The sequence below is a fragment of the Lissotriton helveticus genome, chromosome 1_1 (genome assembly GCF_964261635.1).
Source record: "Lissotriton helveticus chromosome 1_1, aLisHel1.1, whole genome shotgun sequence".
Taxonomy (NCBI): domain Eukaryota; kingdom Metazoa; phylum Chordata; class Amphibia; order Caudata; family Salamandridae; genus Lissotriton; species Lissotriton helveticus.
This window is the reverse complement of record NC_136057.1, coordinates 1528380073-1528452161: the sequence shown is the minus strand read 5'-3', so window position 1 is coordinate 1528452161 and position 72089 is coordinate 1528380073.

Here is a 72089-nt window from a genome sequence, read left to right as displayed (position 1 = left end):
CTCTGCTACTGGAATCAAGATAGCCAGGCTGATGAGGGTTATGAACCCGAAACCGGTCCCAGGATGCTTGTTTCCGGTCCAGGGAAGACAGGGCTTGGCTGTTCAGGCTGGACTGTTGCCATGAGGTGCAGGGTCAGACTGATTTGCATATGGCCATGTCTAAACTGGGTTGCTGGAGTGAGCTAAAGAAGGATGATGAATTAAACCCAGATCAGTTGACAGGGGGTGAGTGTTTTATTTGCTCAAATGCTCCGTCCATCATCCCCAATGGTATCACTTTGTGTATTTGAAATGTCTCATTGCTACATCAGAGATCCACAGAAAAGTATGGCACATCCACAATAAAGTGGGAGTAAGGGGTAATCAAGTAGCCTTACACCTTGGAAGGAAACTCTAGGCCTGCATTAGACCTCTTTTGACACACTATTTTTTAAATGTTTTTAATTGATCTCCCCAAAGTCATAATTCCACTCCTGTTCTGAGTTCTCAGTTGTGATTGCATCCCACATTCCTCCTTTGAGTCTTACATAACAAGCAAATATTTCCACTGATTGTGAGCCTACTGTAGAGCCCTTTTTCTCAATCTGTATCTGAAAAACTGCATGTAGTAGTCTAGTTCAGGACGGTCAACTCTTTCTGTACAGATTGAATTTTTTACTCTCTGTTTTGCTCATGTTCCTTTCAGAAATCATACGTAAGTTCCATCTGCCCTTATAACAATACAGGTTTATTGTTTTCCAATGGCAAATTAACAAGAGACATGGGACCAGATGTACAACCATTTTCTGATGCCGCAAACAGGAGATCCTCCCTTTTTTGTCTGCAAAAAGGGTAATAATATTTGCGACTCACGCTATTAGGAAGGGGCGTCCCTTCGTAATAGCTAGTCAACATGCTATGATGTACTAATAAAACGCGCCCGCAAAACACTTGCAGTTTACCGCCTACTTCAAGTAGGTGGTAAACAACTCGCAAAGGGGAAGGTGTCCCCAGAGGACCCCTTCCCCTTTGTGAGTATGTGGGAAATATTTTTTAAGAGGAGGCAGTGGTCAGAGAGCACTACTGCCTGTCCTTAAAAACATGAACATTGAAAAGTTTAATATTTCTTTTTTAAATGCATCCCATTTTCCGTAAGGAAAACGGGCTGGATAAAAAAAAAACTGCTGTATTAAAAAGCAGTCCCAGACATGGTAGTCTGCAGAGCCCAGCAGGCCACCATCCCTGGGAGGGCTGGCTTTCACAATGGGCTGGCAAATTGTAAGAGTCTCATTAATATTAATGAGCCTAGCAATTTGTGACCCCATTGGGAGTCACAAAACAGTGTAAACACACTGTTGTACATTTCATTTAGCTCCTTGCAATTTGCGACACGCAATGTGTCGCAAATTGCAAGGCGCTAATTGAAAGGGTCGTACATCTGGCCTCATGGTCTACAACAAGATACAAGTGCCACTAAACATACATTTCACTTTCAAACACTGTATTTCCAAAGACATAAGGACTCTTGTCCCCTCTGACAAATTAATTATGTCTTAGTGCAGTATTACTATGAAGCACTGTGCGAATTCTGTTTTGACTACTAGGAACCTCACAACCTTTACTTTGATTACCTTGACGCTGTACGACCTTTATGAATGTGATGAACTCTGCAAATTATTTTTTGATGATATAAGAAGGGTCTGCAGCTCTCTCTAAGTGCACTGATACTATTTGCTCATTTTAAAGTGCATTATTTCCGTGATGATTTGTGCATAATTCACTTCGATTCATTATCTTTGGTTTTCATAGATGCTAATCTGCCGGGGGGGGGTTTATTATTACAATGAACTGTGCATATTCTGTGTCGGTTGTACAATCCTTGACGGGTTTGCCTTCATTTTTCGTATATTTCTCCATGTGTTTTTTCCCCCCGTTTTTTCCTGTCCCCTCATTTTTTCACCTGTGACTGACCTATTGCTCTCCTTAATCTTTCTTTCTGTATTTACTCATTCCGTCTCCCTCCCTTCCCCCACACTCTGTCACCTCTGTCATTGACATTCTGCTCCTTCTGATCTCACCTTACCCCAACCAATCATATGATTTTGATTCTGTTTGAATGTTAATGTGACTACATGATCTCTTTTATATAACACTACTTCATGAACACCAACCTTGAAAAAGCCCTTGGTCTGTCGGCAGTACCGGCGAAACATGTGTTGGCTGTTCTTTAGTTGCCATTAAATAAATGCAGCCTAGTATAAGTTAAAAAGAATTTCAGATGTTGGGATTTATTACCCCAGTTACTACTAAATGAATATCAGGCACAAATCTTTCTCAAATCCAAAACAATTTTTTCTCAACTTGGTGGCTCTTGGGTGTAGCCACTTGAAAGGTATGTGCCAACCACAGAATTGGGTCTTGTCCCATTGATCGTGAACCCTGGCATCATCCACCCACCACCTCGATTAAAAAATCTCTTAATGTACAGTACCTGGGACCCCTGCATGTAGCTGTGGTTTGAAACTGTACACTCTTTGGGAGAAATGTAATGTTCTTCATAGGAAACCAGCATCCCTTGTTTATGACTGCTGTGCCCTCTGGGCAAATATCTGCATCATTCAAATTTTAAATAAAAGACCTTAACAATCCCAACGTTATACACATCTTTCTTTTGTCACCCAACATTATTAAATATTATTATTTCAAGAATTTACACAGCATCTCCTCATTTTTTCACTCTACACTACACTGGGTGGTCTCTATTCCTGTTCTTATTCTCCTATAGTTTGTTGTAAGACTCCTACTGAAGATCCCCTTTACAGACTCCTTGAGAACTATAGAGTGACACAGCGGAGTGGGCAGTCAGGTCTGCCTGTCTGAAAAAAGAAGTGCAATTAATGAGGAGCTTACGATCAAGAGTGTCAGTCTCATAAGCTCAAAGAAAATGTGAAGAGAAGGAACTGCAATTTAACAAACACAGGGGCATATTCTCACGCCCCTATTGCCATGGGAAGGTCACTTTTTTTAACATTCCCGTGGCGATAGGGCCAGTGCCCTATTCTCAAGGCAACTTTAACCCACTTAACATGGCTTAAAGCGATGTTAAGTGGCTTAACGCTGCCTTGAGGATAGGGCCCATTTCACGCTAAATTTAGCGTGAAAGGGGGCGTGCAGTGGGTGTTGCGGTGGGCGTACCACTGCAACACCCATTGAATTAGACGCTGCCACCTATTATCAAGGGTGGCAATAATAGGTGGCGGCGCCGAACTTAAGACCAGAAAAATCCTGGTCTTAAGTAGGCAAAACAAGGAGAAATGCTTAATTTCGCCTCGTTTTTGCATTTTCTATATGTGCTGCCTTGTGTAGCACACACAGAAAATGCAAAATGACATGGTTTGTCCATGTACAGGAGGTTCCCCACTTCCTGTACATTAACAAACCTTTTTTAAAAATGCTGTTTTGTAACTTACATGTGATCTACATGTGATCTGCACGAGGCAGCACACATGTAAGTTACAAACTGGCATTTTCGGTTTGTTTATGAGCAGGAAGGGACACCTTCCTGTACATTACCAAACCTCCCTGCTTACAGACACCCTTGCACTCTCGTGCTAGGGTGCCTGCTTTGGCGCTATGTCGTGAAACTTAGCGCCATCACAGGGGGAAACGCCAGGCTGCACCATATTCTTGAGAATAGGGTGCAGGCTTTCGTTTCCGAAGTGGGGATGAGAGGCATTAAGCCAAGCAGGCTAACACCTCTCACCGCCACTTCATTGTGAATATCCCCCACAATTTGGTAAGTGCAGAAAGAAAGCAATTCACATAGGTCGAATCACACATCTTTGGAGCCCATCTACATTGCCTGCCAAATCTAACACTATGTGGAGTTGAATCAGACGTATTCGTAAACAAATTACAGTATAAATAAATCATAAATTCTTACCAGAAGCTCTTGATGCATCTTTCAGATTCCCATCCAGTTAATATCTGAAAGACAGATGTACTCTTTCGTGTAGCAGTATTGGGCGCAGCAGCAGCGGCAGAAATAACTCAAACACTTTGAAAGTTATTAGAACTGCAACATGAATGCTATATAGTACACCACTGAAACAGCAGAAAATGAAATGTAGATTTTTCAGATGCAAGTGTGAACTATGGTCACAAATTATTTTGTGTTTGGCACTGAAATGTGTAATTTGCAGTAATGTTCATTTTTTTTATTGAATGGATCCTCTCACATACTAAACATGCCTGATGCAAAAGTGCTAAATCTTGGCTGCTCTCAGCCATGCCTCATTTGGTCGATGGAATTGTGCCTGTTTAGAAAGCGATATGCCAGTTTGAGCAGGTGCAGATGCCAACCAATTATGCAAGTTTAGCTGGTGGGAAGAGTATAAAAACAAGAACAACACATTTTTTTCTTTTCGAAATATTTTTGGATACTATTTTGAAAGCTTGGAAAAGAGTCTTGAAAAATGTTGATCAAAGTCATACTTCTTCAGGGACATAACAAGGTAATTGATATTTTAGTCATCACTAGAGCTTATATGTGAAACTTGTGTGAAAAAGTATTTTTGAAGTCACATTACACAAAAAAGTATGTTTACGACTTGAAAACACTTGGAACCCATTTTAAAACTATTTACGGAAGCAGCACTTTTTAGTAAGGGTAAATAGATGAGGTGAATGAATTACGCTCTTCCACCTTCTACCCTCAGCCATGATATTCACCATTTGAGATCTGGTAAAATGTCGGGATTGGGAACTTCCCAAAAATTGGTATTTACCAGAAGAATCGAAATTTGCCTAGCATTGTAACAGTAAGTTTAATTTATATTAAGGACACATAGGCAAGGATTATGCTTTTCTTTCTCCGCTTTAATAAACATAATAATTTCACAGCAGCCATGAAAAGCAATAACAGCGATTTTTTCCCCAATATTACGGGAAAAACATCTCATGAAACAGTAAGAGGAACGAAAGTCTCAGAATAGACTACAACTCAAGTCCAAAGGGTACATACATAACAAGTCATTCCATGGTGTCCATGAAGTACAGATATGCCCTCCATTTTGGCAGCCCCTCTTCTTTCTTCCAGTGAGTCATGCCATACTCTTACTGGTCTTGCTTTGTACCGTCATTCCCTAAAACAAAGTAGAGACTGCGTAAGGTTTTCCAAGGACAAACCTCCATTGGTAATAATCAAGAACATTTTCATTAACAAAAAATTCATGAATCACCATTGACCAAAAACCAGAATATCTCAAGAATAATCAAAATGTGTTACTTACACATATACGGGTTGTTTCGCACAAGATCGTGCCCTGGGAGGGATAATCCTCGTTTGTGTAATTTGCAGTGGAGTGATACAGTCCCCTCCCGTAGCCTTGCCCCCTGATTCTGCTGACCACCACGACCATCCCCTTGGGAAAAACGGGGCTGGAATACTCTCTTTATGGTGGACTGGGCCTTGTCCAATGAGGTAAAAGTAGCAGAAAATGTCCCTAACTCTTTAACAAAAGGGTCCCCAAAGAGTCCCCCCTGCACAACTACCCTAGCCTCAAAGGAGGCCAAATCGTCCAACTTCTGGTCCAACTTGATCACTAGAGAGTGGCAGGTAGCGTTCCGTTGAGACGGCACAGTTGGCATTGCCCAAGAAGATTATTGCACATTGAGCCCAATTGGAGAGCACCTCAGGCAAGATGGTGGACCCCGTCATGTGAGCCTCCTCCGCCATATCTAATATTTTTGTAAGAGGACCTACTTTATCTAACAGCTTATCTTGGCAAGAAGTTCAAGAACAATCAATACTCTTCCAGGGATCTTATACTTGGCCAAAAAAGTGGCCATCTTGGAGTCCAGCTCCGGGGTGAAAGCAACTTTACCCTCTAAAGTGGGCCATGGACACTCTGCTCTCAAGCAAACCCTAGCCTCATTCTCCAGGGGATTGCGGAGGCGGCCGACCAAAAACCTGGTTACCTTATCCCCAGGGGCCCAGGCTCCTGACCGGGGACGAATAAGTTAAACCGGGTTCAGAATGCCTTTACTGTTCTGCGGCAGATCGGTGGAAGCAGGGAGCCAAGACCGCTAAGACCCCTCATTGTCATCCGTATCACCTTACGAATCCCTGACAGGGGGTGGTAAATCTGGCACAGGAGGCTCAAGAGGCTCTTGCTCAGGAGCCGGGGCGGAACCACTTTAGACAAGAAAGTGCTTTTGAGTTGCTCAAACACACCCTTATGCACCCCTGGCACTTCATCAGGGCCACCCTCCGTACAACTCTTCTTTGGGGGCAGAGCCCCTCCCGGGCGCTGGTGTATCAACAGGGGTCGGGGGCAGCAAGCGGGCTTGCGCCAATTTGGCGCACTCCTGTACTATCCAGTCAGAAAGGCGCTGCTCCATGGGGTCCAGAACCATATTCACACACCTATATATGGAGGTGTCGACAGCGTCAAAGAAATCATCATCGTAGGGGAGGTACTCCTATTACACCTCATCCTCATAAACATCGTCATGCTCCATTATACCAGAAAAACAGGTGAGGTAAGCTCTGACAGGCTCTATCAAATTAAACAGGTAAGAAAACCTTCATATACCCCCAGGCGCTACCTTCACAGTTACTACAAGGTCTGGGGAACCCAGTAAAAAGTATATAGGCAGACCAGAGGAAAGCTAATTTCTTTTGTGCAGAGAACAAAGCCTGCTATTGAGGTGGCACAATCCTCCAACGCACATAGGCCCTCAAAACTGACCAGGCCAACTGTCTCCCAGTGCGCCAAAACAACCAAACACCGGGGGCCCAAAGAATGCCTGGGCGAAAGCGATAACGCGCCACTCACCGCAATACAGACCCCCGCCGGGGCACAGATAAATGTAAAGCCAGGAAAAATAGACCCCAGAGCGGTGTACAGGTGAGACAGCAGAAGGGGACAAGGCTCGCAACAGTCTGGCTCATGCAGCATGGCTCCTTGACTGAGGAGACCGTGCCACGGGAGCAACGAGACGTGCAAAGCCCCCTCGCGAGAAAAATGGCGGTGGCCGCGTTAGTAGCGGCAACGCTCCCGCGGCCGTCAGGAGATCTAAAACTGGAATAGCAATACAATATCAGAACAAAGTCAAAACAAGCCTCAGGCACCATCCGAAAGGAACACAAGAGCTCTGGGGCAGCATAAAGCAATCAGCAAGTCACCAAAACACTTCATACCAAATAAAGAAAAAGCTGACTTAACTAGCTGCAAAGTAGCGAAGACAGAGGGGGGAGAGACAAAATGGAGGGCATATCTGTACTTCATAGACACTATGGAGGGACTTGTTATGCATTGTACCCTTTGGACTTATGAGAGTTGTAGTCTATCCTCAGACTTTCGTTCCTTTTGCTGTTTCACAAGATGTTTTTCCAGTAATATTGGGGAAAACATTGTTGGTATTGCTTTTCATGGCTGCTGTGAAATTGTTATGTTTATTAAAGCAGAGAAAGAAAAGCATAATCCTCGCCTCCGGTTCTGACATAGAATCAGGAGCATTACTACCAATTTCCAAAGAAATGCCCCCTTTCTGAGCGCACTATCCCCCACATGCATCAAGCATTTTTGTAGTCGCAAATGGTGCAATTCCTTAAAATCGGCCGTTTGCGAATGCAAAAGTGCTTTTTGGGATGCATGAAGCAATTTTAGAATTCGTAACATGTTTGCGAGTTCTAAAATTGCGGGTGCTTTTAAGAAGTCGCAGATGTGCGATTTCTTAAAAGCAATGCATCATTATTTTTAAAAGTGAAAATTCGCAAATAGGGTGCCAAATTTACCGAGTGGTTGAACCACTCGGTAAATTTGGAAAAAGTGTTTAAAAAGCTGAAAATGTTTTTTTTTCAACATTCATGTTTCACACACACATGTCCTTAGGACATGTGTGTGTGAAACATGATGCGAAAAATACATTTCAGGGGTGCATGGGGGGGTCCTTTGCACCCCCCCTGCACCCATGAAATTTTCTAAGTGCCACTCGCAATTTGCATTGACTCCTATGGGCCTTTTGGCCCATAGGAATCAATGGGAATTGCGAAAATTAACTTAAGAATTCGGTATTTCTTTGGGATTCGGTAAAAATTGCGATTTTTACCGAATCACAAATGAATACCGAAAATAATGATGCATAGCATTTTGCACTTCTTAATTTGCGATTCCTTATTTTTCGCAAATTAAGAAGTGCAAAATGTCACAATGATGCATGTGGGGGTATAAGTTTAATTGTTGTAATACTGCAGTATTCCTATGTAAATCTGGGAGCAGAATACTGCACAATTTGAAAGTTAGAATGAGAAAAACGGTCAGGTTATTTGTGGGTTGCTCTTTAATATTCCCAGCCACTGGTAATTCTGGGCCACAATCAAGTTCATCTTTTTTGACCCACCCTGCCACTTCATACAGGTACCAATCATAAGTATTTCGGTCTTGTTTAAGCTCCAATAGGAACTCGCTTAAATTGCCAGGCTAGGCATTCTCTGAACATGATAAGGAACCCCAGTCTTGTTTAAACTATGGGCGGGCATAACTCACATAACGCAGTGTAGCGGAACCGCACAGAATTCCTTAAACATTCTGCAAGATTACGGTTGAATTATGTGTGAAGAGTAATTTTGCATTTAGCGCCATTTCTTAGCACAAATAAATAGTGCTAGATACAATAAAACATGAATAGCTGCTCTCGCTCTCTAAATGTGCTCTTGGCATAAGATTTTCCCCAATTTACTAATGCTATTTAACTAGCACAAACTTCAACCTCCCATCCAAAACGGCTGTTAGGATGCATTTTGCGTTAAGAAACAGTGCTAAATGTAGTAGAACACAAATTGCAATTACGAGCGGCTGCTATCTAAATGTACTCCTGCATTAGGATTTTTCCCCCATATTACTCCTAATTATGTGAGGAGGAATTATCAGTAAGTCTGCATCAAAGATTAATGCATAATTATAAAAAAAATTCCAATTACTCCAGCATTATTGAAATTCTGCTCATGCCTAGTGCAAACCTATTTAGGCTTCGTCAGTAAGGTGCAGCTTAAGTCCAGTGGAACTGTAAGCGTGGGATACATGCCTAAACATGCTAGTTGAATCTAGGGCATCAGACTGACAAATAGAAAAAGTGATCAGTGGATTACTTTAGGTAATCTGAGCCATTAGTAATTACACTGAGCAGCTATTCAGTCCATCATTGTTTTACCCACCTTGTCACTTCAGAAAGGAACTACCTATATGCAAATTAGTCTTGGTCCTAGCACAATGAGAACAGTCCACCTAAAACTGGCAAGCCAGCCTGCCTCTACACAGGTACACAAGCAACACAGATTGGTTTTGGACTAGATCACTAGTATAACATTGATGTAAACAATATTGATCCTCTGAAACCGGTGCCTCTACCAGTTACTACCAGACACCTTCAGAGTAGCTTTAATTCATTTTGAAACTAACATAGTTAAGGGGCGGCTGTGTTTGTTTTACATTGTTATCACCAGGCTGCAGTAAGTGGGGCCTGATAATGAGCAGCGCTCAGTCGGATTTATGACCCAGACTTGGCCTGGGTCACAGAGATGAAGTACTGAAACACTGAGGTATATAACTCTTACATAAAGGTTTTTGTCAATTCAATATTGGAGCATGAAAACAAAATGATGTTTCTGAAAGGTTTTAAATGGAAGAAAATTAAAATGAAAATTTACCTTAATGATTAATTTAACTTTTCATTTAAATGTTCTCCCATTTCAAATTGTCACATTTACAAACAGTAGACCTCTTGCTCCGTGTGGCCAGTAAACACTCTGCCATATATATAACTAACAAAAACAGTATATATATGGTTTTTGGGAAAAATTTGCAATGCAGAAAATCTTTCCATATTATGAACATGTTTGCAGACATTTTCCTGCACTTTAAATTTCTCCCATTTATTAAATTGGTTAATCTTTTGTGTTATACATGTGACAGTGCCACATTTGGCAAAGGCACATCATGTGCAACAACACAGGCACTCAGTAACCCATACACATACATCCCATTCATACGCAGACATGTTCATACATCCCCAAAGAGCACACTCTCACTAACACACATGGCAGCCCTGTCACAGTGCCCTTAGTCAATGTATGTTGTTCTAACCATAGTATCTGGCTCTATGGACATTAGGCTTAAAGTCAGTGTAGCTGGGTGTAGGGTTTTCTAGAACAATGCATTAGTTGTTTAGCCTTCAGTAGCTCACAATGATTTTCAGTGATCAGACGTAGCTTTCACTACTGGAAAGGCTGAAGATCTCTGTTCTAAAATATCATGAAACAAATATTGTTTAAAAAAATATTGCCATCCTATGTTTAACTAAAGAAAACATAAATATCAATAACCAAAATATCCCTGTCATAAATATCTATTTTCACTTATATAGATGACAAAATTATCGGACATAAAGAAAGTGGGTCCTTTAAATAAACATGTAAATACACACAAATATCGGATCATAAAACATCAACTACATAATTATCGATAAAAAAATGAAAACTAAATGAACAATATCCAATAAAATCACAATAAACCAATAAAATTAAGAAATCAATTTCAACTAACAATATAAAAGGCACACAAAATGCAACTAATTACTACTCCAAAACCTACAAATGCTGCAAGATTACGATTTTTTCATAAAGGACCTAAAAAAAGAGGAGGAACAATATATACAACTGCCCTAAAAAAGTAAGTGAAACAGTTTTTACACTAACATATAGACAAATTAATTAAAGTAAAAATGTACTTAACACTCCACTACTTTTATTTCTCATAATATAGATACTACAAAACAATTACTGCAACTTCGAGAAACTACCAAACTGCATAGATTAGATACCTGGGCAAAGGCTAACAAAAAGTGAGTTAAATAAACTATTTGCTAAACACAAACTCACCCTAAAACAGGTATAAACAAATAAACTCCCTCTGCATCCACTAACTACAAACAAACATTTTAAATAAAACTAAACCCTTTTTTCTTCAACAGAAAAGGCGGCACATGAGTTAACCCCCGCAAAAAAACTGAAAATAAATCATGCAATTTCCAGCAAGAACAGACATGTAAGTATAATTTAGCAGGCAAAATAGATACTTTTGCAATCAAATGCTAAATGCATTTTACCTTTTTAAACATTAAGGGGCATATTTACAAACCCATTGCGCCACCTGGCCCTCTCTTTTTGCGACACACCGGAGACGCATCTTGCTGCCTCATATTTTCAAGGACACGAAAAGCAATCCCTTTGTGGCTTTTCCTGACCTTGTAAATACAGCCCCATTATACGCAGCACTTTTTTTGAAAGGGGCGTTCCTTGGGTGCTGCTGTGGGTGTTCCCATACAACACACATGGAACCTGGAACATTTTCAGATTTAAAAGAAATTGTAAACCTGAGAATGCATCAGAATGTAACACTCTCCAGGGGAGGTGTAGGGAGGCACAAAGAGGAGAAATGTTTTAATTTCTCATCATTTTTTCCTCTTTCTATGCATGCTGCATTCTGCAGCACACATCGAAAGAGGAAATTACCTCTTGATTTTGTGCAGGAAGGTAACCCCACAATGCAGTCAGCACTGCACCATGGTGCAAGGGCACTTGCGTCGGGGCATGGCAGCCAACTGTATGCCAGCACGGGCGTAGCACAGGGATTTGTCATATTGTTGTAGATAATGCACATCCATGTGCTTTGTAAATGACTCACAAAGGTTCGGGGTACTGTGCTGAGTTACTTTATTGTAAATAAGGCCCTTAATCCTTTATATTATTAAACTAATTTAAAGCAAATTGACATAAGGAGCATGATACATCACCTCACAGAAACGGAAACAACTAATCTCTCATGAGGGCAACTCTTACAGTGAAAAAAGTACAAGCACAGAAGCAGTCAACTGTAAATGTGCTAAATATTACTCTAATGCATGTTGTGGTAGGGCTGCAACAAAATATGATGATGTTATCAATGTAAAGGAACACAACGATCCCCCAAATGTCACAGAAATCAAAGTAAGGCATATATTCAAAAATTTAAGAGAGGCAAGCACCAGTTCCCAAGAGCACACAACCAAAATGTTAAAATATGCACTTCCAATAGAGCCCAACTGCATTAGAGGCAAGTTACCGCCTGAACTCAACTTAAAACGCTTAGTTGCCTGAACTGAAAAGGCCACCAATGACACCCCCCCTGGGCTTAATCATTATGAATATATCTAATTTCACGAGCACTTTACCATCACACATAATGAGAAACCCTTACTCTTATATGATAACTTAAACAACAAGAAAAATGATTTTTATATTTTCTACAACTGATATTTTACTAAAAGTGACACAAAGTCACACATGGCTTATAGAAGGTAACCCTGAGCCATGAACTCCGCTCCACTGGCGGAGGTTGCGGATTTTGGTATACTGCGCGCTCCGCAGAGAAGGCGAAGTTCCTGCAAAACTTCTGACTCATCAGCGGAGCAGAGTTCATCCCGGTCTCTCCCGCCACCCAATATTAAATATTAAAGTAAATAAAAGCACACTTACCTTTATCGACTCGTATCCGGGCTGCCCTCCTCCTCCTCGCCGTAGACTGTGCATGCGTGCGCATGAGCAGTCCTACCATGACATATGTCTGATGTAGGGGAGTCTGCAGGACCACGGTGAGGAGGAGGAGGGCAGTTGGGGACATCGCAATAAAGGTAAGTGCACTTTTATTTACTTTAATTGTCATTTTTATATGAAAAATATTTATGGCGGGGGTGGGAGGCGTAGAGTTTTTGCCTAACTCCGTAGAGCTCCACATAGAGCAACTCCACCTGCTCCACCCAGGGTTAACGGAAGGCACATTCAGAATGTGATCCAAACCATGCATTCAGATATATACAATACATGGTGCATACCGAATACTAATATACCATGTGTATATGCCCCACTACCTAATACAAAAAGTAGTATTCATGTAGAACTATTAACCCACATTAAAAGTAACACAAACAACTATACCCAACCTGAATTAATAGTTTTTTAACTGTTAGGAAGGGGTAAGGCAGGGGTGCATGGTAGCCGCCTTCCTTTTTACCCTGTATATAAACAGTCATGGGCGCTAACCTATCGAGGGAATGTCAGGACTTACCCTGCATTGGCAAATGGCCAATAGGAGTCTTGTTAAATGCAGACAATGCCGTCCGTTTAGCCTGTACATAAATAGGTCTGCAAAAACTGTTTCTGTAACCTACATGTCAAGCCTAGACCTTAATGTAAACATCACTAAAACATTTGTCATGAAATATAGCAAGTCTAGCGCTAAGTGTCGGGATATCGATATTAACAACAAAAAGCTTGATTTTGCCAATAATTGTTCATATTATGTAATCGTTTTTGAAAGAAGGGGATCATGGGTTAAATCCATTAATACTAGAAAAGTTCTATTCACCAAAGCCACAGGAACTTTGATAAACTTTGCTAGGAAGCTAGGAAAGTGCCCTATAGGTGATCTGTTAACAATTTATAAAGTCAAATTAACTTCAGTAGCAATGTATGGAGCTGGCATCCTGGGCCATGTAAATGTAGAGTCCTTACAGCGAGTTGAGAACAGGTTCTTAAGATATCTTTTAGCTGGTCCGAAATAGTACAGCCACGTACATCTGTCATGTCGAACTGGGAATGTCATACTTATCTGATCTAATCAAAATCCAGCCGGTCTTATTATGGCACAAGGTATGGACAAGTACTGCGACCGGCCTCAATCGGGATGTGATAAACGATTGCTTGAACCTGTATTTGCATTCCTTGGCTCAAATATGTCAAAAATGTTATGGGTGATCTAGGTTGTGCCGCGTATTTTGTTAATTCTCGTAGCCTGACCTCACACAGAAGGATTTAAAGATATCAAGTATTCATCACCTGGAGACGATCAGATTTTCTACTAACATCACCAAACCGTCTGTCAGAGAAAAGTAATTGCTCTTGACATAACCAGGGATTCAGTCTTATTTAATAAATGTGCAAGGGAACTATGATAGGTTGCTGTTTACCCGCCACTTTCCTAAGGATGAATGACTGGTCACGCTCTTTATGCCTATATCCATGCGACAATATTTCTGTACAGTCTACAAGTCATACCATCTTCTTTTGTAAGTTTTATACCATAATAAGGAAAGATGGATCCTGCCCATTCTAATAGAGCAATGTTTGAGACAATGTCTACCCGCATTCATCAAATTACATCTCCTAGATTAAGAAACCTTTACTGACCATATAGACAAATACTTGAAAGGGGTGGTCATATGAAAACTACATAATGCCACCTCTTTTTTTTTTTTTTTTTATGAAATGTACATATGTTAATTATAATAATAATAATAATCATTGAGTTTGTAAAGCGCCGGGTTACACTGTACTAGTGTGTTTCCGCGCTGTGGGCCGGCCAAGTCAAAGCCACTCAGCTACTATTTCTGCCCACTGGACCCTATCAGACAACAGCCTTAATCTTTAGGAAACAAGTGCGTTTCAGCTCTTTGCGGAATGCCAGCTCTGACTTCTCCAACCGGAGCCTCAGAGGGAGTCTGTTCCACTGTTGAGCTGCCAGGACACGAAAGGACTGCCCTCCCATTCTTACTCTGCTAAATGTATCCCCTGTAAGATATGGTGGCTGACACAGAGGGCATTGAATGTCACACGTTCCTTGGTTGGAAGCCAGTGCAAAGCTTTCAGTGCTCTCTTTGAAGAGGCTCTTTTAGGCAGCATCAAGACCAGGCGATCCTCAATGTTATTAATGCACGGACCATGGTCTTCCTGGATGTCAATGCCAGTAAGTCCAGTGTCTTCCTGAAGACCCTCAGAATGCCAAAGCATGTGCCTGTCACCCGTTTGGTGTGGTGCTCGAACGAGATCTTGTTATCGAGCCACATCCCTAGGTTCCTCACTTGTTCACTAGGAGTGCGTAAAGGGCCCCGCACTGGAGGCCACCACGCTGAGGTCCACATTGAAGGGGCCTTTCCCACCATCAAGAGCTCCGTCTTGATTCCATTCAATTTGAGGCAGTTATTTGCCATCCAAGCAGCTAGTTCCTGCAGACATGAACTGAGATTAGTGGCGACCTGCTCCTTTGTCTGTGTCAAAGCCACCACCAGTTGCGTGTCGTCTACATAGGACACGACTTCCACCCTGAATTTTTCTGTGATCTCTGCTACTGGTGCCACATATACATTAAAAAGGGTTGGGCTAAGAATGGACACTTGAGGCACCCCCTGTTTAAGGCTGATGTCTTTGGACCGGGAGGGTCCCTGTGCCACTTGGTAACTGCGATCTGAAACAAAGGACTCCAGCCAGTCCCATGCTTTGTCCACCACTCCTCCCCTTTTTAGACCACTGTAGCAGAGTGTGATGGGCCACTGTGTTGAATGTGGCACTAAGATCCAGCAGGATCAGTGCCGCCGTTTGTCCTTCCTCGGCATGTAACAAGTCTGAAGCTCTTTTTAATTTCAACTCATTGCATTTTTTTATGGATTGTTAAATACACATATGATATGATGCATTTTTTTATGTATTCTGGTTTCATGATTTAACTTTTTAAATCGAATAAAGAGTAATTTGATTTACCATATGTATATGACCCACTTCCTAATGCAAAAAGTAGTATTTATTTTGAACTAATAACTCATATTAAAAGTAACACAAACAACTATACCCAACATGAATTAATAGATTTTGAATGATCCATGATTCAAAGTTTCCTAAAACTTAACGCGCACACAGCCAGACAAGGCTAGCACCACTGCAACATTGTTGCTGTAACAAAAAAATGTCAACCACTTATGCAAAGCGTAAAATTATATTACTATTAAAACAATAGTATTCTTTGAAATGTATATGATAAATTGTAAAAAAAAGTGTTTAAATATATATGTGAAACATGTGTAATGTACAAATTAACAAATGAAAACATGTTTACAAAATGTACAGCTGTGCAACACTGTCTATATATTCTTTATGTTTTATGTATTATTAAAAAATTGCAAATATAATATTTAAAATTAACAATATTAATATGTATCCAATATATACAAATATGTATGCAATAAAATATCTAGACATTTAGATACAATAAAAAACAAAATGTGTTATGTTGCCTTATATAAAAGTTTAAAATATAACCATGTATTTGAAAAATGAAATGCTAACTCCAATGTACCCTGTTTGGACAAGATCTTGGAAACTAAAGGGCTTACATTTACCTATCCCACTGCAATGTGTAACATTTTTGGGCAATGTGTTCGATGATAAAGGGGTTATATTCTCTATCCCACTGCTTTGGGAAAAGTGTTGCACTAAATTTACTAAACATTTACTGTGCTCACTCCAATCTACATCATTTCATGGAAAATGTTGGCCAATATAGGCTTTAAATTGACTAATCTCACTCCCAATCTATACCATTTTGGCAAGGAGTTGGACACCAGAGGGGATACATTTATTGTTCCCACTTTATTCTACATAATTTTAGGGAAAGTGTTGGACACCATAGGGGTTACATTTACTATTCACTATCCAATTTACACCATTTTGGAGAAAGTGTTTGGCACTAAATGAGTTACATTTACCATTCCCATTCCAATTTATAAAAAGTAATTCGATAAAACTATTACAAATTACAACTGGAGAAAAATCGAGGAATAATGTGCAAAGTGATAGTGTTTTGGTGAAGTAGGCGCACCTCATAATCAAGCCATACCAATGACTGGAATATGACACATACATATCCCAGAAAGCAGGGAACGGGCTTAAGTCTGGCTACACAATGAGCATCTTCTTCCTGTGTTTCATTGCCTCTGTAAAGAAGCTTGCCACACCAAACAGACCTTAGGAGAGAAAATAATTTGTAAGTATACTACCAAACAGATCTTAGGAGAGAAAAGAATTTGTAAATATACTAATGCAGGCCTTATTTGAACCAATCGGCACAATCTGAGAAGCGGAAGAATACAGTTTTTACTTCAAGGAGCAAAATATTCACAAAAAAGTAAAATGTAGGGTGTCCTCTTTAGACAAATTGTCACATGGACATGGATTCGATGCAGCAGGCTTCTTGAAGTCTTTGGGAAAGGCAAGTAACCAGTGGTTAAAATTCAATCTAAATCTAGTTAGCATGAAGCGATATTGGTAACTAGGGACAAGTATGGATGTATATGTGAACTCAGGCTCAATGTTAAATATTTCCTCACTGTGGGCTTAACAAGTTCACAGCCCTCCCTTACCCCCTGCCGTCCAGTCATGAACAGTTGTTTAATGCTCCTAATATCTACTGGGAGAAGGAACCTGTGGTTGGTATACAGATCGGACAACCTAGCCATTTTGTCAATTCCATAATATATCTTAGCCAGGGGACGCGCAATGTCCCCTCAAGTGCAGTGCAATTTGCTATAACAATTTCCTTTACGGTTTGAGCTGGACAGGACCAGATTCTCAACCAAGGCAATAAAGGTGCAACTGCAATATATATGTTAAACATAATTGAATATTCTATTATACCTACCAATTTCTGAAAGTAAAACAAAATCCAATACATTTATAGAATACTTATACATGTAACCAACTTGCAAAATAAAAATATAAATAATAATTAAATAAAATGTGACATACAAAGAATATTGTAAAAAATTTCTCCTCCCTTGTGCCAAATTATCCAACATCCCACTCCTATAGCTTAAATACAGATACAATAATGAAAAACCTAACTAAGGGGGTCATTACTTTGGGGGACAGACTTAAGTCAGTCCGCCATCGTCACAGGGATTGGGACTGGCGCTTATATGGCGATGGTCCCGCAAGTGCAATAACAATGCAGCCATCACTGTGGTTGTCCCATTGTGCATGTTTACCATTGCAACGGGAGCTGCTGGCTGCAGCACTCGCCGCAATGATAAAAATGCAAGTTTTGCATTTCCCTGCACTACGTGGCAGGAACTATGCAATGCCTGCCACATGGTGCAGGGAGCCACCCAAGCGCCAAACCAAAGTGCCCGTGGTTGATAGGGGTCCACAACGAGCGTGCAAAGTACATCCCCGCAAGCGGGTAAATGTCGGTTGAACCACCATGCACAGGCTGGCAGGGCTGGAGCATCCTAATCTGCTGGAAAGACCCGGCTACGAACAGCCACCATATTGTGGATGTGGGATGGGTCCGACACAGGCCATCATTATGATGGCCTGTCGGACCCACCCGCCATCCTTTTCTGGTGGGTGGAGAATGGCAGCTCGATGGTGGTGAATCTGCCACCGGCAGGCTGCTGGTGATGGATTCACCACTATCGTAATGACCCCCTAAGGTTTTAAATAAAATAAATGAATTACATACTATAGAAATAAACATACATACATATATGATAGAACACATTAAAAACCAAATATGAATTAACAAATACAAAATATTTTCAACAATGATAGTTTAACAAATGATATATTTGACAATGATATAGAAAAACAACACTTAAAATTATATTCTTACTTTAAATATTTCTGTCAGCAATATTTTTGACAACATGATCTTCTAGACATGATATTTATGCCACACAGTATTTCTTTATTTTGTCAAAACACCATTTGGACTTTCTAAGCTGTGTGAGAAAAGCACATAGGTAAGATGTGGATTGCATACATTAATCTCAGCCACTGGAAATTAATTGTGTCGCAATCCAGTTCACTGTTTATTTTTTCTCAGCAAGCCACCTCAGAAAGGAACCATCACTTTTGGTCCTGCTCCAAAAGGCACAGTCTAGTCTGAAGTGCCAAGTCAGGTTTTCAACCCCAAACTGGTATCAGCCTATTAAGGCAACTTTAGTCGGGTGCTGCTTGAGCCCCATACCAAACTGAGCACGGAACACACATTTGGCTACAAATTACTGATACATTTCCTAAATTCCTTTATTCAATGAAAATAATATTTTAAGCACAGCTTTATATCCAAGAAACATGAAAATAGTTGTGGTGGTTAACTGAATGGAAAAAGTAGGAAAGTATGCACGTAGGACTGCCAAGTATGAACGTAAGCCAGACGTTAAATTTCCAAGGAGGTGCAAAGTTTGCAACAGGAGAAAAGAACATAAAATTCCTCTTATAAGTGCTAACATATTAAAAAGGCTATTGGTATGACCTCCTTAAATATTTAGGCATCACTCACAAGAGAACACTAATTTGAATCAGTAAATCTATACTACTATACTATTATAAAGAGAGAACTCTCACCTTTGAGCCAGGTAAACTCGGGAACCAGAGCGCCAATCTACACACCCGATACATCCTTGAAAATGTTAGGGTGTGTAGATGGACATAGGCTACATAAAATAAAAAAAAAACGTAAATTTAAAAAATTAACTTTAAAAACAAAGTAGTCTCCTGAAAGAAGCGCCGGCCGCGACGTAGCGCTGGCCGCGATGCGCTGCCCGTGACGTGCGTGATGACGGGACATGGAGCGTCGGTGATGTGAGGAGCAGCGGATCAGGTAAGGCATTTACAAACACGGAAAATGTCGGGCGGGGGCGGGAGGGGGGCGGGAGGTGGTCCGTGTCCGTGAACGTTTCCGTGTTCTGATGGCAAGAAGGAGAAGGAGGAGTCCCGTCAGCTGCAGCACTTCGAGTGTAGGGAAGCGGAGCAGAGCTGACCGGCTGAGGGCTGAGGGCGGCCGAGAACGGAGCGGAGCAGGGTGGAGGAGCAATCTGCCAGCGCAGGGGGTCGGGGCTGCAGGGGTCGTGAGGTACATCACACCTACCTCTGCTCGCTCCACCACATGCTGCCCCCAGCCCCCTTCTGCCCCGGCCAAAAAATGCAGCCCCCAGCCCCCTTCTGCCCCAGGCAACGCTAGGGCGGTCTGCTAGTGTAGTATATATGTAAAAAAGGATGAGATGCTATAGTTAAAGTTCATCACATCAAATTTTAAGGTCCTGATTATGACTTTGACGGTGTGGCAGGGGGTCTCCCACTTGCTAGATTAGCAGTTTTCTCCTGGTCTGGTGGGATGTGCTTTGGCAGTCCCAGGCGGTGAGCCTTAGAAGGGGCACCACAAAGGGAATGCCAAAGAATGTTCCTGCAAGCGCCAAAATGCACAATGTTGGGCATTTTGTTCTATGCAGGAACACGGGATGCATACATGTGCCTCTATGTATGCACCCCCGTGCACAGAGGCCACAGAGTGCCATGTGGGGCACCCTTAGTTTCCTCGCTATCACTCTTTTCATGGCAGGCTCACCACCATGAAAAGGAGGGCAATGAGGAAAATCATAATATGCTTGGCTGTGCAATTTTTTTTGATCTAAACAACCCTTCCACAGATAAGGCTGATAATCTGAAACAATCTATTAGTACCTATCATAACTGGAAGCAAGTTGCTAACAATATGGTCAACCTCCAACTCTCTCGTGGCAAAAATAAACTTCCAGAAAATGTGGTATCAGCATGAACTAAATTCAATCATAGCTCTAATCAGTTGGCAATAAGGTAGCCCCTTACCAAAAAACCTAAGGTAAGAGAAAATTACCAACTGCTCCATGGTTTTCAGAAACCCTTAGAGCTAAGAAACAAGAGTGTAGTTGACAGGAGTGAACTACAAATCTCTACTGGCTGAATACAAAAGTTTGATATTTACCGAGAAGCGCTCCTACTATGCTTAGCAAAGTGACGAGGCCAAAAATTGCACCAGGGAACTTTTTCAAGTAGTCTCCCAATTGTCTGTACCACCGTAAAAAATGCAACTCAGCATTCACAAGCTCTTTGGAACTCTTTAGCACAGCATTTATTAAAGAAACTAGAGCAAAAAAACACGGTCAGAGGGGAGTGTTTCAACGAATGTTGGTTCCCTCAATGTTTTGACCTTCACTGAATTTAAACCAGTCACCAATGATAAGGTTATTACTCTTAGCCAGCAGGCCAAATCAGGTTTTCCTAATGATCCGCCCCCCACCCCCCCCAGTATGTTCGAGCAAGTACCTGAGATTCTGGGTCCTAGTCTTACGGTCATATTTAACTCCATGTTCCCTCTATTTGGAAAAGGGCATCTATTTTGCCCCTGCTGAAAAAACCTTGCCTTGATCCCATTGAACCGAATAATTACAGGCCCATCTCATGTCTTCCTCTCCGAGCTAAACTGGTGGGAAAGGGTATGAATGACCAGTTAACTCTCTACCTGCACAATAACAACTGCCCAGATGAAACCCAGTGTGGTTTCAGGGCAGAACACAGTACCAAATCTGCCCTGATTATGTCCACAGACAAAATTGGAGCAGTCCTGGATGTAGGAGGTGCTGCTGCTCTTATTCTGCTAGCCCTGTTGACAGCTTTCGGCACGGTCGACCATATTCTGCTACTTAATCATCTGAATTCTATTGGCATTTCCGACAAAGCTCTTACACTTGTTTCTTCATTTCTGTCCAAGAGAACTCAATCGGTTGCCTTGGGCAGCTATGATGTTCCTTCCTCTGTTCTTCCATGTGGGGTTCCAGTGGGTTCTTCTTTGTGTCTAACTCTTTTTATTATCTATGTGTCTGAATTAGTGGTAGTTATCAGATCCTTTGGTTTGGCATTAACATCCTATGCAGGCAAGACACAAATAGTCTTGCCTGTTTTTTAAATAAAACAGCCACCCATGCAAAGATTGAAGGAGTGTATGCTGGCAGTCAGTTCCTGGATATGCTCACACTGTCTCAGGTGAAACTCAGGAAAAACTGAGATAATCATCTTTGGCCATTTCTCCCCAAGTTGGTCCCAGACCTGTAGGGCAGATGAACTGGGGACGGCACCCATTCCAGCCGCAAAGGCCAAGAACCTCAGTGTGATCTATTCTACTATAATAAAGGAAGAACTTTCAGCCTTTGAGGCGGGTAAACTCGGGAACCACAGCGCCAATCCACACACCCGATACACCGTTGGAATTGTCAGGGTGTGTAGATGGTTATAGGCTATATAGATCTTAAAAAAACGTTATTCAAAAAATTTACAGTAAAAAAAAAGTAGTCCCTCCGAAGTAGCGCCGGCCGCGACGTGCATGCTCACGTCAGGGGCGCGGGGAGGAGCGGCGTCCAGGAGCGCGACGAGGAGCGGCAGACATGGCGCGGGGGAGGAGGGGTGACATGAGAAGCAGCGGACAGACCCGCGGCGGTGCGAGCAGCGGACAGGCTGGAGGAGCGGCGGCTGAGGTAAGGGAGCGGCGGACATGGCGCGGGGGAGGAGCGGTGACGTGAGGAGCAGCGGACAGGCCAGCGGCGGTGCGAGCAGCGGACACAGCGGACAGGCCAGCGGCGGTGCGAGCTGCGGACAGGCGGGAGGAGCGGCAGCTCAGGTAAGGGGACCCATGTCGGGGCAGACAGGGGTCGGGGCAGGCGGGGGTCGGGACAGGTGGGGGACGGGCTGGGTGGGGGCCCAGGCTGCTGCACAATGTCGGGCGGGCGGGGGGCGGGGAAGCCTGTTGCACCCGGACAAGTTCGGGACGGGCTGCTAGTTATAGATAAAAAACGAAGGGGTCTATTAGCATAGTGGGCAGACTACAGTCTACACCCTAGCCATCCAGTGGTGCGGCAGTCCCGCACTGGCAATTAGGATGCCACCGCCAGGGTGGCGGTGGCATCTCGCATATATTACATTTTCGCGGGCAGGCATATGTGCTGGTGAAGACTTGCAAGTCGTTTATAACTGTTTGAGCGTCAGCTGATTGCTGTGGCCAAACCTATAGGAGTCTAGAGCAGGAATCCACTGCTAACATGATATGTTAGCAGTGGAATTTAGCAGTCCAGAGTGGTCCAAGTAAACACAAGGGAGAGGCTTGTTTGAGATGGATAGAGGTGTCTGTAGTGGGTGGGCTCTGGTGAAAACTTTCATTTGTTGACAGCTGTCATATTTAAGGACATACTCTTTTCACTGATTGTATAAACCTGGACACCAGTAGCATTGCTGCAATAGTGAAATTGTAGCTGCACCCCTGTGTGAGCAGATGCTAGACACTCATGTGCTGCTAGCATTTTTTCTAACCTTTGATTAAAATAAGGAATTACTCTATCCCCCACTCTGGGAAGGTGAGCAAATGGAATGTGTAGTGCACTCAGCTGTTAGAAGTGGTTAGCTGGAAAACCTTTTGGTATAGGGGTATCACAGCTCAAGGCCATGACAGCCTTCATAATGTCTCCATCTACTCTTGTGCAGGAATGAGTCTCCGTAGCTATGGCAGCAATGTGCACCATTGCCTTTGAGGCTTCATCAACTAGTGAATTCCCTGCAACGTCTGGTGGCTCAGCATATGAATAACATGAGCCCGTGTCAAACTTTCTTTGAACTTCACCACTTCTCCCCATAGCATTTTATGCCTGATTGTCTACCTTTTTGAATATCAGAATCCACCTGGCTCCAATAGTTTAGATACTCTTTATAGGACTGGACTCAATAATACAATTTGCACTGTGGGGAATTCAGGATCTTTATTTTCAAGTGCAAACATTAGAGAATTCAGTTCAGCCAGCTGTACAGTGCAATCACATAGCACTGTACAGCTTTTTGTATGATTTATGAGGTTGGAATTCTCCACTCCTCATTTTACCCTTAATTGCTGCGCAATCGGCTAAGTATTGAAGCTTTGTTTCAATTGCAGGCTGGACAGAACCATCATTATATTTTTATAAAATCATACTAATCTAGATGAATTATTTAAGTCGGCAAAGGGCATTTGTGTTCATATTGGAGATATGCTTATGTTTGTAGTGTAGAGTCGATGAACACATCTGTTGCTGAATTAGCCCATTGTATCCAACTTGGACCTAAAGCTTTCATGTTAGAAACGCTGAACTTTGTGACAGCCTATAAGGCTGAAATCGGGGTCATGACAATTATTAGTATTCAATGAGCCAATTAACTTTTTCACACAACAGCAGTCTATACTGCCATCAGTCTTTGTTCTGTTGGTGCAAAATGCATTTCTGCAATTGTGTTTAGGTGTGATGTATATGCAATTGGTACAGTGCCATCATCATTGAATGTTACATATGTGTAACCTAAGATTCCCTCTATTGTGGGGATCAGTAACTTTGTGAGGGCAGATTTACAAGAAAGTGCAGCAGCGCAGCACCGCAAGCCCTTTGGCTGCGCCACGCTGCGGCTCCTTCATAGCACAGGAATGCAACATATTTACAATGATATGTTGCATTCCTCTGCTCTCCCCTGTGCTGGCGCACTGACAGCTGCCATGCACCGGCGCAGGCACCCTTGCACCGTGGTTAGTTTTGTGCAGGAATGGGCACCTTCCTGCATGAAAACAATCCCTACAGGCATTTTCCTCTTTCAATACCTGCTGTAAAATGCAACACGCATTAAACGAGGAAAAAATTGCTGCAAAATGAAAACATTTCTCCTTGTTGCGCCTCACTATGCCACCCGTAGGGTGGCAGAGCATACTGAAGCATTTCCAGGTTTACGATTCCTCGTAAATCTGGAACTGTGTCTGGTTCCATGGGTGTTGCAGGGGAACACCCACAGCAACACCCATGAAATGCCCCTTTCACGCAAAGAGCTGCATGTAAAGGGGCCGTATTCACAAGGACAGGAAAAGAGACTCAGGGTGGCTTTTCCTGTCCTTGTAAATATGGGTTCAGAGAAATGCGCTGACAGTGCATCACAAAAAGTGACGTACTGGCAGCACAGATTGCTTGTAAATCTGCCCTGTTGTGTTAACACGTGTGTAAGTGTTTTGAAGCTAGCATGTCAGCTTGTACTTATCACAAAATCTCAGTGTGTTGTGGTGTCCAATGTGCGCTTGAAAAGTTTGGATGAATTAAATCATAAAATGGCTTTACCTGTTATACCACAATCTGGTATACATGTTCTGACAACATTTTAAAAACCCAATATTGATTGTAGATATTGAAATGTTTTTGGTGGTTGTTAAAGTGCACACCACTAAAGTAAATGTGTTGCTAGACTTTGGGCTTCACTTGGCAAGTCGTATCCCAAGAACAGGCCATTGAGATAGACAATTTTGATTGTTTGAAATTAAATTTGTAGCCCAAGTGAGCAAACTCTAGAATTATGGAGTCCTCTCTGGCCAAATGTGTTGCTAAGTTATCATTCGTCAAGTATATGTCATCAGTCGTGGAACAGTTCCATTACACAGGCTGAGAACAGCCTGGGCCTTTTATTTATACCCTTGTGGCAATTGACAAAATTGTTTGTGATAGCTAAGGGCACTAGATGAGGTCAAATAACTGGTTTCAGGTGCTACATTTTGGAAGAAAAACCCATTTGAGATGTCTATTGTGGTTTTATATCATTTGCACACTATATTGTTCATTAGTGCTGTGCCATCTGCATTTTGAAGAGGCTAATTCATCTCCTGAGGCGGAAGCCGGGAGGACGCTAGGACTTTCATTTTTAAAAATGTGTGTGTTTATTGTGCTTTTATATACTCACTCCCCCCTCCTGGGCCCTTGCACTTTCGCTCTCCACGCTCTGGGCATCCCCGCGCAGCGGATCGTATCGCTGCAGTGGGCAACAACATTCTTGCCGCCACTCCCCAGAGGCCACGGGCCACGCCCACCACCAACAGGCCACGCCCCCCCCCCGCCGAAGGCATTTAAACGCGCTGAGTGCTAGCACGAGTCAGAGGCTAATTCATCTCCTGAGGCGGAAGCCGGGAGGACGCTAGGACTTTCATTTTTAAAAATGTGTGTGTTTATTGTGCTTTTATATACTCACTCCCCCCTCCTGGGCACTTGCACTTTCGCTCTCCACGCTCTGTGCATCCCTGCGCAGCGGATCGTATCGCTGCAGCGGGCCATAACATTCTTGCCACCATTCCCCAGAGGCCACGGGCCACGCCCACCACCAACAGGCCACGCCCCCCCGCCGAAGGCATTTAAACGCGCTGAGTGCTAGCGCGAGTCAGAGGCTAATTCATCCCCTGAGGCGGAAGCCAGGAGGACGCTAGGACTTTCATTTTTAAAAATGTGTGTGTTTATTGTGCTTTTATATACTCACTCCCCCCTCCTGGGCACTTGCACATTCGCTCTCCACGCTCTGGGCATCCCCGCGCAGCGGATCGTATCGCTGCAGCAGGCCACAACATTCTTGCCGCCACTCCCCAGAGGCCACGGGCCACGCCCACCACCAACAGGCCACGCCCCCCGCCGAAGGCATTTAAGCGCGCTGAGTGCTAGCGTGAGTCAGGGGCTAATTCATCTCCTGAGACGGAAGCCGGGAGAGCGCTAGGACTTTGATTTTTAAAAATGTGTGTGTTTATTGTGCTTTTATATACTCACTCCCCCCTCCTGGGCACTTGCACTTTCGCTCTCCACGCTCTGGGCATCCCCGCACAGCGGATCGTATCGCTGCAGCGGATCGTATCGCTGCAGCGGGCCACAACATTCTTGCCGCCATTCCCCAGAGGCCACGGGCCACGCCCACCACCAACAGGCCACTTCCCTTCCGTTTCCCTCTCTATATACAATGTGTTTCCCCCGTGCGCGCAGCGGACGGGCGCAGCGGGCGCGCCGTCAGCGCGCCAAATGCAAGCCCGTCTGCGCCCGTCCGCGACCGGCAGGGATCAGGGGCCACGCACCCTGCTCCCGCCCTTACTTACACCCCAGCTCAACTGCTCTCCTTAAATTCAGCTCAGCCTATTGCCCCTGCCCTGCTCCAGCGCATTGCCGCCTTGGGCATTTCTGTCCCTTTACTCCCTTTGTTTGAACCTACGCTGCCCACTCCCCGGTTACAGGTTCCTTCCCCCCCGCCCCCCTCCCTCCCCCTTTACCCATCACGCCCACTGCCTGCCTGCTTAATACTAGATCGGCAGGCAAGCCCCAGTTTGAGCTTTTTAATTTACTGGACTCTGACGCCCCTGTTTTTCTGTTTCTCACAGAGACTTGGTTCTCGGCCGACTCCCTTCCTGAGCTTCTGTCCGCCCTCCCCGACTCTTACTAGGCCCTTCGGGCGGATCGTCCTGCTGGTAAAGCCGATGGGGGTGTGGCGATGATCATTCATTCTAATCTTCAGTTTCAGCTTCTTCCCCACCCTCCCATACTTGGCGTCGATTTTTTAGTTGCCCGCTCAGTTAAACTTTTGGCCCCCCTCACAATAGTCCTTGTGTATCGTCCCCCTCAGAATATGCCTTCGTTTGTGCCTGCCTTGCAAGAACTACTGGCTACGCTTGTGGTCAATAATTCTTCTGTGCTCCTCCTGGGAGACTTTAACTGTTGGCTGGGCGACCCCAGGGAGGACCTGTCCTCCAAGGACTTCTCGCCCACTCTCCAATGCCTCAACTTCCTTCCTCACCTTCACTCCCCTACCCACGTTCAGGGCCATACCTTAAACCAAATATGGTCAGCTGGTTGCACCATCCTCCCCCCCACAGTCCACCCATGCACCTGGTCTGACCACTTTTTGATTTCATTCTCTATTGAACTCGGAGCACAAGAGAAACTCCCCTTGCCCAAGAATGTTACAGCTCGTAATTGGAATCGGGTTGACCTCAACTCTCTTTGTGCCTCTCTTACTACCTCTTCCCCCAACCTAAGTACTCTTTCCCTTGATCTTCAAGCAGACGCCGTGAATCATTGGCTGTCCTCCTCCTGCGATCGGGTTGCCCCTCTTAGGAAGGTCAAGACCTGCCGCCCCCATGACGCCCAAAAATGGTTTACAGATGAGCTGAAAATCCTTAAACTGGACCTTAGGCGTTCCGAACGCCATTGGAGACGCAACTATTGTCCCTTCTTGCGAGCCAAATACAAGCTTCTTTTGGCCAACTACAAGAAGGCTATCCTCTTAGCCAAAACCACCTACTTTTCGGAGAGAATATCTTTGTCAGCCAATAAGCCCAAAGAGATTTTCTCCATAGTCCGCAACTTAGTTGCTTCGGATAGGGCCAACCCTAACCTTATCCCTTCCCAAGCTCTCTGTCTGTCCCTGAACGACTTCTTTTTAGAGAAGATCGCGAAGATCAAATCCAATATTCTTTTTGCATCTTCGCCACCTCTTTCCCCTCTTTCCTCTGCTCTTCCTCTGTCCTTCTCTTCTCTTGATCAGTTTCCGCCTATCTCTCTGACTTCGTTTCTGGCTCTACTTCAGAAAGTGAAGTCAGGCTCCCCGGCTGACTGTGCTCCAGCTCGCATTCTGAGAGAGCTTTTCACTCACTGCCCTGATCCCCCTCTCTCCCTCCCTAACGTCTCTATCTCCTCAGGTCTAGTCCCGAAATTCTTCAAATCGGCTATAGTTCGCCCCATCTTAAAAAAGCCTGGTTCAGACCCCTCCCTTCCCTCTAACTTCAGACCCATCTCCCTTCTCCCCTACCTTGGGAAAATCGTGGAGAGTTATATTACATCTTGTCTCTCCTCCTTCATTGAGGATAACCATCTCTTGGCCTCCCACCAAGCGGGTTTCCGCCCGGTTCACTCTACCGAGTCAGTGGTCCTGTCCGTTCTAGACAAGCTAAAGAGCAAGGCGGATTCCAACTTGCCTCAAGCCTTGGTTCTCCTTGATCTGTCCGCTGCGTTTGACACGGTCGACCATTCCATTCTCCTCGGCCGTGCCTGCGCTGCGGGCGTTCGGGGCACCGCCCTCTCTTGGCTCGCCTCTTTTCTTAAAGAACGGACTCAGGCTGTCCATGTCTCTGGCTACACTTCCCCAACCCGCTTGGTCCCTTGCGGGGTCCACCAAGGCTCCTCCCTATCCCCACTTCTTTTCAATCTTTACATTCGTCCCCTTATTCTTTCTCTCCTTGACATGGGGGTCTCCGTATATAACTATGCGGATGACCGCCAATTAGTTTTCGATCTTTCCTCTCCTCTGCACTCCCTACCTAAATTCCACTCCACTCTAGTCTTCATCTCAGAGTGGATGAGCAGTAATAAACTCAAGCTTAATCTGGACAAGACGGAGCTGGTCCTACCATCGCCCCTTGGTCGGCCGCCTTCTGGCCTTCCATCTTCGCCCCCCCGCCCGTACCGGTGGCCTCCGCAAAGACCCTGGGCATTAAAGTCAGTCGGGACCTCTCCATGCATGCCCAGATTAGCTCAGTTGTTTCTTCCTGTTTTCTCTCCCTCCGGATTATCCGGAAAGTGTTTCTTTTCCTCCGATGCCCTTAAACTTATTATTTTGGCAATGATTCTTTCCCGTCTTGATTACGGGAATAGCCTGTACGTGGGCATTCCGGCTTATGAACTACGCCGACTGCAGGCTATTCAGAATCAGGCCGCCCATCTTATCCATCACCTTCCCAAATCTTTCCACATCACTCCTGTTTTGAAATCACTTCACTGGCTTCCCATCTGTCAGAGATCTCTCTTTAAGGTGGGCTGCCTGGCCTTTATGGCTCGAACTCGCACTGCCCCGGCTTTCATCAATTCTCTCATTATCCCCTACACTCCCAACCGTGCCCTTTGCTCCTCCAATCAATTCCTCCTCAATGTTCCGCGGTTCCGTAGATCTAAAACTGGAGGCACTAGATTTTCTGTATTAGCCCCTCGTTTCTGGAACAGCCTCCCTCTGTCGATTAGATCTATCCCAATCTACTCTCAATTCCGCAAAGCCCTCAAGACCCATTTGTTCTCCATAGCCTACTCTGGCTGATCTCGTTAGGCAATTTCCATTCTCCTCAGCCATCTACCTTCAGCACCAGGAAGCCGCTTGGTCGCAGTGCGCTTTATCAAGAACTCTTTTCATTTCTTTTCATTTCATTTCATTTGTACTGCAAATGTGTGTGTAGCACTGTTCAATTGCCTATAGTCTAGGACTAAGTGTTAGAAACTGGGCTCTCTAGTTAGCAGAGGTAGGTACCTTTATTCAAATAGAGACAATTGCTTCTAGTCAGGGTAAGGGGGATAATCAGTTTAGATAACCACTGCTCACCCACTTCCTGTGTAGCTTGGCACGAGCGGGTGGACTTACCCCAAATGCAAAATGCAAAGTATTTGTACTCAAAACACACAGTAATACAGTGATAATACCACACATGGACACCACACCAGTTTAAAAACAATAAAGTATCTTTATCTAAACTCAACAAGACCAAAATAGAAACAATCCAACATATAAGTATTAATAGAATGACTTTAAAAAGGTTTTAAGCAACCGGGTCAGTAGAAAATTATGATTGTGTGATTTTCCTCAAAGTATCTGTTGTAACAAAATTCACAAGGCCAACCAGCTGCAGCGCTGTGAGGCATCAAAAAACAAAGATATGCGTTGTTTCCTGAGACCTTGAGGATGCGATGCAACAGATCTGCTGCACACAGGAGAACAGTGAGTAGGTCCGGTCTGCAGGAGGAAAGCAATGCGTCGATTCTAAGGTGACTCTAATTCGCAGGTGATGCATGCAAATCCGGTATGTGGCAGCGATTGATGCGGCGTCGTTGAGCGGAGCTGCATCGTTTCTTCAGCAGCGATCCCTCGATGTGTCGGTTCATGCAGTAGCTGCAGGCTCTATGTCAGTTTTGGCAGCGGCACAGCAATGCGTCGAGATTCTTTTGCACTGTGGTATTGGGCCAGGAAAACTGCTGCAAGAAGAGTAATGCATTGATTTTCTTGTAGGTGCATTGCTTTTCCTGCTTCCAACAGCAGAAACAACGTGCAGACGGCCAAGATAGTCACAGGCATCTCCTGGCATGTCAGAACTCCCAGTGAGGAAGTTCAGGGGAGCTGGGGATAAAGTATTTGTGTCCCTGAGACTTCAAAAAAGGAGACAAGCTCTACTCAAGCCCTTGGAGATCTACTTCAAGCAGGGGACACAGCAAAGTCCTTCTCCTTTCCTCGCCAGAAACAGCTACTGCAGGCCAACCCCAGACACACCGAAAGTGGGCAGTACTTCTTCTCAGTTTCTCCACCTCTTCTCCTTGGCAAAGGTTCCTCTTGATTCCAGAAGAAGTATAAAGTTCAGGTGTTTTAGGTCTTATAATTATACCCCAAAATGTCTTTGTTCTCTTTGTACGAGGGTCTCTGAGCCTAGTACAAAACAATTCTGTCCTCGCTGGTGCAGTATGACCACAAGGGGTGGAGACAGCATGTGCAAGGGAGACAGGCCCTATTGAGGTGAAAGGAAATCTCCTCCCACTACTCTAAATTCAGCTGATCCCTATTCAGCTCGGCTCTGAGTCATACAGAAAGGGCCGGGCACACCTCAACCCCCCCCCCATTGGCTGTCTACAATGAATGGACATTCCCAGACCACTCCAAAACCAGACTGTCAATACAAAAACAGGCAGAGGCACACAGAATAGTTAAACAAGAAAATGCCTACTTTCTAAAAGTGGAATTTTCAAACGCACAATTTAAAAAACATCTTTACTAAAATATATATTATTAAATTCTGAATTCAAAGAGCATAAATGTTATTTCGCTGTCTTGTTCCAATGGGAAGTTATATTTCTAAGATGTCATAAATAAACTCCCATTCTATCCTATGGGGAAAAATAGCCTTCCAATAGTGAAAAAAGAAATTGACAGTATTTCCCTATCAGTTCATGTCACACATACCAGTCCGTGTCCTACATTTCACATACACTGCACCCTGCCCAGGGGGGTACCTTGGGCCTACCATATGTGAACCTTACATGTGGAAAAAGGGAAGGTTAGGGCCTGGCAAGTGGGTGCACTTGCCAAGTCGACATGGCAGTTAACAACTGTGCAAAGACACTGCAGTGGCAGGCCTGAGTAAACATTTCAGAGCTACTCATGTGTGTCACACAATCAATGCTGCAGGCCCACTAGTAGCATTTCATGTACAGGCTCTGACACACTTAGTTCACTTTACTAGGGGCTTACCAGTAAATTAAATATGCCAATTATGGAGGACCAATTGTAACAAGCACTTGCACTTTGACTCTGATCAGCAGTGGTAAAGTGCCAAAAGCGTCTAAGCCAGCAACAATGAAATCCAGCACGGTTACAAAAATATAGGAGGTAGAGGCAAAATGTCAGGGGCAACCATGCCAAAGATGCCAAGTCTAGCACTAAGTGATATGAATCATCTGGTTTCATCAATGGAATCAAAGGGTCAATAAATGATGAGGTGCAACTTTCTATCAGACCCTAATATTCAAGATGTTTGAGTATCTCTCTAACGTGTTTTTTGAACTCTTGTTTAATGAGGTATAGTAGGTGTGGGCTAGACCTCATTGGTATGATATGGTCAGGGGATTCTTCATCCCAACCCACGTGATTGTGGTTTAATGTCGAGGCTTGCGCTAAGGTCCACACCTTGGTGTATGTTTGTTTTACTGATTCTGGAACAAGGTCAGAAAAACTGGTAATATTACCGTTTCTCCTAGTGGAAAATCCCTAACACATTTAGATGGCCAATCTTTTTCAGACAAGAAAATGTTGTAGCTGAATAACAAGTTCTCCCAAAAGAGAACATTGATAGTAAGTGGTATATCGGTCTCCATCTGGGGATGTATTACATAAAGTGCCCTGGATGTACAACGGGCATCTGCACCCGCTTTGGCGCACTTTGGCATTACAAAAAGTTCTGCAGATACGTGTGCAGCCCCTTCTGAAATACAATTGCGCTACCGCACACAAAGCACCAGCATTATCTTCAAGGGGGGATTTCCCTCATTTGCATGGGGGTGTGCCCAATGCAAATGATGGAATCCCTTTGCCTCTGCACCCATGTCGTATTACCGACGTTGGCACAGAGGCAAAGAAGCCCTCATGAGGCGAACTGACAGAGCACCACCTTGAAGGTGGCACAGTCAGTGTGCCTTCTGAGAGCAGCCTTCTGCAGTGGGTAAAGGGGGTCCTAAGGACCCTCAAACATTTCCTTTCAGGCGGGTGCAGTCACTGACTGCACCCGCTTCCAAGGGCATCTCTATTCCCTATAAAAAGTGCAGGCGAGTTGCCACCTGCACAGTGAAACACGGAGCTGCTTTAAATTTAAAGCAGCTGATCCAGGAGTTTACAGCTGCCCTGAAGTCAGCGCATTCTCCATAATGTGGTGTATTTTCCTTCATTGCGCCGGGATCTCCTTTTTAGAGGTGTGTTCGGTGCAATGAGGGAAAATGCTCTGCATGTGCAATGTGGCCCCTGGAGTTGTAATTCATGTAATTGACTTGGGACACTCAGTATCTGGTCCGGTTTTTCTACCTGGACATAGTCAGTTATTGCTACTACCACCAGATACTCAATAAGATTTTGACAAACTACAATAACTTCTGCAGTGCTGTCCAGGATGGTCAGAGCCCACCCCACTTTCAGAAGCAGTCCTCAATATTTGTGGCATGTTTAACTTTTATTCCAACCATTTTCTTCTTTTCATAATTGAGGCTTTTGCTGTAGAGGTATTTCTTCCTTTTTTATTATGAAGTCAGCAGAGCATTGTGAGTACTTCAGTGGTTTCATGTACTCCACTGAACTGCTGTCTGATCGTCATCCACTATCTGAGTGTTTTTTGGATGATTTCTGAATGAACGAGAAGGACATGTATCAGTATCCTGATACCTATAAGACTGTTTAATTATATCACAGATGCGGAAGTTATAGGACTTGGCAGAGGACTTAGTTTGATGAGATGCATTCCATAGATTTGTCTTTTCTTTATTTTTCTTTTTATCCTGACATTTATTATTAGAAGGCGCCTTTTTCGGGTTATCCTTTTCAGAGTTACCCTTTAGTTTCATTAGGTCTGGACCCCTAGTTATCCCAGCCTATTGAAAAATAGGTTTCTGTAATCATTTTAGGTAGCTTACATGATGCACCTTCCCCCTTTATATTACTTAATATCATTGAAGATACAGTTGAAGAATTTCCTAATAATTTCATCCCCAAATCTAGGGATTTCCCATATTCATTTTGAATCTAATTGAGCCCCTCTGGCAAGACAGATAATGATTGTGTACCATGTGTTCTTGTATAGGCCGCAGCAAAGACTTTGCCCCAAGTGACACAGTCTTCCATGGGAGAACCATCCCTCATGGTAGGCACAATGTGAAAGTTCTATGTTTTTGTTGAAGCCCCGTATGTGAAAACACAGGTTCAATCTGATTCTTTTTTTATGCAGTTCAAAGATGAATCTCATCCTGCCTGATGGGAACTTTACCCATTTTTGCATTAATAGTCAACAGATTAGTTCCAGGCATCTGACAGAATCCTGTAGGGTGATCTCACTCCCCAGTGATCTGTGAGTATGTTTCATCAGGGAGGCATCTTGAAGTAAAGCTGGGCATCATTCTTCCCAGTAGGTAAACAGAATTCAGCTTAGCTGGAGTCCCGGCATGGAGTGATCTCTACAGTGACAGCAAAATGCTCCTCTTTCTAAACAAAGAGTGGTGTAATTTATATAATAAACTTCACTCATGTTAACGTGTTGAAGCCCCAGTCAGACCGCCATTATTTATTCTATCTCGCCAGAGCAGTTTTGACAAGTCAATAACAAACATCAACATTATGGGCAGTAAGCTTACCCTTCATACAGAATGTTCAAGGTGCCGATAATATGCCTATGAAGAAATGTAAATGTAAGCAAAACCATTTCAGAGAATATTGTCCCATACAGGCATGGCAACTAATGTTTGTCAAGTGTCAGCGCTCAGGAAATATGTCAACTTTAAATGTGGGCATTTACAACTGTAGTGTTCTTGCCCGGGCCTAAGTGACCACATAACAGATGGAATCACATGCCTCTGGACAGGTTGCATAGAGGTGATCTAAACTTCCTCGGTGCCACTCTCCACATTGAGGATCACTCGCTCGTCATCATCACCAATTTTTTCACTTGGATAGATCTCAGGAAGCTTCCTTTTCCCTTGTCTCCTGGATTTGTCTGGGGTCCAATCAATGTCGAGATCATGAGAAGGGGGGGTTGGAGAAGATGGTGGAGATCATTAAGCTGAAGAGGGACGAGCAGTCTTCTCAACTATATCTTGTTCATCAAGAACCTCAATCTCCTGTTCCGCTCCCATGTCTAAATTTGTTGCTGACTGCAGTGCCTGTTGTCCACTTTCCTGTGATGATTAGATTTGCGGAAACCACCGCAATGGAGCGCACACCGCTAGCCCCTCCTCCGGATCGCCCCTCGGGACTCTGGTACTTGTAGTTCAATAGTGGATCACCCAGGTGGGTGCAAGTCGGTACTTGTTGGACTGATGAATCTCTAGACCCGATACATGTCCCGGGTTTTTGGGTATCGCCCGAGACATGGCTCGGGTTTCGGGATAACTTCCCTCATCAGTAGAGAAATGGTTAGGGGTGGAGGAGAAGGCCGCCAAACAACCGTCAATGGCCTCGATGCCCGAACCGGCACGCAGGGCTGCATCCAGGAGCCCGTCGGCTCAAAGCTCAAGGGAGCCAATTAATAGAAACCACCGCAATGGAGCGCACACCGCTAGCCCCTCCTCCGGATCGCCCCTCGGGACTCTGGTACTTGTAGTTCAATAGTGGATGACCCAGGTGGGTGCAAGTCGGTACTTGTTGGACTGATGAATCTCTAGACCCGATACATGTCCCGGGTTTTTGGGTATCGCCCGAGACATGGCTCGGTTTTCGGGATAACTTCCCTCATCAGTAGAGAAATGGTTAGGGGTGGAGGAGAAGGCCGCCAAACAACCGTCAATGGCCTCGATGCCCGAACCGGCACGCAGGGCTGCATCCAGGAGCCCGTCGGCTCAAAGCTCAAGGGAGCCAATTAATAGAAACCACCGCAATGGAGCGCACACCGCTAGCCCCTCCTCCGGATCGCCCCTCGGGACTCTGGTACTTGTAGTTCAATAGTGGATCACCCAGGTGGGTGCAAGTCGGTACTTGTTGGACTGATGAATCTCTAGACCCGATACATGTCCCGGGTTTTTGGGTATCGCCCGAGACATGGCTCGGGTTTCGGGATAACTTTCTGGGTCTGCTTTCTGGTTTGCATAATTAATTGTATTAATCGTCTATATAATGTAACTATACTTGTCTACTGGACACGTGGCTATGAAGCAGTAAGGTTTCTTATATCTGGATATGGTGTGTAACCGGTCAGGACTAGCAATGTTGCTCCCTCATTGCTGAGGGGACCTAGTCTGATACTTTCTATCATATGTGGTAGGGTGCCTAGGAACCAATTCATGTGTTCATGATATGCAATTGGGATCTCTAAATCCTCACATAGTCTATGGTTGGTTGGTGCTTATGCTTCAGAGTATATGTGAGGATTTGTTGTGTTGGCATTTGTTGCCGGTAATATGATTGATAAATAGAATATCTCTGATATATACACCTTGTGAGCCACTACCACAAAGGTTACATCCCCAATCATCAATGACCCATTGTGTAGCAACATTTGTATTAGCGTATGTCTGCAATTTATTGGCAGTGCAACTTGTCCTGGATTAGTCAATGGAATTCAGAGAGGGTTCCTCTGTGTGGTGATCATTTTAAAGGATCAAGCTTGAAAAATCTATAGACGTGTCCGGGTAATTGGTGAAAAGGGTCTTTAGGTGCCCGAACCCATCCAATAAGTACTGAAACTAGAACTGGAAGAGCTGTGTCGTATGGTTCATACTATATCAGTAAAACTGTGTGCTTGACAACTTAAACATCAAAACTGTGCACAACTGAGTCCACACACACCTAAAGGATATGTTGGCCTTAGTCCTGGCTAGCTCACAGTACACCCTCTGCACTTCTAAATATTACACGGTAGCGGAGTGTATGTGAATCCTCAGAACATGGTAACTCTGACTCCCCAAGAAAATCGTGGCAACAGATCAGTCCCATTCGTCAGTAACTCATTCATGCCCAAAGGGAAACATAATAAACACTTGAATTGTATTACAATCATGTATGGAAGCATTGTGATTCTCATGTGAAATATATGTGCTGCAATGATCAATAAAGGAAACAGAACAGAGTGATCAGCATTACTAGTATCGTAAAGAAGATGAACAATTTAGCCATTGTGCTCTTTCTTTTATCATATGCATACATGTGTAATCATAACTACACTCTTACTGAGTGCTTCCTAACTTAATGTGCCTAGGGTGGGTGAATCTGACAGAATCCTGTAGGGTGATCTCACTCCCCAGTGATCTGTGAGTATGTTTCATCAGGGAGGCATCTTGAAGTAAAGCTGGGCATCATTCTTCCCAGTAGGTAAACAGAATTCAGCTTAGCTGGAGTCCCGGCATGGAGTGATCTCTACAGTGACAGCAAAATGCTCCTCTTTCTAAACAAAGAGTGGTGTAATTTATATAATAAACTTCACTCATGTTAACGTGTTGAAGCCCCAGTCAGACCGCCATTATTTATTCTATCTCGCCAGAGCAGTTTTGACAAGTCAATAACAAACATCAACATTATGGGCAGTAAGCTTACCCTTCATACAGAATGTTCAAGGTGCCGATAATATGCCTATGAAGAAATGTAAATGTAAGCAAAACCATTTCAGAGAATATTGTCCCATACAGGCATGGCAACTAATGTTTGTCAAGTGTCAGCGCTCAGGAAATATGTCAACTTTAAATGTGGGCATTTACAACTGTAGTGTTCTTGCCCGGGCCTAAGTGACCACATAACAGATGGAATCACATGCCTCTGGACAGGTTGCATAGAGGTGATCTAAACTTCCTCGGTGCCACTCTCCACATTGAGGATCACTCGCTCGTCATCATCACCAATTTTTTCACTTGGATAGATCTCAGGAAGCTTCCTTTTCCCTTGTCTCCTGGATTTGTCTGGGGTCCAATCAATGTCGAGATCATCAGAAGGGGGGGTTGGAGAAGATGGTGGAGATCATTAAGCTGAAGAGGGACGAGCAGTCTTCTCAACTATATCTTGTTCATCAAGAACCTCAATCTCCTGTTCCGCTCCCATGTCTAAATTTGTTGCTGACTGCAGTGCCTGTTGTCCACTTTCCTGTGATGATTAGATTTGTGGAAACCACCGCAATGGAGCGCACACCGCTAGCCCCTTCTCCGGATCGCCCCTCGGGACTCTGGTACTTGTAGTTCAATAGTGGATCACCCAGGTGGGTGCAAGTCGGTACTTGTTGGACTGATGAATCTCTAGACCCGATACATGTCCCGGGTTTTTGGGTATCGCCCGAGACATGGCTCGGGTTTCGGGATAACTTCCCTCATCAGTAGAGAAATGGTTAGGGGTGGAGGAGAAGGCCGCCAAACAACCGTCAATGGCCTCGATGCCCGAACCGGCACGCAGGGCTGCATCCAGGAGCCCGTCGGCTCAAAGCTCAAGGGAGCCAATTAATAGAAACCACCGCAATGGAGCGCACACCGCTAGCCCCTCCTCCGGATCGCCCCTCGGGACTCTGGTACTTGTAGTTCAATAGTGGATGACCCAGGTGGGTGCAAGTCGGTACTTGTTGGACTGATGAATCTCAAGACCCGATACATGTCCCGGGTTTTTGGGTATCGCCCGAGACATGGCTCGGGTTTCGGGATAACTTCCCTCATCAGTAGAGAAATGGTTAGGGGTGGAGGAGAAGGCCGCCAAACAACCGTCAATGGCCTCGATGCCCGAACCGGCACGCAGGGCTGCATCCAGGAGCCCGTCGGCTCAAAGCTCAAGGGAGCCAATTAATAGAAACCACCGCAATGGAGCGCACACCGCTAGCCCCTCCTCCGGATCGCCCCTCGGGACTCTGGTACTTGTAGTTCAATAGTGGATCACCCAGGTGGGTGCAAGTCGGTACTTGTTGGACTGATGAATCTCTAGACCCGATACATGTCCCGGGTTTTTGGGTATCGCCCGAGACATGGCTCGGGTTTCGGGATAACTTCCCTCATCAGTAGAGAAATGGTTAGGGGTGGAGGAGAAGGCCGCCAAACAACCGTCAATGGCCTCGATGCCCGAACCGGCACGCAGGGCTGCATCCAGGAGCCCGTCGGCTCAAAGCTCAAGGGAGCCAATTAATAGAAACCACCGCAATGGAGCGCACACCGCTAGCCCCTCCTCCGGATCGCCCCTCGGGACTCTGGTACTTGTAGTTCAATAGTGGATCACCCAGGTGGGTGCAAGTCGGTACTTGTTGGACTGATGAATCTCTAGACCCGATACATGTCCCGGGTTTTTGGGTATCGCCCGAGACATGGCTCGGTTTTCGGGATAACTTCCCTCATCAGTAGAGAAATGGTTAGGGGTGGAGGAGAAGGCCGCCAAACAACCGTCAATGGCCTCGATGCCCGAACCGGCACGCAGGGCTGCATCCAGGAGCCCGTCGGCTCAAAGCTCAAGGGAGCCAATTAATAGAAACCACCGCAATGGAGCGCACACCGCTAGCCCCTCCTCCGGATCGCCCCTCGGGACTCTGGTACTTGTAGTTCAATAGTGAATCACCCAGGTGGGTGCAAGTCGGTACTTGTTGGACTGATGAATCTCTAGACCCGATACATGTCCCGGGTTTTTGGGTATCGCCCGAGACATGGCTCGGGTTTCGGGATAACTTCCCTCAACAGTAGAGAAATGGTTAGGGGTGGAGGAGAAGGCCGCCAAACAACCGTCAATGGCCTCGATGCCCGAACCGGCACGCAGGGCTGCATCCAGGAGCCCGTTGGCTCAAAGCTCAAGGGAGCCAATTAATAGAAACCACCGCAATGGAGCGCACACCGCTAGCCCCTCCTCCGGATCGCCCCTCGGGACTCTGGTACTTGTAGTTCAATAGTGGATCACCCAGGTGGGTGCAAGTCGGTACTTGTTGGACTGATGAATCTCTAGACCCGATACATGTCCCGGGTTTTTGGGTATCGCCCGAGACATGGCTCGGGTTTCGGGATAACTTCCCTCATCAGTAGAGAAATGGTTAGGGGTGGAGGAGAAGGCCGCCAAACAACCGTCAATGGCCTCGATGCCCGAACCGGCACGCAGGGCTGCATCCAGGAGCCCGTCGGCTCAAAGCTCAAGGGAGCCAATTAATAGAAACCACAGCAATGGAGCGCACACCGCTAGCCCCTCCTCCGGATCGCCCCTCGGGACTCTGGTACTTGTAGTTCAATAGTGGATCACCCAGGTGGGTGCAAGTCGGTACTTGTTGGACTGATGAATCTCTAGACCCGATACATGTCCCGGGTTTTTGGGTATCGCCCGAGACATGGCTCGGGTTTCGGGATAACTTCCCTCATCAGTAGAGAAATGGTTAGGGGTGGAGGAGAAGGCCGCCAAACAACCGTCAATGGCCTCGATGCCCGAACCGGCACGCAGGGCTGCATCCAGGAGCCCGTCGGCTCAAAGCTCAAGGGAGCCAATTAATAGAAACCACCGCAATGGAGCGCACACCGCTAGCCCCTCCTCCGGATCGCCCCTCGGGACTCTGGTACTTGTAGTTCAATAGTGGATCACCCAGGTGGGTGCAAGTCGGTACTTGTTGGACTGATGAATCTCTAAACCCGATACATGTCCCGGGTTTTTGGGTATCGCCCGAGACATGGCTCGGGTTTCGGGATAACTTCCCTCATCAGTAGAGAAATGGTTAGCGGTGGAGGAGAAGGCCGCCAAACAACCGTCAATGGCCTCGATGCCCGAACCGGCACGCAGGGCTGCATCCAGGAGCCCGTCGGCTCAAAGCTCAAGGGAGCCAATTAATAGAAACCACCGCAATGGAGCGCACACCGCTAGCCCCTCCTCCGGATCGCCCCTCGGGACTCTGGTACTTGTAGTTCAATAGTGGATCACCCAGGTGGGTGCAAGTCGGTACTTGTTGGACTGATGAATCTCTAGACCCGATACATGTCCCGGGTTTTTGGGTATCGCCCGAGACATGGCTCGGGTTTCGGGATAACTTCCCTCATCAGTAGAGAAATGGTTAGGGGTGGAGGAGAAGGCCGCCAAACAACCGTCAATGGCCTCGATGCCCGAACCGGCACGCAGGGCTGCATCCAGGAGCCCGTCGGCTCAAAGCTCAAGGGAGCCAATTAATAGAAACCACCGCAATGGAGCGCACACCGCTAGCCCCTCCTCCGGATCGCCCCTCGGGACTCTGGTACTTGTAGTTCAATAGTGGATCACCCAGGTGGGTGCAAGTCGGTACTTGTTGGACTGATGAATCTCTAGACCCGATACATGTCCCGGGTTTTTGGGTATCGCCCGAGACATGGCTCGGGTTTCGGGATAACTTCCCTCATCAGTAGAGAAATGGTTAGGGGTGGAGGAGAAGGCCGCCAAACAACCGTCAATGGTCTCGATGCCAGAACCGGCACGCAGGGCTGCATCCAGGAGCCCGTCTGATCCACTACTGAACTACAAGTACCAGAATCCCGAGGGGCGATCCGGAGGAGGGGCTAGCGGTGTGCGCTCCATTGCGGTGGTTTTTACTAATTAGCTCCCTTGAGCTTTGAGCCGACGGGCTCCTGGATGCTGCCCTGCGTGCCGGTTCGGGCATCGAGGCCATTGACTGTTGTTTGGCGGCCTTCTCCTCCACCCCTAAACCATTTTCTCTACTGATGAGGGAAGTTATCCCGAAACCCGAGCCATGTCTCGGGCGATATCCAAAAACCCGGGACATGTATCGGGTCTAGAGATTCATCAGTCCAACAAGTACCGACTTGCCCCCACCTGGGTGATCCACTACTGAACTACAAGTACCAGAATCCCGAAGGGCGATCCGGAGGAGGGGCTAGCGGTGTGCGCTCCATTGCGGTGGTTTTTACTAATTAGCTCCCTTGAGCTTTGAGCCGACGGGCTCCTGGATGCTGCCCTGCGTGCCGGTTCGGGCATCGAGGCCATTGACTGTTGTTTGGCGGCCTTCTCCTCCACCCCTAAACCATTTTCTCTACTGATGAGGGAAGTTATCCCGAAACCCGAGCCATGTCTCGGGCGATATCCAAAAACCCGGGACATGTATCGGGTCTAGAGATTCATCAGTCCAACAAGTACCGACTTGCACCCACCTGGGTGATCCACTACTGAACTACAAGTACCAGAATCCCGAGGGGCGATCCGGAGGAGGGGCTAGCGGTGTGCACTCCATTGCGGTGGTTTTTACTAATTAGCTCCCTTGAGCTTTGAGCCGACGGGCTCCTGGATGCTGCCCTGCGTGCCGGTTCGGGCATCGAGGCCATTGACTGTTGTTTGGCGGCCTTCTCCTCCACCCCTAAACAATTTTCTCTACTGATGAGGGAAGTTATCCCGAAACCCGAGCCATGTCTCGGGCGATATCCAAAAACCCGGGACATGTATCGGGTCTAGAGATTCATCAGTCCAACAAGTACCGACTTGCACCCACCTGGGTGATCCACTACTGAACTACAAGTACCAGAATCCCGAGGGGCGATCCGGAGGAGGGGCTAGCGGTGTGCGCTCCATTGCGGTGGTTTTTACTAATTAGCTCCCTTGAGCTTTGAGCCGACGGGCTCCTGGATGCTGCCCTGCGTGCCGGTTCGGGCATCGAGGCCATTGACTGTTGTTTGGCGGCCTTCTCTTCCACCCCTAAACCATTTTCTCTACTGATGAGGGAAGTTATCCCGAAACCCGAGCCATGTCTCGGGCGATATCCAAAAACCCGGGACATGTATCGGGTCTAGAGATTCATCAGTCCAACAAGTACCGACTTGCACCCACCTGGGTGATCCACTACTGAACTACAAGTACCAGAATCCCGAGGGGCGATCCGGAGGAGGGGCTAGCGGTGTGCGCTCCATTGCGGTGGTTTTTACTAATTAGCTCCCTTGAGCTTTGAGCCGACGGGCTCCTGGATGCTGCCCTGCGTGCCGGTTCGGGCATCGAGGCCATTGACTGTTGTTTGGCGGCCTTCTCCTCCACCCCTAAACCATTTTCTCTACTGATGAGGGAAGTTATCCCGAAACCCGAGCCATGTCTCGGGCGATAGCCAAAAACCCGGGACATGTATCGGGTCTAGAGATTCATCAGTCCAACAAGTACCGACTTGCACCCACCTGGGTGATCCACTACTGAACTACAAGTACCAGAATCCCGAGGGGTGATCCGGAGGAGGGGCTAGCGGTGTGCGCTCCATTGCGGTGGTTTTTACTAATTAGCTCCCTTGAGCTTTGAGCCGACGGGCTCCTGGATGCTGCCCTGCGTGCCGGTTCGGGCATCGAGGCCATTGACTGTTGTTTGGCGGCGTTCTCCTCCACCCCTAAACCATTTTCTCTACTGATGAGGGAAGTTATCCCGAAACCCGAGCCATGTCTCGGGCGATATCCAAAAACCCGGGACATGTATCGGGTCTAGAGATTCATCAGTCCAACAAGTACCGACTTGCACCCACCTGGGTGATCCACTACTGAACTAGAAGTACCAGAATCCCGAGGGGCGATCCGGAGGAGGGGCTAGCGGTGTGCGCTCCATTGCGGTGGTTTTTACTAATTAGCTCCCTTGAGCTTTGAGCCGACGGGCTCCTGGATGCTGCCCTGCGTGCCGGTTCGGGCATCGAGGCCATTGACTGTTGTTTAGCGGCCTTCTCCTCCACCCCTAAACCATTTTCTCTACTGATGAGGGAAGTTATCCCGAAACCCGAGCCATGTCTCGGGCGATATCCAAAAACCCGGGACATGTATCGGGTCTAGAGATTCATCAGTCCAACAAGTACCGACTTGCACCCACCTGGGTGATCCACTACTGAACTACAAGTACCAGAATCCCGAGGGGCGATCCGGAGGAGGGGCTAGCGGTGTGCGCTCCATTGCGGTGGTTTTTACTAATTAGCTCCCTTGAGCTTTGAGCCGACGGGCTCCTGGATGCTGCCCTGCGTGCCGGTTCGGGCATCGAGGCCATTGACTGTTGTTTGGCGGCCTTCTCCTCCACCCCTAAACCATTTTCTCTACTGATGAGGGAAGTTATCCCGAAACCCGAGCCATGTCGCGGGCGATATCCAAAAACCCGGGACATGTATCGGGTCTAGAGATTCATCAGTCCAACAAGTACCGACTTGCACCCACCTGGGTGATCCACTACTGAACTACAAGTACCAGAATCCCGAGGGGCGATCCGGAGGAGGGGCTAGCGGTGTGCGCTCCATTGCGGTGGTTTTTACTAATTAGCTCCCTTGAGCTTTGAGCCGACGGGCTCCTGGATGCTGCCCTGCGTGCCGGTTCGGGCATCGAGGCCATTGACTGTTGTTTGGCGGCCTTCTCCTCCACCCCTAAACCATTTTCTCTACTGATGAGGGAAGTTATCCCGAAACCCGAGCCATGTCTTGGGTGATATCCAAAAACCCGGGACATGTATCGGGTCTAGAGATTCATCAGTCCAACAAGTACCGACTTGCACCCACCTGGGTGATCCACTACTGAACTACAAGTACCAGAATCCCGAGGGGCGATCCGGAGGAGGGGCTAGCGGTGTGCGCTCCATTGCGGTGGTTTTTACTAATTAGCTCCCTTGAGCTTTGAGCCGACGGGCTCCTGGATGCTGCCCTGCGTGCCGGTTCGGGCATCGAGGCCATTGACTGTTGTTTGGCGGCCTTCTCCTCCACCCCTAAACCATTTTCTCTACTGATGAGGGAAGTTATCCCGAAACCCGAGCCATGTCTCGGGCGATATCCAAAAACCCGGGACATGTATCGGGTCTAGAGATTCATCAGTCCAACAAGTACCGACTTGCACCCACCTGGGTGATCCACTACTGAACTACAAGTACCAGAATCCCGAGGGGCGATCCGGAGGAGGGGCTAGCGGTGTGCGCTCCATTGCGGTGGTTTTTACTAATTAGCTCCCTTGAGCTTTGAGCCGACGGGCTCCTGGATGCTGCCCTGCGTGCCGGTTTGGGCATCGAGGCCATTGACTGTTGTTTGGCGGCCTTCTCCTCCACCCCTAAACCATTTTCTCTACTGATGAGGGAAGTTATCCCGAAACCCGAGCCATGTCTCGGGCGATATCCAAAAACCCGGGACATGTATCGGGTCTAGAGATTCATCAGTCCAACAAGTACCGACTTGCACCCACCTGGGTGATCCACTACTGAACTACAAGTACCAGAAACCCGAGGGGCGATCCGGAGGAGGGGCTAGCGGTGTGCGCTCCATTGCGGTGGTTTTTACTAATTAGCTCCCTTGAGCTTTGAGCCGACGGGCTCCTGGATGCTGCCCTGCGTGCCGGTTCGGGCATCGAGGCCATTGACTGTTGTTTGGCGGCCTTCTCCTCCACCCCTAAACCATTTTCTCTACTGATGAGGGAAGTTATCCCGAAACCCGAGCCATGTCTCGGGCGATATCCAAAAACCCGGGACATGTATCGGGTCTAGAGATTCATCAGTCCAACAAGTACCGACTTGCACCCACCTGGGTGATCCACTACTGAACTACAAGTACCAGAATCCCGAGGGGCGATCCGGAGGAGGGGCTAGCGGTGTGCGCTCCATTGCGGTGGTTTTTACTAATTAGCTCCCTTGAGCTTTGAGCCGACGGGCTCCTGGATGCTGCCCTGCGTGCCGGTTCAGGCATCGAGGCCATTGACTGTTGTTTGGCGGCCTTCTCCTCCACCCCTAAACCATTTTCTCTACTGATGAGGGAAGTTATCCCGAAACCCGAGCCATGTCTCGGGCGATATCCAAAAACCCGGGACATGTATCGGGTCTAGAGATTCATCAGTCCAACAAGTACCGACTTGCACCCACCTGGGTGATCCACTACTGAACTACAAGTACCAGAATCCCGAGGGGCGATCCGGAGGAGGGGCTAGCGGTGTGCGCTCCATTGCGGTGGTTTTTAATGATTAGATTTGTGGCTGAGAGAATTCCATTTCAGATTCCATGTTCTCCATCACTGCAGTTACTTTAGAGCTGAGAGATATGGCTTTAGGTTTTCATGGTGCTGTTGATGCAGGAATCACAGCCTCTTTTTGCCCAGAGAACGTGCAGCCAGAATGTCTCATTTTCTGAAAAAGGATGAGAGCATGCCAGCGGTGGCAACTTGCTTTTTTTTCTCTCCAGTTGCCACTTTTTTGGCACAAACCCTCATTTTTGGGGCAATCTTCTTAGCACTAGAAGTTAACACTTAGCACTAGGAGCAGAAGCACCCAGAAGTTGAGGATTCAGGTGCCACAGTCTGTTGATTCATTTACGGACTTCTCTCCATATCATTACCATGTACGATCACTTTTGCAGGACCTAGAAGGAAAGTAACAGAAAATACCTCAGCAAAATATGGGCAATCTGAAGAATCTAGCCAATGTAGCACAAGTGAAGTCATCATCATCATCCCATCATCATGCTCTCATCTCAAATGCTTAATAATAGTGTACCTAAATCATGTGCAAACTATTTGTTTCACATGACAACATTGAACAGAACATATAAGTGTGTTGCCATCCTGAGCCATGGAACCCCTTTAGGAGACAAGAGGTGTAGGGGAAAATATAATACATAAAATAAATAATTGCTGGTGCCCCACGAGGGACCACGTTGATTGTATGGGAGGCATGGAAAAATTTAAATAAAATACATTAAATATTTGCTGGTGCCCAACCAGGACCCACGTGGACTCTATGGGAGTTAGCGTAGACAGGCAACCCTGAAGAAATACAATACACAATTGCTGATGCCCCAACAGGGCCAATGTGGATCCTTTGGGAGGCAGGCAAAGATTGGCAGAATAAATAAAATATTTGCTAGTGCCCCAACAGGCTCATGTGCACTATATGGGAGGCGGGGGCAGGCAAAAAAAAAACCAACATTGTTCTCCAAACAGACCCAAGCGCAAATATATTCTCCAGGAAACAAGAAAAACATGAACAAAATTATCATTATGCATCTTCTATCAATGGTCCTAGAAAATATCTTTGAAAAGTGGAATAAAAGGATTGAAACACAAACTTGCTGCACAAAGTGGTGGTAGCTGGCTCATCCACCACATGACAACTGAAGAGGCAGACATAGAAAACAAAGACAACATTTCCACCAAACATGCGCATAGTAACTGGCTCCACCGAATGGAGGTCACTGCATGGCTAGCAAAAAAGGAGACATAGATTACAAAGGCAGAAGGGCTACCATGACCACACACACATTGTCTACACCAAATGGAATGGCCACAGCCACATGGCCAGCAGAGGAGGCATGGAGAAAAACCAACTCAGGGCAGCCTACGGCAAATACATACACACTGACAACACTAAAGGGCCACCAGTGCAGAGCAAGAAAAGTAAGAGGCATGGAGTATAAAGCTGCGATCTCAGAAGAAAGGAAATTCAAGGAAACTTGTTATAATAACATTCAATTGATATTGTATCATTTTTATTGAAACGTATTCATTTTAATATGGAAAACATTTCAAAGTGTTGTTTTAATTCTATTTATTTATTCGAGTGCTTGTGGGTACACGATATTTTTTGTTTTTCCGTCTGGTGCATACACAAATGAATCAGAAGCTTTTCCGACGTGTGAGCTGGCCACATACAGTTGTCCATGTGAGATACACGGATTCTCCAAATGGAGTCCACACACTTGCAGCGATTGTCCTTGTGCTTTGTTGATAGTCATTGCAAAAGCGAGTCGCACCGGAAACTGTAAACGTTTCAATTCAAATGGCATATCTGTTGGGATCATTGGAATACGTGGCAACAGTACATCTTCCCCCTTGAATTTTCCATTCAAAATTGTAGCTTCGATGACATTGTTAATCATCTTTTTCACTAAAAGTCTTGTACCGTTGCAAAGTCGTGGTGGATTTTTGTTTCGGAGAAGAATGATAGGCACGCCAATTTTCAATGTCAAAATGTGCGGTGGCATACCCGGGCAAATCCAGTGAATCCAAGGATTACATTGGGTAATTGACAACTTCGTCTTGATTCATCACAGTATTGATGGACTTATACGTTGTTTCTTCACCTGGTATTCCATTTTGAATGCTGAAATTGATGGCATTTACATCGTTGTTCGTAGCTGCTAATATAGCACGTGCACTGAGCCACTGATGATTTTTGTAATTCCGTGCGATATTCAAAAGATTATGAGGGCCCTGGGGGGCCGATATTTAAAAAAATGTTATGCCAGAAACCTTCGCAGGCGTGTACTCAACAACTTTCCAAAGTTTCATGGCGATCGGATGAATGGTGTAGTAACGCAGCGCGTTATTTAAAAGATTATGAGGGCCCTGGGGGCCGATATTTTTACAAAAATTATGCCAGAAACCTTCGCGGGAGTGTACTCAACAACTCCCCAAAGTTTCATGGTGATCAGATGAATGGTGTAGTACTGCATAAAGGACAAACAGACAGATAGACATACATTAGTTTTTATATATTTAGATGACTGCTGCTATTTTACAAGTGGCTACTACAGATTTGGCTGCCTCATCAGCTGAAGAATTCCCTACTGTGTGCTCTCCCACACCTTGATGATTTAAAGTATTAATAATATGTAAATGTGGCAAATTATACTCAAAGTCTGCCACTTCAACCCAATTCAATTAATGCTTGAACGTGCTACCTTTGGAATCTTTAAAATGCTAATTATCATGAAATGATTGTACACAAAAAATGGAATCACACACTATGAGCATAGGGAATTCTGGATTTGTATGTTCAAGAGCGAAAAGCAAAGCTTTCAGTTCAGTCAACTGAGTTGTACAGTCCCCTAGAGACTGAGTATGAATGATAGTTGGTTGAAATATTCTGTCCTGCAAAGTGCCTAGAACAATAGGTCATGCCATGGAATATTTCTGCTTACAACCTATAGCAGGTTGTGCTGATCCATTGGTGTAGATACAGTTGTATTCATGAAGACAAAGTAGTGAGGAAGGAACAGGATAAACATATTTATATTGCAAGAATTCTTGAGTCTTTTAAGAAGGGTCAAAGATAAAGTCAACATCAACTGCTGTTAAATATGCAGCCCATTGAATCCAGTGTGGATGCTGGGCTTTTATGTCAGCCTTGAAGGTGGACACAGGAGAAACAAGAATGAGTTGCTTACCTTGTGCCACAGATTGTTCCTTAAAGGCTGCCATCTGGACTGCTGTCAGTATTTTTTCAATGGATCCAAACCACATTTCTGTCTGGGAATACAAATGTCACTTTTATTTAATAGGAACTGTATCGCCTTAATTTAAAGGGGCATAGGTAAATCCAATAGCATCCTGAACAATCCAGATGAACATATTTTTAGTATTTAAACATGCGTGCAAATGTCGCGATTCAAGTAAATCAGACCGTAAAGATCTGAGAATCATAGTGTGTTCAGACATTTAGCAGAACATCGAAAAATATGGTTGTATCAAAGCGTAGCGTGATGTAATATGTTTTGCATAGTCTGGAATGAAAGTTTTTTCAAAATGTTAAAAAGCAAAGCAAAGATTGTAGCTTTTTAAGGGTATTTGTGGGCTACAACTACACACATTTTGCTATAAAATGAGGGGATAAGCTTTTGCCCTGATTGGTTAATTCACAACCAAGGAAAAAACACTAAGAAAAGCAATGTGTGATTTGGAAAAGGTTACCTTGTAACCAAGTCCAACAAACCACAATATTATGCGATCTACTCTAGCTAAATGAGGATTTAATTCATCATCAGTCAAGTATATGTCATCAACATAGGATAAAAGCTACAGGGTCAGTCTCAGGAGAATGGACACAATTTGAACTGCAAATATGCTGGAGCTATTTTAATACCCCATTGGTAACTAGAATATAGCCGCTGACTAACAAGAGCAGTAAATGCAGACCAGTCACGGATCTCGAGAGCTAAGTTATGACTGAAAAAAAACATTCGAAATATCAAGTGTAGTTTTACATTTTTTATGAACAATATTATTAATCCGACTGGTACTGTGTGCATTTTGGACTATGCAAATGTCGATCGTCTAAAACAATTAGATAAAACTGATCAGGTTTAGAAACTGCAAAAAGAGGGTTATTCATTTATGACACCCAGGGGGCAAAAGAAACACCAGGACTCTGCTAAGCAGCATCTGCTGCGGCCATGAGGGGAACGGCTTAATTTTATCATTCCAGGCAGTGAGGGGAACGGCCCTACTACAACCCTCAGAAGCCCTCAGGCATCCCTGCTCCTGACACTGCAAACTCACCAGGAGGTGCGATAAAAACACCGCAGCCCACTCGCAGTGTGGGGCGTGCCCGGGCCAAGGGCTTGCCCATCTGCACCTGTCCACGGCTGGGAGAGGCTGGGCTGGGCCAGGTCCCTTGATCCTTGTGTCCAGGACATTGTTTCGCCAGGATACGGCTCAGTGGATTAAAGCTCACAAGGTACCTACTTGACCTTTACTTATTGCGGTGACTGTGTCCTATCTAGCTATAATTTTATTACCTAACTTTTAGTGTTTTGTAACCCACGGGTTCTAAATCTAAGAAGTGCCTCTTGCCATCCCGATTCTGAAGCAGGGGGTGTTTGGATTTTGATACTGTGGGCTATATCAAGTTTACATCAAGTCAAAGTGATTCCTGATTAGCTGGAAATGAGTAAAAGGAAATTAACTGATGAGGGACCCTCAGGGACAAATGCTGCAGGCCCAGTCGGAATGATGGATTCCTTCTTAACCAGGGCTGCTGATGCCATAACAAATGAGATAGCCCTAACTGTGAAAAGACTCTCCCTGGAGACTGAGAAAATAGCACTGGGCAATGCTATGCATGGTTTAATTTAGGAGGCAAATAGTGCCCACACAGAATAAATATGTGCTACCACACCCCCAATCATATTGTCGGAAGGCCAAATGGGTGACCAGGACTCACTTACCGGTATTCCTGTAGCCACTCTAACAGTAGGTGATGATCTGGATTGCCCCCTGACCAAGAGAAAACAAACTGATGGAAGCAAAACTTTGAGAAAGTCTTTGCGGACAAAAACAACTCTACCACCAGCTGAATTAAATCTGGAACTGCTTCTGGATAGCCTTTTCTTAAGACTAGAGACTATGACCAAAGCCTTGTTAATACCTGTAATCTCCAAGTTAGAAGGCATCAAGTCAAAACTTGACTCTTTTGTTTCCATACACAATAACTGTTCTTCTGGGTATGACACAGTAGCTGGAGGGAGGGGGGCACCTGTCAAGTCCCTACTGGTTCGGAACACATACTGCAGGTTGGCAGCACCCAAGTACATCTGGCAACCAGTACTCAAGCCCAATCGAGTATGTCTCATCCTAAAATTACAATTACTGACTGTGCCTTAGGGGGGTAGTCACTGCATCCCAGGCAGTCCATCAGGAAGTCCAGGAAATTGTCAACGAGGACCCGCTATCTATACACACTTTAGTTCGCCACAAACGGTTAACGTCTGCAAACAAATACATACTTGATCTCCCACCCCAATCAGTCCCCGTAGTAGCTGTGCTTTTGGGGGTTCCTCCACTTACATCTGTAAATAAGGAAATCTCAGTGGATCTGATACATAAGACCATTCACTGGTGTAACAATAATGTGACTAATGGCTTAAATATTACCCCAGACATCATCATGTCCAGAAGGGTTGGTTGGATCGGCCATGGGACTAGGAAAAATATTGAGGGGGCTTGCATAATTGTCTACTTCAGGCATCCCATGCAAGCCAAAGCATTAGTAGATTGTCAAAACAAGAATGGCATTAAATCTAGAATTAAAATAGTCCCATTGCAAACTTTGTATCCCCTAAACATTCTTTAGTAAACTGCGATTGGCAGATGCCTGGCATTGCAGAGGCCGTTTAAGCTGGTTGCACGCCCCCAAGAAAGAAACTCAAACACTACACTACCACTAACAAATCATTTTTTACCATTAGCTAATTCGCAGGGACTTGTTGCAAATGATTGACTGGTTATGGTAGCGGGGATAACATAGGTCAAGAATTTTCAACCGAAAGCTTACATTGAACCAATAATAGTTGCCCTCACACCCCAATGCTCGTTGGATAATCCTCCTAAATCTACCCCTATCCTAGTTATTTCCAATAATGCTTCAATGAAGGTATTGTCCTGGAATATAGCTGGGCTTGGGTCAAAGAAGGGTGATACTTCTTGGGTACACTTCTTTGCCACACAATATTATTGCTCTAAAAGTGACCTGGAAACCCAAAGATTGTTTTTATCTTGATGGCTTCATCTCGTTTTGCAAACACACAATCCCGTCTAATATGGGCAGAGCCAAGGGAGGCCTTCTTTTTATGTTCAGTCTTAAACTTTGTTATAGGGCCAAACTGACTGATTCTCCATCACACCACGTGTTAGCAGTGGAACTGTCAGGAAAGAACCTAACCATCTTGTTAGTGGTGAATTTTTATAATTCCTTTTCCAGGATTCATGAGACGCAACACCTTTTGGCCTTAGAAGACCTAGTAAAAAATTACGGGAAAGGCAGCTAAGTTGACACGTTAATTGTGAGGGATTTTGACACTTGAAAATGTTGTCTTAAATGTCCCTTAATGTTGGAGGAGGAAGATGATTTATAGGGGTCAAACCACTTTGAGCACACACCATCAGGAAATTTCTTAGAATGTCTGCTCTTTACAACAACCAGATAAGTCTGCCCTGGTTCCCACCTATGTAGGCAACGGTAGCTCAAGTGAAATTGATGATATTTTTCTATCTGCCTTATTAACTTTTGCTGTTCAGATTTTTAACATTGCTTGTAACTGTTTTAGAGACCATAACCCTTTATTATTGGTACTCCTCCTCTCGTATGTCTTAAAAGGGGGGCTGCGAACCAAATTACCAATACAAATATCAGTACCAATGACCAGGCACGAAGGTTGAGGTGGTAAAAGATCACTCCAGAGAATATCTTGGAGAGTCTGTATACCACCTATGTCTCAGAGCTTCAAGTATGTCTGGACCCAGCATTTCAGGACAGAGTTACCTTGGATGCCTTTGATATCAACATTAAATAGGCTGGTTCTAATTTAACTGTAAATGCCACCATTTGTAAAGCGTACAGCTACCTCTGACAGAGGTGTCTCGGCGCTGGGGGCCGTCGGGAAGATTAAGCAAGCTATTGCCCAGAGTCACATGGTGCTGGGCTAACTTGCCGCCAAAGCCGGGGATCGAACCGTGAACCCGGAGCCGGGGATCAACCCGTAAACCCTGTGGTACAGAGTCAGGCACCCTAGCCGCTGCGCCACACCTCTTTAGTAACCAAAACCAAAGTGGAATCCCCAAAATTAAAAAGGTGGTTTGATTGTACTTGCTCAGCTGCCCATAAGGAGTTAATGAAGGTTGGTAATGCAAAAACCGAGGGACCCAATACTAACTAGGAGCTGCAGGAAGGCATATAAATTAGCAGTTCATGAGAGGAAAAAACAACTCAGAGAGCATGCCTGGGAGGAGCTTAGTCAAGCTAGTGTCCAGTCTGATTGCTCTGGGTTTTGGTCTATAGTCAACAGTCCCCTTTTTTCTGCTGTGTCAAATTCTAGCAAGGATTTCATTATACCTGCAGAGAAATGGGTCCAGCATTTTTGCAATGTTTATAGTAACACCAATCTAGCAGAAGCTGTGGGTCATGCAGTTCCCAGGCTAGCTAGCTCCCCTCTCCATTTTAGAACAGATGAGGTCTATAAAGCCATTATTTCAACATCAGGCGGAAAGGCCCCTGATCCTGATGAGGTACCAGCTGATCTCTATAAGGCAGACCCCAAAGTCTGGGCCAAGATTTTAACACATGTTTTTAATGCTGTGTGTGCTTACGGCTTCCCCTCATCATGGGCAAAGGCAGTCATTGTCCCCATTTTTAAAAAGGGTCCCCGTGACGACCCAGCATGTTATAGATCAATTTCGCTTTCAGATTCTGTGTCTAAAATTATGGGTAAGGTAGTTCTGGATCTCCTCACAGCCTGGCTTGATCACGTCAATGTTATCTCCGATCTCCAATATGGATTTAAGAAGTGGAAAGGGACACTAGATCAATGCCTGAATCTCCATTTGGTGATGGGGAAGTACACCGTAGCCAAGGGAGGTGTACTGCATCTGGCCTTCATGGATATAACCTCAGATTTTGACCTTGTCAACAGGTCTAATCTGTGGTTGATCCTTTTTGATATAGGGCTAGATGCAGAACTGATCTCCTTCCTGCATACTGCTCATACTAATACCACTGCCACGGTACGGTTTAAAGAAGACGGCAGCCTGACAGATTCTTGGCCAGTAGGAAGGGGGGTCCGGCAGGGGTGCATCTTGGCTCGCCTTCTACTTATGCTATAAATTAATTAACTGGGGGACACCTTAATATCATGCTGCTCGGCCATACCTAGGGCCAGCACCAAAATGATCCCTGCATTGCTTTACACCGACGACGCAGTTTTATTGTCTAGAACCGCAAGTGGCTTGCAACAACTCCTAAACTGTTTTATAGATTTTATGAAATTATTCGATTTAATCCCAAATTTTAAGAATTCTCATGCCATATCCCTAGGCTCTCGAAAGGCGGCCAAAGCCAAACTTTACTGTAATGGGGACGAATTAACTAAAGTACCCAGGTTCCCATACATAGGGGTAATCTTTGATGACCAAGGTACATGGTGTGTGTAACAAACACTTAAAAAAAATGTCCTAGCTGGAGCGTCAGGGGCCACTCTGGACTTAGCAAAGAGAATAGGGTCAAAACTCCTCCCTGCACTTCTGTGGGTCTATAACGCAAAATGTAGTCCCATGGCTATGTACGGATGTGATGTTTGGGGCTACAAGAACGTGAAGGGTATACAAGTGGCGGAGAATAATTTTATGCTCAAACTTCTTGGGGTCCCTGTTGTTACTCCTGTTTACAGACTGCATGAAGAATTGGCGATGGGGTATATTTCGGACCAGATTGCAGTTGCCCCGTTGTTATGATGGCTCAGAATCTGGGCGCACCTTCCCCAAATTTAAACCAACAAATAATTCTGGATTGCATTGCGTTAGAAAGAACCCTACACATCCCTTGGCTGAAATACATAAAGGAAGAGACAAGATGTCTTGGCTGTCCAGCATTGTTTTTGACCCAGAGGCCCTTGGGAAAGACCGCTAGGAATCACATTGGACAAACATCTAAATATGAAGACTCACATCAGCAACGTAAGCAAGGGAACTATCCACCTTCTGAGAATTCTCAGGAATCTCAAACCTTTCTTACCTCAAGCCGACTTCAAGCAGGTGGTCCAAGCACTGATACTACCGAGGCTTGACTATGGCAGTGCTATGTTATGCGGCCTCCCCGAAAACACTTTGGCTCCGCTAAAGGCTTCATTGAACGCTGCGGCCAGAATGATTATGGGCACCAAGCAAAATGTCCACATCTCCCCGGTCCTAAAATCTCTAAACTGGGAGCCCTACGAAGCTAGAATTCAACTAAAGATTGCATGCTTATCGCACAAAGCCTTCCACTTCAAAACCCCCAATTACCTGGCGCAAAAGTTAATACTATCCGGAGGGGGGAGACCATCGAAGAGTGTGAATTCCTTCCTCCTGAAACCCCAGATCTTCTGCAAAAAGAGAAATTGTCAACAAGCATTCTCGGGCTCTGCCCCAAAAATTTGGAACTCTCTTCCACCAGAAATCCAGAGAATCTCCTCCAAGGTTGCTTTCAAACTGGAAGCAAAAAGATTCCTCATGAACAAATTCCTACCTCCATAAGAATAGCGATGGTCAGCTCTTAGCGCATTGGACACACTCCAAGAATGGATGTCACACCTGTATTTTTTTTTCTCTATTGTATTTGCTCCCCTTGCCGTTATGCTTCCAATGCCTTTTGACTTTGAGACTTTCATGTGCACAATTTTTGAGTTTTCTATGTATATTACCCATTTGACTCTTGTACTGATGTTACCTCATTCCCTCAATTTGTGAAGCGCTCTGATATCCTTTGAGATCAAGTTCGCGCTATATAAAACTTTATAAATAAATGAATAAATAATAAATAAATAAATAAATAGGCGGAGAGGCCTCAGGGAGGAGGTTGAGTTATCTAAACCCTCGGTGGGAAGGTTTGTTACATTGAGCCTAGGCCCGCAGCCACAACCATATTTATCTTATGTCAACAAACCATACCATTGCTTTGTTTTGACAAGTTTTTGTTTAAATATGGTTTCTTGGTTGCTGGCATTTCCGAGAGGATACTCAAATCCGGAATCACTAAAACCTTGCCCTTGTGATAACTTCTCGGAACAGGAAATCTTGCACCTAATGTTCTTCTGTGCTTATTAGGATTCTCTACGCAGGCAGCACATTCTTCCTTTACTTAGTGATTGTGAGTTTGCCCAAGTGAGGCCAGCCCTGCTCTATCTACAAATGGTAGCTTTACTTATGGTTTGTTTTGGGGTTGCACGCTTTTTAGTTGGGCCATCAGACATAGAACCAGACTATCGCTGCAAGAGCAATCTTGTGTTACTTACTGGTTCAAATATGTTTTCTTAACTGATACCTTGCATTTTTTAATGTGATATTACCTACGGACTTGGTTTACTATTCTAGCACAGTTGCACTTTATATGATATTGCTTTTTAAAGGTTCTTTGATATGAATACTGTAATTGTAATGCAGGATGATTTTATTATAATGTTTTTTGATGGAATGTGTATTTTTATAATATTGTATGCTTTTATGACTCTTGGCTGTCGAATAAAGTGTTTTTGACTGACTGACTGCCATCCAGAGTTCAATTACTCCTTGGTTAATTGAGTGAGAATATCTTTAATAACCTATTTGGCTTCATGTTTAATAGAATATTGAAATTGAGTTAGTGGAGTCGACCGTGTAGGTATTACATGGAAAGGAGTGTCTTTATCCCAACTAGCTTGAATGTGATATAAAACAGGAGCCAAGGCAAGGGCCCATTTTGAAGTCTAAGCTCGTTTAACACTGTCCATAGCAAGTTGCGAAAATGAAGGGAGAATAATATTCTGGAATAGATCAAGGGTTTTAATTTTTAAGCGGTCATGAAAATTGTAACGTCGGGGGCAGAGTTCCTCCATGATGTCTACTTTTCTATTGTTGTAGGCATTGTTTAGATTTATACAATGTTTTCTTTGGCTATTCATGGGTAGGGTAAGCTTCTTTATCAGAGGTTGGTTTGACAAGGGTGGAAACTGAATGTCTGGTCCCTAAACTATTTAATCCCAAGGACGTATACACCTGTGAAATTGTAACTGGTAACTTGCCGTTCACAATCCACAAATGCCATCATGCAGCAAGTTGCTGGCATATAGCCAATGGAGCTGATTCATCTTTAACATTAGAAAGAATCATTTCAGAGACAACCAGAATATTACCAACCAGTTTCATCCCCAGATCTAGGGCAGGACCTGCCTCATGTTCATTCTGTATACGTTTGAGGAAGTTCTGCAGAACACCAATCGAGGGAGTGCCATAACACAGAGTTTGCACTGCGGCAAACACAATTTCCCAGGTGTTGCAGTTGGCTAAAGGGGGAACTAGACCATTTGAAAAACATATGGTCAAAATTCCTGTGGACCCATAAGGGGAAACACAGCATCAAGTTGGTCACTTTTTGAGCAGTCCAAAATGGAATGTCCTCATTATTAGGTGGACATTTGCAGATAACCAAATTTACAATAACTGGGTTTATGAGAAGACCTGCGGGTTGATGTGTCTGAGCAGGTGCACCAGCCCTCAGTGGACCTACCAGAAAAGCATTGGAAATAAATTGTACTAGGCATCTATTCAAAAGAAAAGCTTGTTCATATAATGTATGTTTTAACCAAATTCAGCACAGCCAATTTCAGGAAAGATGTAAAGCCTACAAGAGTAGGCCAAGTGGCTCGTCGATATATAAAGGGCCTATACAAATGACGCCTTGGACATGGGGAAGGGCACCATTAAACCAAGTCTGGTGTGCCCAGATCATAAGAGGAATCTCAAGAAGTGCATTAGGACAAAAAGCATTTGGTACTGCAGCTGCACTATAAGTATGAATCATATTATCAGTAGCATTGACAGCTGGAAAGATGACCCAAGAATAAAAGACCTCAAAGCGGTAGGCTACGTCCGCTTCAATCACACAAACAACAGGGGCCCCTACATTAGAGACACATTGCGCAAGTAAGTGTTGAATAATGGCAGGGCAACAATTTGCCGCAATAGCTACATCCATAATCAATAAACAAAGGATACAAAAAGGCAGCACAAACGATAGTCGAGCCTTTTAATATTCAAGGTTGAACATAAATAGGTGTGTCCTAAAAACTGTGAAGGGAAAGTACAAAGCACCATGGACATCTCTGCAGAATGGTGCGAGGGTATTGTGGACAAGCACAAGGGCTACTCAGGGTTCCTGCAAATAAGTACCAGACCAAATGTTGGTGGCGCCATGTTGCAATGATTCTGCCAAGGAACAGAACTATGATTGAGACCATAGAACATCAGTAGTTAGGGTCTGAGTCACCATGCCACATCAGTACCATGAGCCTAAGTATGACAGGCTATAATGTCTCACTTGCCTTCCTACTCATAACCAGAGGAATAATTGAATTGACACCTAATAACACTACACTCCTGAGTGCTGTCACAGGGCACTCTCTTTTGCTCACTCAGTCGTATTCATACACAATAAGATATGATGAAAAAGACATGAAGGAAGTTTTACATGTTTATTTAAACTATTGTGCTCCAAAATGCAGTATACGTGCCACAATTAGAAAACAACTTCCTAGCAAAAATACCATCAGCATTGAAATAAATCGTAAATTATGAAAAAAAGCCCTGTCATATTATAAGACCCCTCCCCCTTCTACAGAAGCAAAACAGAATACACAGCAAAGATCTATAGGTTTTGCAGTGGTCCCCATACCTTAGCATACACAGATGAATGTATTACATCTCAGATACAGCCCTGATCTTCTCTCAGGAAAAATCATCTCTCTCTGTGTGATCCATTAGTGTGCGTACCTATATGACAAGGTTCACGTGTTCATAAACAACAGCTGCATTTCTGTGTTGTGTCTAGGTGAGAGTGACTGACCAGAACATAATAACAAGGTGCATTGTTGTTTGACCATGTCTGCTGTTCAGACTAAATCCTAGCAAAGAACAGAATAAGAAAAATACTGCAGGTTCTGTGTGAAAAAATATTGTGGCACAAAAGCAAATATGATTATGTAGTAATGTGTGCAAGGTAATGGGGCCTGTGTCATGCACAGTCAGACTGGCATAGGGAAAACTACAATATTTCCTGTATGGAATACATGACAGTACCTATCTTTGACTTCACTATTTGCATAACACATATCACTTGGACCTGGGAGGGATTCCCTACCTCTTTCCAGGTCCTTATATGAATCAATATGGTAGGCAAGGCCAAAAGAGAGGCTGACGGAGGGTATTAGTTACCACCATTGCTCCCTAGCTATGGCCACCAGCTTGAGTCACTTTTTTCTGTCGGTGATAGTAAGGGAGGTGGGAGAGAGCATAGGCTGTAGGTGCAGACATGTACTACTGCACCCCAGCGAGGAGCCTAACATATTTTGCAATGCACGGATGCCACCACTTTTTCTTGCCAGGATTCCCTGCAATATTCAAACATTGCTTAATAAATAGAATGCCCTCATGTTTCTGTAATGGAACGTAAGGAATGTGCGGGAAACAGAAAAAGTTGGGCCACCCAGTGTTTCCACCCTTCTACGAATATCATGTGTGCCTTGACCTTTTGTACCTGACAGGAAATGCTAAATAAGAGACATATGATTTTAATTTAGTGCCACAGTGGTTTTGAAATGTTCACTGTTTTGGCCTATTCCTATCCTATACTATAGAATCAGGCATACATATAAGGTACTGTTTTTATTGAGAGATGTGCATAAACATTGTTTGATGGGTCTTCTTTCAGGTTTCAGGTTTCAGGTCTCATACGTCTTTATGATGGGACTTCTTGATATTTGTTGGGCTTTCTGAAGTTTTCTGTCACACAAAAGGGAAGAAACTGTGATTTATTCTACTAATACTTTGAAAGCTTCAGGGGATTCTAGGTAATACAACGTATTAGGATTCATGCAAACCACTTAACCTTGAATATTCCTGCATAGCTAACTTTCAGAATTTCTGAGCATCCTAGGTACCGGTCAACCCTGAGCCGAAATACTAGAGATCCCCCGTGGATAAGCCCCAATCAAAAACATTTTCTGGAATCTAGTGTGCGGATCCCTGCTCAAACTCATTTAAATCCGGTCTGAAAACTGCACTCTCAGAAAAGCTAATAGAACACATATTTGGGTGAAGCTTTTGGAGAGATATGTTCATGTGTGAGGAAGACTGAAGGCAACTGCAATGATTTTTGGAAACGTTTTGAAAATCTGACAAATGTCTTAGAAAGGTTTTGTTCTAACCCGTGTAATGGCTATCCAGTTAAGGCTAGGATGGTCTGGCACCCAGCAATATAACCCTTATAATGTGCGTCTGTACAATGTGCACATGTTGAAACTATATGGTTGGGTATGTTTTCATATAGCCAGGATTGTTTTCTTTGACCAAAATACAGGTACTCTAAACATGTATTTTGTTTTAGCTACTCTCCAAATTTCCAAATTTCACCCAGTTTAAGGCCTTTGTGCTCCATGCACACATACAGAACATACGGCTGTATCCCCACACTCTGGAGATCCAGAAGAACAAACTTGGGTGACAAGTCTTGGCAGAGAATTTTCATGTTTCGAAACAAAATTCAAAAAATATAATACAAGTCATGCCCAGTGCAATCTCCCTGCTAGCCAATCAGTGTGAGTTAGGTTCACACTCAGTGATATGAACCATTTGATGTGTCGATATTATCACTCAATCAATCAATCAATCAATTCAAAATGTTTTTTTCGGATACACAGATCCATAAAACACAACACAGCAAATAGAAAGATAAAACGAGTTAAAACAATAAATACCAATGACACAGAAGCAGAACAACGACACATTCACTAAAAATGTTTAATAAAATGGGAAGAGGAAACCCCACGGAAATATACCTACAAGTAGCATGGGCAACAACCAAGAACATACACTAATAAAAGTTAGCGCTTACAAGCTTGCTCATTGCACAGATAAATAAACCAAGCGGCATGAAGATATTTCATCATTGCAACAACAATTACTTCACTCATATCTAGGCGTAAGGTGTGGAGTGCATACTCATAGTGAGAAAAGCCAAAAAGTCTACACACCAACCTAATTCATGATCTGCGTGGTCTGATATCAGCTAGACAAAAGAAGACAAAGTAATGTGGGGTTCACGTACATTTGAACTACAGTGCGGGGTACCCCACTTGATTCAAAAACTATTTAATGTCAAAACCCCATGCTTTCATTTAAAAAAAAAGTTAAACAACGATCAAGAAAAACCTACAGACCATGCTGGATTTTGGGGATTAAAAGTTATAATTTGCAAAAAGCAGCGTTGCAATTTTTATCAGGGCCAAATTCAGGTGCATCGTTCCCGGGAAAATCAAGTGCATGAACTAGGTCATTAATATAAAGTGTAAATAATGTCAGTGCCAGAACACAACCCTGCTGGACACCAGTTTTGATGTTAAAAGAGTCAGTGAGCTTGCCAATGTTGTCATACATGACTCTGGCCATGTTAAAAACATATACTTGTTGTAGATTTTCATCTAGCCCACGGGGGATATCTGTCACCAAAATTCAGAAACATTAAATCAGCATTTTCTTTGCAACTACCAATTTCCAAAATGCATTGCATCCAGTATACCAACTCTGACCCCTTAGAAAACAGGGGCTTAATTTGTACTATGGTTGCAGGTGGTACCCACTAACACTCATTTTTGGGGACCAGCACTTAAATTCCTCTTCAGACTGAAAAAGAGAAAGAAAAACTCACCAGAAGAAAAGAAGGCAGAAGAGAAAGACAGACAACTGTGAAAGGGAGAAAGTGGGAGCCAGAAAGAGTGAGATAAATGAGCAGAGAGTGCCTGATGGTGGATTGAAGAGTGGTGTAATCAAGACTACACATCCTTTGTATTTGGTACACAGACATTTAGTAGCACCAGTTGCAGGCTTTTGAGAAAAACTTTGAGTCACACATGAGTTTTCAACAGTGCCTAATATTTGTAAACGAATATGTATTCGTTTATAAATATTAGGCACTGTTGAAAACTCATATATATCCGGCTCCTCTATGCTTAAGAGTCCCATAGGAACAAAAATGGGGGTTAATTGAAAACAGGGCTTTGTTCCTGGGTGAGGGAGACCAAAGGAAATTCGAATATGTTGGAAAAGATGCTGACAAACATCACGTTCAATGCAGTAATCCAGACAGACTATCACAGAGAGGGATGTCAGACACTCAGCAACATAGACTGTACTGAGTTGCAGATCTACCCTTCGCAGAGATTTGTTTCTGCACAATAGACCCTGGAAGGATTTACCATGTTTTGGAAAACACATAATAAAAGTCTGGCGCTCATATTATTCCGAATGTTTTCCTGGCCAGCCAGTCAGTACAGTGGAAGTCTGGTTTGAACAAATGAATCACTGAAAATGAGTTAATATAGAGCTCTTATACTTTTCATATTGTCCTGAGTTTGATATTTGACATCAAATCAAAAATGCTCCATAAACAGTGAATCTGCTACAATTTCATGACTTGTCCTAATGTAACTCAATTGATTGTGCATTCCTTAAAACTATCCACTTAAGGTTGAGCACCACACATTCAGGACACCATTTCCTTGGTTAGTGTTCCGGGATCTCTCTTTGTGAAATGCACAAACATGCTTAGCAAATTTGTAAAACAAAACATATTTCCATGTTTTGCTATATCATCTGCCGGTAATAACATATTGATGTAGGGTTTGTCCCAATACATAGGCCTAAATAGGTGAAGGGGAAAAATGAGACCAATGTACTCTTGTACAAACCAATGCTGATAATTTTTTCACTAATGCTCCAGGACATAGGTGCGCAAACACCCTAGCATTGAATGGGTAAAGAACAAATATATCGTATTGTTTTCTATGAGAAAACAATGAGCTGCTCACTCAGGTTTACTTAAGATACAGTTGGGTTGATTGAGCTCACAACCCACCCAGCCTTGAAAAAAACGTCATATCCCTTCATCTACCAGACAGTATCTCTAGGCCCCATATGGTCAGTCCTAGCCTGCTTACCCCCACCATATTCTAATGTTTCACCTTCCTCCTTTTCTGCTGACCAGAGGCTTTAGGGAGGCACTCAGAATATATTATTGCTCTCGCTAGTTGGAGACTACCATTCTTGGGGAAGGAATCTCTATCCATGAGGCGCCTACCCTTGTGCTTAACATTTTCTTTTCTGCCTCCTGGTACCCCTTTTCCATTTAACTGAGTCTTCCTCTGAAATTTGAGACAACCTTAAGGACTCCACTTAGATCACAACACATCACCTTAGAACAGTATCAAAAAGACATTTCTTCTAGTACAAGTTAAAGATGCCAATGGAATTCAGAATGAAGCACAAGTCACCTTCACACTAAAACCAAAATAATACATCAAACAACAGAAACAAAACACAGCTTAGAAAAAAAAATATTCTTCTTGGAAATTGTCATATTATTAGATGTCCCTTCTAATTTTGCCTCATAATCATGTTTGTAATGGTCCAGGTAGCACGTTCACAACACTCCCAACCTCTATTTGTAAAAGCGCTGCTATTAAATGACTTGTTCTCCATACCACAATGATCCAGCCCTATCCTGACTCCCATGCATTAAATCTAAACAACCAGATTAGAGATTTGAAAACTGCAAGCACAGTTTAGTATAGTGTAATTTGTTACATGGAGTCACCTGAAAACGTAGGGCCTCCTTTATAGCATTTTGGCATATGAAACATAGCAAAGCACCTTGCTGCGCTACCCTACGCAACAGTGAAAGGGCAGGAGTGCACTGTATTTAAGCTATACAGTGCATTCCTGTCCTTCCTGGCCCCATTTTGGCACCCTTGCACCATGGTGCAAGGGTGCCTCTTTTGCAGTGCATTGTTGTACCTAACTACAGGAGTATGACCCATAGACCACGTTGGGATCAGGGTAGACAATCAAGATAAACAAACAATATCCCAACTGGTATTATTGTAAAGACAATTAAACATGCATGCGAAAAGCATTGCGAGAACAGAAATAAGGAGACTCAAAAAAATTGTTTTAGAACGTGCACATGGCATCGTATAATTGGAGAAAAATTATAATAACAGTAAAAAAACAATTGTATCGGCACTGTACATGAATAAATAACAAAACAACCCGAATTGGACTTGGTGCTGGGTATGTGCATGTGACACATGGATGGCGACGCAAGTGACAATTGTGTTCAGCGTGAACGGCGCATAGTGTGACAATGTGTTCAATATATACAGTGAATCGGAAGGTTAATATGGCTTAAATTTAGTTACAATGCACAAGTAAGTTTGATTTCAAGCAACGGAGATTCAGATGAGCCAAACTAGGGGATGCGCCATTTAATGAGCTGAGGGGTCGAAGACTTTTCGATCCTTGTAAATCAGGATCTTCATCAGGACCGGGTTGTCCTTTGAAAAACGGTACTGGAGCAGCAAGGCTTGGGGAAAGGATTCGGGGAGCCAGGTCAGGCAGTGGATGATCCAGGGGACCTGCAAGGGACGTCAGGTATCCTCAGGGGGTGTGTGGAAAGGCCGGGAGGCTGCGTGTCCCGGAGGGGGTCAAAGGGTGATGCCTGTATTGGACCAGCGGGGGACGGTGTGATCGGGCCGCAACCGGGTTCAAAGTTCCGGAGTTTCTGTTGCAGGGCAGACTGTTATTGTGTAGGAAGGGATACATGCAAAGAGGAAAAAACTGAAATTTGCATATTTCTCCTAATTATGACTCACCTTAGAAGGTGTATGGATTTGACGCTTTGCCAGGTTTACATCACTTTCTAAATCTGTTGCTGTGTCAAATTCCATGGGTGTTGTGTGGGAAAACCCACCACAACATCCATGGAACGCCTAAGAGGCAAAGAGTAAGGCAACACAGCAATTTATGCTGTGTTGCCTTACTCATGATTAATGAGTCCACTTAAAGCCACGTAGTGTGGCTTTGTGTGGCTTCATAAATCTTTATGAGAGCCCTGCGTCACACATGTACCACTTTATGTGCTGCAAAAGTGATTCAGGGCTCTCATAAATAAGCTCCTTAATGTGTAAAGGTAGATGTGGTTATATCATAAATAGGTTTAATATACCCAGACCTAAAGTGCATGAATGAAAGAAATATGGAGAAAAAGTGATTACTAGGGATGTGGAAAAAGATTCCCTACACCTGTAAAATTGAGCAATTTAGCATTTTGTAAATAAGTGAAAAGTTCTGACTTTGTTAAAGTGGTACTTTTACTTTTGCATGTCTATTTCCCACAAATGGATGTCTTACCCAACATTGATGGGAGATCAAGCTGCAGGTATTTATCTTTCCTTGCTGTCAGTCAAAGATGTCCTAGTCAAGAGTTATGGTGGGAAAAGACATTGGGAGGCATATTTCTCAAATGTTCATGCAGCATAGGGCAGTAAGCAAAGTTGCACTGCATTGTGTGAATGGATGGAAGATGAAAAGAACAATATCTACTAAGATATTGCATTCTTCAGCTCTCTCCCTGCTCTGGCCAACTTGTCGCCAACACAGACACGCTTGCACCATGGGGCAAGGGCACCTGCCTTACCGGCAGGTTGGTTTTTGTGATAAGGAAGGGATAACTTCCGGCACAAAATGATCTTGTGAGACAATTTCCTCTTTGTATGTGTAATGCTGAATGCATCATAGTTAGACTTAGCTTTCTCTGCGGGTTTACTCACAGACTTCTTGCTTTTTTACCTACTGCTTTTTACCTTGTTTTTGTTGGTTTTAGGACACTGGGCACTTTCCATCGGTATTCAGTGCTAAAGGGCATACGCTCTCCAAGTAAATTAATCATGGATTGGTATTTCCATGATTGGCTTATTTGATTTACTAATACGTCCCTGGTAAAGTGCACATGCATGCCCAGGGCCTGTAAACCAAATGCTACTAGTGGTTCCTGCAGCACTGCTTGTACCACCTACACCAGTACACTTTCAAAGGGGTTCTTGGACCTGCCACTTTAGTGTCTGCATGAAGTTTTTAACTGCCAAATGGACCTGGCAACTGTACCCATTTGCCATACCCTAACCTTCCCTTTTCTTATATGTAAGACACCTATTCACGTACGCCCAAGATACCCCCATGGGTTGGGAGCAGTGTATGTGAAAGGTAGGATATGCTCTGGTGGGTGTTACATGTCCTGATAGTGAAATAATGTGCAATTACATTTTCACTATTCCAAGGGTAACATAGGAGTTGATTTGTCAAATCTTACCACCTTAACTTTCCATTTGGACAGGATAGAGAAATAGAGTTGTGCTTCCTGAACTCAGAATTTAAAGTTCATCTTTTAGTAATGATGATTTTTGTATTGTGTGTTTGAAAATGCCACTTTTAGCAAGTGGGAATTTTATTGCTTAACAATCCTGTGTGCCTTTGCCTTTTGTGTATTCCCTGTCTCGATTTAGAGTGACAGGAGGAGGGGATGCGCATTCACACTAGACAGACACAATGGGCGGGGATGTTGAGGTGTGTCCGGCTTTTCCTGGGTGACTCACAGACAGGCTGAATAGACCTTGCTGCATTTAGAGTAGTGGGAGGAGTTGTCACTTGCACCTGAATGGATTGTGTCTGCCTCACTCCAAGGGCCATATGCTTCAAGCATTCTTTGCCTTGGCAAACAGCCGATTCGCAGAATCGGCCATTTGCAAATGTAAAAAAATGCCTTTCTGATGCAGCAAACCCTATTTTCCGATTCGCAAAATGGGTTTACGATTCGCTATTAGGAAGGGGCGTGTATAGGGCGTCCCTTCCTAATACCGAATCGCATCGGTATGCATGAATGTTTTGCAACCGAAACGCAGCAGCAAAACATTCCCATTTTACCACCTGCTTCAAGTAGGTGGTAATCAATTTGCAAATGAGAAGGGGTTCCCATGGGACCCCTTCTCCTTTGTAAATGTCTTTAAATGCATTTTCTAAGAGCAGGCGGTGGTCCCACGGACCACTGCCTGCGCTTAGAAAATGTAAAGAAACGTTTTCATTTTCTCTTTTTAAAGCATTCCGTTTTCCTTTAAGCAAAACAGGCTGCTTTATAAAAAAAAGATTGCTTTATTTAAAAGCAACCACGGACCTGGTGGTCTGCTGACCCCAGCAGGCCCCCATCCCTGTGATTTTTGCGATTCCTAAGGGGTCGCAAGTTGCGACCTACCTCATTATTATTCATGGGGTAAATCATTTGCAATCCCCTAGGAATTGCCGATAGTGTTAAACACACTTTCCATTTTGCAATTTTCGAATTGCAAATTACAAGAATTCGCAATTAGGAAATCGCAAAATGGATTGTTGGTGCATCTGACCCCAAGTGTCTCCACCTCCTGTGGTGAACCTGGCCTGGGCCAGGCAGAACTGGATTATATATGCCAGTAAAACTTTGTTTGAGCCAACTTCAAAGGGAAATGTGGCATCAATGTTGGGTCCCTGACCCCAGATCTTTAGATTACTGCTGGACTAAGGAACCTGCCAGGAAGAAGGCATTGAAGAGCTGTGTACTTTGCTGGGTTGGCCTGCAGTTGCTGCTTCTGTCTTGGGCAGATAAAAGTACTAGACTGTTCTTTATCCATTCTAAGTAGTTCATGTAGAGCTTGCCTCCTGTTGGACATCTCAGGGAAATCAAAGACTTGAACTTCTTCTGGGTACATTCTTCTGGAACTGGATGTTTCAGCTGCCACTGAGAAAAAAAGGTAACCCAACACCATCAACAACGCCGCTGACGGATCTGTGATTTGAAGGCCCCACAGAGCACACAGCCACACTTTGCACTGCAACCCAAGTCTCACCAACAAGGCCGTCTGACACCACCACCAAGCCACTGCTTGCATCGTGACCTGTGGGCACTGGACTCCACACTGCCTTGCTTCTCACCACCGCCTTTGTATCCCTGATGAGGACGCAACGCCATCACGATGCTACTGCCTGCGCTGGAAAGGATGGACTGTGATGGTGGCACTCTTTTTGTCCAAGTTGGACTATTGCAATGCCCTTTTTATGGGCATTGATAAGTCCCAGATGAGAAAATTGCAATCCCTACAGAATGCTGCAGCAAGACTACCTTTAGGCATACCCAAAGGACAATCAACTTCGACAGGAATTAAATTACTACACTTGCTTCCTGTCCAGCAGCGGATGGAATATATTAGGCTTTATGCCTTTTGCATAAAGCAATAAACGGTGGCGGTGCTAAGGACATTCAAAGACTGTTCCTACCCTATACCCCCCCACGCACCCTTAGATCTGCCAGTCTGGGTCTTATCAAGATCACTAAGATCAGACGGGCAAGATGGGAGGGCAGGACTCTATCAAATTGCGTAGGAAGGCTATGGAATAAAATGCCCACGGCCGTGAAACTTCAATCCAACTGGCACCTGTTCAAGTGAGATCTGAAAACATGGCTGTTCACCTCCACAGAGGTCCCCTGGTATCAACGTTGCGTTCTCCCTATCCACATACTCTAGTGCTAACATGCCATGGCAATCGAGCACTCTATAAACATATAAAGATAAACATAAAACATAAACTGTTTGTAGAGAACACAGATCACTGTCCTGCTTCGCACCGCAGCCCTGGTGTCACAGATGATGCCAATCCACGCTGACATTGACGCTGCATCCTGCACTGTGGTTTTGGGGCACCACTCGTAAGTTACACGATGCACCGCCCCATCCCACAGCGCAGTCTTGGCTCACAGTCATTGGTACCATCGACTCCAGTTCATCAGCCAAAGACAGCGCTTCAACGATGATGATGCTGCCTGGATCATGAGCTGTCAGCACCGCAATGAACACTGCCCCAATTTGCACTGCAGCCCTGGTCTCATTGACGCCATTGGACACCGTCACGAAGTCGCTGCCTGCAGCGCAACCTGAGGGCATCGCATTCCACATCTCTGCACTTTGCTCCGCAGCCCGGACACCGGCTGACACGGGCACGCCCCCACTTCAACCGTATGAAGTTTGACCTGCAACGCGTGTGACTTGAAGAACCAGACGACTCTTGCACTGACTCCCGGAACCAACCCTGTTGTCGAGAGCACCGGAAGTTCCATCACCCTGCATTTCCAAAGGTACTGTTCTACGGGTCTCACCCGACATTGTAACTGGCCCATGACACTGTTATCGGCCAGAAGTGTTGGATTTGTTTGCTCACTATGCCTTGATTGCCTTGTACTGGGATATCCACTTTCACTGCATTACTGTTTACACAATGCCTCTGAGATAAGCCTGACTCCTCGTGCCATGCTACTAAGTGGGTGAGCAGGGGATATTTTAAATTTGAAAACCCCTTATCCTGACTAGAGTGATGAATTCTGTGTGGCTTAGGTGCACACCCTGGCCAGCCAGAAAACCCCTTTCTAACAATTATTCATGGAAAGAGGGAGTAACGAGGAGAAATAAACACATTTTTCCTCATTCTGCCTCACTTGGAAAAGCTTAGCATTTTGACATTTTCCCAAGTTGCTGGCTTTAGTAAAGCTGTGTATGCGCCAACATCCATGGTTGGACGCCTGGGGATGTCCATGCTCCACCTTTGGAATGCCTTCCAGACCCAGGATAAAGTAATACAGCAACGCAGGGACTCAGCTGCACTACCTTTTCATTTACCAAGACACACAAGGTGGCCCTAGCAGGTACCCACTAACATTTTGCATCATGGCTGCACCAAAAATGTGGCACAACCACTGCTGAAAAATGTTAGTAAATCTGGGCCTAACTGCCTCTCAGCATGCAGGTTGTCTCCTTCCATTGTTGCAAATCTATGAACTAAAAACAGCTCTGGCAAAGATGCTCACTTCATCCTCTCATTTAATTTTTTCACATCTGTCTTTTTCCTCTCCTTTCTTTACAACACCCGCTGTGCCATCTATAATTTCATGGGGAAGCTGCAGAAAGTGACATAGGTCCCAGCCTTCAAAAACCCAATGTCATCAGCCCATCGGGAACCCTCTGTTGGAATCAATGGGCAGGGTAGACTGGAAGGGAGAGGCGTGTAGCACCTGTAGCATAGCCGCTGTGTCATGAGCTCTAGTGCAAGGAAGAAATGGCTGTTGCTTGAATGAATCAAGGTTCAGAAGGCCCTCTGCACACTGGACCCTGTTCCATCTGATGTACCAATGAAAGACACGCCTCTGTGTCGCAGGTCTGTAAGACAATGGTCGGTAAGCGGCGCAGTGCCATTCCCCCCCCCTATATATTATCACATTGACAGGTTTGCACCACAATAATGATCAGTTATTTTACAACAGGTGCTAAAAACTACAATTAGAGAAAATATTTTAAAGCATAATTCTTCACCTATCGAAATACCTCAAAAGTACACAGTTAGTTTACAGTACTTAACTGTGACTTGAGGAGTATGTTAAAACTGGGGTGGTAGGGCTCCCCCCTAAAGTAGATAGACCGTGTAGTAAAGTCCGCACATTGGAACACAGTCGCTGCGTTCCTGCATCTACAGTGCTTTAAATACCTTCCTGGTGACAGATTCAGGCTAGAGTTCCTACTGAAGCAGCGTGTGTGTCGGACAGCATTCACATTGATTGCTATCACCAGGCAGCAGCAGTGAGACAACTGATGAAGTGTAGTGAACACACTTCATTAACTCTGCATGCCTGTCTTGCCAGAAGGCTTTTAAATCTGCTCTCTGTTTTTTACACCACCACTCAATATTTTCTCCGACTTGCACGTGTTCCTGAGATGTATACTAATGTCCCCTCTAAATGTAGAAGTCGATAACATTAATTAATCATTGAAAGTAGATGTGTTGTGAGCAAAACTCATTTTCGTCACCGGAATTTCAGCAGTTGTAAAGGAGGCTCTTACATGCATGTGCTCATCAATACCAGATCTCATTCGAACACAACAGGGCTTACAAAAGATAGATATTGTGTTTTTGAAAGAGGATTTTTAGAAAATGCGTCAAAATAATCAGTTTGACCTGTTCTGTGAAGCACATAACTGAAAATATTAAAAACTCAGGGGCAGATTTACAAGCCCCTTGCGCCACTTTTGCCTCACTTTTACATGGGAAAAGTGAAGCAAAAGTGGCGCAAGGGGCTTGTAAATAAGCCCCTCAGTGTTTGGTGTAGGACAAATCCGTAAAATGTGACAGAAACGGCTAGGTGGTCTTCATCATTACCGGGCTCCATATATATTAAATGCATGTGTATGCATGTTTTCTATCTCTACATACATTTTAGTTAAAAAAAACATGCAAACTCTCCATATATACATTACATTCTTCAGTAACTCATTGTTTTGAGAATATATATATGTAGATGGGTTTCAGCATTTCGGTTTCTGCCGGTTTCTTTGATAATACATATGCATCACAGTAGACTATGTCGGTATAGTTAGAGGTAAAAGTAAATATAATAAAAGAGTATAACAACATATTGATATAAAAAAACTGTAATTAATGTAATGAATCATGTATATACAACCAATGTATACGCACAACATATGTATGAACACATAACTATTATAAAATGTATCTAAATATGGATTGGATGTAGATATATATGGATTCATCCCTTGTACATTAACCTCTACCGCGCTAGTGGGTTTTCCTGCTATGCGCTGAAATTTCAAAATCGCGCGTATCGTGGCAAAGCCAGCTCGTCATGCGCGTCGCGCAGGTAACGCCCATGACGAGCTGGCTTTGTCATCAGCGCTGAAGGGGTTAAAACAAATAGGTATTTACATTACTGCACCCATAGTTAGATCTACATGTGTGGGTATGGCTGGAAACAAATCATTCAATCAGGGTGTGTCTCAAAGCGCTGGGAAGGGAGGCTGCTGGTCTGTCTGTGCTTAGGTGTTCAGTTGAGCCAGGCCTTGAGGTCCTTTCTGAATCAGGTCAGCGACAGGGATTGTCTGATTTGGGTAAACATGGTGTTCCAGGTCTTGACGGTGAGGTAGCAGAAGGATCTTGTGGATCCGAAGGAAGGTAGCTAGAGCCAGCTGTGTGGACCAGAGGTGCCTGGTTGGGACGGGGAATGAGAGGCCGAGGTTCAGGTATGCTGTTCCTGTGTCATGGAGGGATTAGTAGGCATGAGTGAGGAACTTGAAGGGGAGTCTTTTGTTGATTGGGAGCCAGTGCAGTTCTCAGAGGTGTTCAGAGATGTGGCTGCAACAAAGGATATCAAGACCAGGTTGGCTGAGACAT